Below are 72,089 nucleotides of genomic sequence, written 5' to 3'. Positions count from 1 at the left end.
AGTGAGTTCCACAGGGATGTCTGCATGGCAGTGGGCATGCACAGACCCCTGGGTAACAGCAGACGGACTGGAGCCTGAGAGGAAGAGAGCTCCAGGAAGAGCAGTGCGATGGCCAATGAGGTGGATAGGTCGTCACAGATGGTCTAATACCAGGCAGCCCTTTGTAGAAAGCAGGAGTTTTCTCCTCTTTCATATGGTTCAGAAGGGATTTGAGGCTTTCAAGAGAAGAAGAGGTTACTGATTTAGACTTCAAAAAAAATAACTTTGCTCATGTTTTGAATGCAAGAAATGTCAAGTACATAAGCAAGGAGATCGATTAGAAGAGCATTAAGGCAAACTCACAAAGATGATAGCGGAACAAATGTGGCTGATGGAGGCTGAATGTGAGAAACAATCTTAGCATTTTAATAGATAAAAATTGGCTTATGTGTCAGTTATGAGAAAGGAGATAGAGTCAAACATTTCAATTTCCAACAAAACTGCATGAGAACTTCACAGACCCACTGTTCAGGAAAACTGATGAGAGTTGATTTTTTTTTAAGAAATAAGAAAATACAATCAAATCCAGAATAATCCTAGGGAGTAAATATAAATGAAGGAACAAACTTGGAAAAGGATCTGCTAAAATCACTAAACGGAGTGACTCTGGCATTAAAAACACTCCCCAGTCTCGCTTGGCAGCTGGCTCCCAGCTCAGGAGGAGAACTGGCACCCAGCAGCTTTGCTTCCAATCACAGGGTCATCTTTTGGGAAGAAAGGAAGTCTAACTTTCTCATCCTGTTTCCAGCTAAGTTTTATATGGTGGTTACTAAGAGATAAGGGCTCCTTTTCCTGCTAAGCTAATGTTCATAGAATAAATGTTCCATCTTCCATTGTTAGAATAAATATGAAACATTCTCTTACATAAAGACATGTATGTTTAACATACACAGAGCAATTGCTCAAAATATATATGTAAAGATATCAATAAAGATGAGGATATGACTCAGTGCAATAGTGCCTGCGTGGCAAGCACAAGGTCATAAGTTCAATTCCTGGTACCAAAAAGTAAATTAATTAATTTAAAAATAAAAATCAATAAAGAAACTGAAATCCTATATTATTCATTTACTGCAAGAAAAATTCAGTGAAGGAAGAAGAGAGGAAAAGAGTAACAAAAAGATAAGACATAGAATACAAAAGAAAACCTGAAATACATACTGAACTCTTACTATCAACATTCAATTTTGAAGGAATGAGCAACCCAATGAAAACAGAAAAAACAGGTGCATATGAAGTATACAGTGTGTGGTGTTTATAAGACATGAACTTTGGACTCAAAGACATAAATACTGAAATGAAAACCATGGAAAATAAACATGAGAAAGCTGAAATGATTAAGGTGAAATCAGAAAACAGAAGTTAAGGAAAATAGTTGTTCCTAAAGGAAAGCAAAACGTGGAACACATGACTATTCTGAACATATGCATGCATAACATCAGCACATCAGACCATACCAAAAAAAAACTGATGGAAGAGAGAGGTTATCCAGCACAATCATTAGAGCATTAATTACCACACTTGGTCTATTAAAAACAACTGAGCAGAAAATGAATGAGTAAATGAGAGTCACAAGTAATACTGTGAAGCAACTGGATCTAACTATCCAAATAGCCACAGAATATTTTCCCAGTAAGAGGCGAATATAAAATCTAATGTGCAAATGCAAAATTATCTGAGATTAATTGTATTCTAACATATAAAGAGCAATACATTTATAAAATACCAGTTATTTTTCATGGCTTTCCCTTTTGATAAGCCCCTTGTACTGCTTTTTTCCCCCTTGTTTTCTTTAGACTGTCTCCCTTTTCAACTTTTGTTTTCCTCTATTCCTAATTGAATATTTAACTATTCTAAAAAAAATGAAGGAAGGAAGGAATAAAATAAAGAAAAAAGAAAGAAAGAAAGAAAGAAAGAAAGAGAAAGAGTGACCCAAGAAAAAGAAAGAAATCTACTCACAAGAAAAAGGATTATGTCTAGCTGACTTTACTAGAAATTTCTACCAATACTTAAATATTTTATATCACTTTTTCATAAACTGTTCTGAAATATAGGAGGGAGGTATCCTACTTCATTGCACTAGATATTACTGTTCTTATCAGAAAACCAGAAAAAAATTCAATGGAAACAACAGAACAATATCTCTTATTCATATAGACACAGAAATCTTCAACAAAATTCCAGCAAACTGAATTCAGCAACATCTAAAGATAAGTAGAAAATAAGACCACATAGGATCTATTGCAGGAATGCAAGTTCTGTAGAATATTACATAATCTATCAACAAAAACTCAGCATAACCACCTTGTTTCTCGCTCTCTCTCACTCTCTCTCTCTCTCTCTCTCTCTCACACACACACACACACACACACACATATACACACACGCACACACACATGCATTTGTTAAAACACAACAATTTCATGGTTAAAACACTTAAGAGAGAGTGAGCAGAAGGAAACTTTGCTGGAGCAGATGAGTCTCCACTGGAACCCACAGCTGACTTGAGGAAACTCGCACCCCCACAGCAGGACAGAGACGATATTTTTCATTTCTGCACTTCCCACATATGCAGCTTTACAGTGGGAGTCCCAACCAGAAAAAAGCAAAAGAAAAAATAAATTATCTCCGTTTATGGTGACTTTTCTCAATTTGATTAATGTTTGGTTTTCTAAATTCATTTATTTATATTTATAACCAATATTTATCCATATTTTGGGGGTGCAGCATAACGACCATATGTAAGCACATATTGTAGGTAGAATAAATCAAACCAATTAACATACCACCTTACCAACTGAGACGAGAATAGTAAGAAGTGTGGCCTGTTGATAATTCTGAAATACACAGGACATTTTCTTATCAGCATTGGTCATTGCACTGCAATAGAAAACAAACTTATCTCTCCAGTCTAAATGAAGCTTAGCACCCTCGGATGACCATCTTCTCCTGTGCCTTGCATGGGCCCTCACCACTCAGCTCTGTCCTGTGAGGTCCACGTCTCATGCCGCCTGCCTGATCACTGACACCATGTGGTATTGATCTGTTATCTTTTTGTGTGTGACTTATTTCACTTAGCACAGTGTCTACTAGGTGCACTCATTTTTTCACAAGTGACAGAAATTCCTTCTTAAGTAACCCTGGGGAATGTATATATAGTGATCAAAATAGAGTCTGATTATAAGTATTAATGAGGTCAGCATACTTACAAGACAGAAGAGTGTATAAAATCTATTGCATTTGCTTGAAGTTGTATAGACAATCTCACAATAAAGGCAGAAATTTATAGTAGCACTCAATAAAATCAAATACTACTAACTTTAACCAAAGAAATATAAAATTTACTCTGAAACTTTGAATGCATTATAGAAAAAAATTAGAGAAAGCCTAAATAAAAAGGAAAACACTGCCTAGTCATGGGTTGGAGGATTTAATGTTTTTAGGTGACAGTGTTTTCCACATTGGTCCACCTATTCAGCATAAGCCATATTAGAATCTCTGATGACTTCTTTGTAGACACTGACATGTTCACATGGAAATGCAGAAGACTCAGGAGGCCAATAACTCCAAAATAAATAAACTGGGAGGACCCACAATTCCCAATGTCAAGACTTACTGTAAAGCAATGTGATCAGGAGAGTGTGGTACCAGAACGTAGACAAGTATAAATCAACAGACCAGAAGTAAGACAGAAATAAACCCTGGGGTCTACAGTCAATGAATTTCTAATCAGGGTGCAAACATCATTCAGCTGAGTCAATTTGCAACTTTGCCTTACATTGTGCAAAAGTTAACACATCCACAAGGTGGACTGAAGAGCCAAGTAAGTGACTAAAGTTGCACAATTATTAGAAACAACTTGGAAGTAAATTTAGATGACTTCCTAGTTTTTCAGTGGAATTTTCGGTATGACACCAAAACTATGAACAAAGAGAAAAATTATGTATTGAATTTCATCAAAATTTAAATCCCCCATATTTTAAAGAGCTTTGCAAAGAATATAAAATACAACTACTAAATTGGAAAAATAGTTGAAAGTTATACTTCTGAACTGTGATTTGTATATAAACATATAAAATAAATTCTTGCAACTCATTATGAAAAGACAAGTAAAGTTACCAAAGTAAAAATGGGCCAAGATCTCAGCAGATATTCTCCAGTGAACATGCTAATAGGTCAGTTAGTACCTTAAAAGCTACTTGGCATTGTTAGTCAGCAAATAAAATACAGAATAGTTTATCCTTCATGCCATATTACAGAACTAGAATCCAATCAAATTTTAAAAAAGCAAGCTGATAAAGTATTAAAAAGCAGTTTTGCCGGTGGGAATTTAAAATTGTTCACTTTGGAACATGTTCTGGCAGGCACTCAAACAGTAAAAGAGAGTAATTGTAATGACCAATACATTCTGTTTCTAGGTGTAAACCTCTGAGGATGGAAGTCTGTCACACACAAAGACTCTTCCATGAAAATTTATGGCAGCAGCATTTATGACACATCTAAGACGGGGAAAACCCAAACATCTGTCAGCTGATCAGCGGATCAGGAGATGCAGTGGTTCCACACAATGGAACATGGCTCAAACAGCAAAGAAAACAAAGGTCTGGTACACACTGCAACCCTGAAAATACAGCTTACAGCAAAGAAGCCAGTCACAAAAGCACACAGTTGCCTCATTAAAAATATCCATGAGAAATGAGTACATAGACCACCTGTTAATTTGCTCTGGTTGGGGTACTGCACAGGGACACAGTAATCTCCTAACTTATCTCAGTGCTGAGGGAAATGCTCTGAAGTCTATGATGGAGGCTCCACGCATCTGTGAATATACTAGAAATATCAATCACATACCATACTTTGAGTGGGTAAATTGTCTGGTATATGAATTATATCTTAATAACTTTTTTAAAAAAGAAATTTTTTCAAGTGCGACTCCATGGACTTTGACTTGGGCCAGATGAGGAATGACTTTAAACTTTAAGTGAGAACAAAACATGAGTGGCAGAAGGAGAATTTAAAACTCAGCCCCTGCTCTGATGCATGTGATGCTGCGTTGTCTCTCAGGCACCTACAGGGGTGTTTCAAAGTGGGGAGCTGAGGATTCAAGGCCACATGGCAGGGAAGCAGTCCAAGTTGGTGACACCCACTGGCAACAGTTTGTGGAAGTCTACAAAAGTCATGAAGCTGAATGACATTAATGAGAGTTAACACAGAAAAAAGCTGGAAGAGATCCAAGCACCCAACTTTGGAGTTTTCAACTTTGTAGGTTGAAAAAATGAGGAAAAATAGAGAATATAAAATAGAATAAAGCAAGCCGTTAATGATGCCTGTAAATCAGAATTTTCTTGCAAAGAGCTTTTGAATAAACAGGAAATAATCACCTGCCACTTGTCAGTGTCACCCTACGGGGCCTGACCCCTCCTGTCACTGTTTCCTCTGCTCTGGGGAATAAGGCCACCACCCAACACCATGCAGAGAAACAGGGTCCTTATTGCAGAAGGAAGCATTTTATCCACTGAAGTAGCTGGGGGTGCAGACAATAAGCATCAGTATAAATCTGGAAAACACACTTGGGAGACCTCGTGGGTGCTGGACCCTGGTTTTTGGCCGTGAAAAGCAATGGCTCTGGGGATAGAAAGGTGCCAGGCTCCTAAGCTTAGAGCTTCAGTGTTAACGGGGTTATTCATGGCATCCCCACCCTTCCACTCTCAGGGCTGCTTAAAACTGAGCCTCAGCAAATTCCAGTGAAGGAGGTAGAGAAGCCAAACTGTTTTCACAGAGTAGGAGTTAGGATTTGGCAGGCAAATTGATGGGAGCACATCAGAAATGGTCTGCTGGGGGAGCAAAGCCCGCCAGCCACTATGTTGCCCAGAAGTTCCCAGAGTGAAGTAAGGTCTCTTCACTGTAAGACAAAAGGAAATCCAATGCAAGGTGCCTTTCGAGGCGAGGCTAGTTTCAGAGATTCCTCCAAGATAAGGGTTCAAGGTTCCAGGTGCTGCACTGGCGCAGGCAACAAACAAACAAACAAACAAACAAACAAAATACCACTACACTCTGGACTCACACAGAGATCAAGAGCAGAAGGCAGATGTCATCACCTCAGCACCTCCTGGCCTCCCCCGCTTGATTCTACACCTGAGCCAGCTCCCAACCAGGAACTCCGTGAGGGTCTCAGGAAGACCCCAGAGGCTCTGGATCAACAGGAGCCTTGCTGGCCCAATCTCTGCTCTTAGAGAAGTCAGTGGGCGCTTTCCCCAGGCTGCGCCCTGTGCTCTCTATGCTTTGAGATCTCTAAAATCACATATTTAGAAAAATAAGCTAAGAAGATACGTTTTCAGCAGTTGGGTAAACATACCTTTTGATTGGTAAACACAATTCTATGAAACATTTTCAAAGCAGGGAGGAAGGTATAAATGGGTTATGTACATACACATCTGTATGTAGCATGACTGATAACTTTTATTTCTTCTTTAGGAACTGGTTTTAATTGTAACAATTATTTTACAGATATTGTGTATAAGTAATATCTTATTAGGAAGTATCTAAACAGAAATCTATGCTGATGATTGTCTAAGTTTCAGAGCTCTTTCAGAAGTGACTCCCAGGTTTGAAAATAAATGTTGGAAATGTATCCAACCAAATTGAGAATATCACAGAAAAGGCAGAAGCAAGGGCCTTAATGCTGTTCTGGAAACCACTTTCCAAATCCCTGCCATCCAAATGTGGCTGGCGTCAGAGATAGCAAGTGTTTGCTATGCTGGAGAGCAACTGTCCAGTCCAGCTGGCCATCTTCAGGTCATAAGGATCTCTTCTTACACTTCGGAAAAATATGTGAACAGAAGTACCCTTCTTCAGGAAAGCTTCCAGGTGTGGACCTATCAAGGCAGGTCAGGCTGTCCCTGAGAGCAGAGGTAATACTCTCAGAGCATAAGGATATCCTGCCCTGGTGCTTGGAGCCTGAGGGGCAACCTCCCATCCTGAGGAACCAGGAAACACTAGTAATTAGTGTTTTATAATACTAAAAGTGATTGATGTATACACATCCATAGCATTATCTTAACCAATAAACTCATACAATACAATAAAATTCCCAGTTAATCTCATCAATGAGCTGAGTGAAATAACAAGTATACATTACATGGCCAGTGAGTCAGATAATAGCTTACCAAGGTGAGACTGAGATTATCACCAGCCACGCGCTACAGTATTCTTATCTATTGATTCCAGAAAATCGTAGTGTGTGTGTTTGCTGTAGGAAGTCAGTGTGCTCCCAGGTTAATGTTAAAGACACAAACTTGTGAAAAGTTAAGTAACCAAAGAAGTCAAGCTTAAAGATGTCAGTAGAATATTCCCTACTTCCTGCCAGCTGCTGAAATGGAAGACACGCAGAGTGAGGAGTTCAACGTGGTGTACACCTGCTCTAGATGTGCTCTGTGGACCACAGAGGCAGTGAGGGGAACTCTCAGAGACCTGCACTGAAATATAGGACAGGAACCTGAGGTCATGGGCAGGGTCAGTGGAGAGGGCAGAGGCTGTCAGCGGAGACTGGACACCTGCGGAGGTGCACAATGTGCTGCCATCCTTTAGGGTAATATATGTTCAAATGTCTTTTTTTTTATATAAATTGGAATAGAAAATCTTGCTCACCATGTCTACTAGGCAACAGAGATAATCTATGCAAGGCCCTCTAAATCCTAGTCTGAAAATCTCCTATTATTACTTAAAAGAGATATTTGACCTATTCATGTAAGCATTCCCAAATATGTCCTGGAACATAGCAAATGTCGTGCATTTGTTACACTTACTATTATTATTATTATTCATGGGGATTCTAATGAAGTAAGGGGTGAGTAGAGAAAACATTCAGACTGTGAAAATGAGGGTTCATATTGCAGGAACAGCTCCTTAGGAAAGCGGCTCCCTCTGCATGTGCTCCAAGGTGAGCATGGGAACCCTCGGCTCCCATGCACTCTGTGTCCTTGCTGAGTGTTATCATGCCAGGGCCACTCCACCTCGTGAGCCACTGTTCTAAACAAGGATCTAAGTGCTCAGTGTTTTCTGACCTGTGTGTTGAGGACTCAGAACAAAAACTGCAGTAACAGGCAAAACCCTGGCCGAATGCTGAGGTCAGTAATGGTAAATCAGTGACCTTGCGGAGTAAGATGGAGAGACTGAGAACTGACAGAGGCCACCACATCTCCCCTGCTGTGGCCACACTGGAGCTGCAGGGTGGGCTTCTTGTCCTACTTTCATGTTGCCCAAGCGTGTTCTGCAGAGCCTGTTTTTTTTTTTTTTTTTTTTTTTTTTTTTTTTTTTTTTTTTTTTTTTTTTTCCCCACCTCTAATAAAACTTCCACGCCGTTAAGTTTAACAAAATTTACAGAGACTAAGCTGCTTGCCTGTAGCCATAGAAGTAAACAATGCAGCAACAGGACCAGGGGTAAAAACCTACCAGCAAATGCATGAATGAGAAAAGGACACCACAGCCCTTTCAGAAGCTTCACGAGGCCCGGAGCAGCCCAAAGAGTGGTGAACGGAACCGGCCTGTGTGGTACACCGGAGGACAATCTCTGATCACTCCGGAAAGAGCTGGCAATGGTTAGTCATGGAACAATTTCAGCACAATACACAATGAGATTTAGCCATGGACTAAGACTTCCTTCTTATCAATTAACACAACATTTTAAACCTCAGAGGATGTTGACCTAAAATTTTCACTTATTCACTTGCTATTGAAATCAAATGGTCTGTTTCATCTCCCTCTTTAACTCCTTTTTCAAAAAAGTACTAATTACAGATAACAATGGTGTGTATTGAAACTAATGAAAGATGCTGCTTAAATGCAGAGTGATCTTGCAATATTAAAATACAGCCATATATTATTGAATCCTGTCACTTTGCATGTTTTTTAGTTTCAGTTTACAACCACACATGCTGCCACAAAGGAAGAACATAAAATGAAAATCCAACATGGCCGAAAAATTACTCAGAACTTCCCCAAACTGTCATTATTTAGGCAGTTTAGAGAAAACCGTGCTTTTTATAAAACACACCCCAGCTCATGAAAAAGAATTAGGGTGGGACAGAGCCTGTCATCTGTGTGCAGGGAGAGGATGGCCCAGCCCTTAAACAAGTCAGAATAATGCAGAGAAATGGTCATTCTAGCTTATTCGGCTATAAGGGGGGCAGCGCCTCACCCAGTGGCGCCTGGCAGGGAGGCCGCAGACCCCTCCTTCCCAGGAAGTGCGGTGCAGCTTGCACCACCTGAAATTACAGCTTTGAAAATTGAATTATATTATGTTTAATCAGCCATGTCAGGGCTTTTACAAATTGCTAATCCCTTGGTGACTATTTTCAAATCTAAATCACAATCATTATTTACAAGTAAAGTGAATATGCTAGAAAAATGTACCAATTATTATGTATGAATTGCTTGCTGCCCCTCCGGAGGAGAAAACAAGACATCCCTACATCCCTTGAGGCCATCCTAAGCGGAAGATGGATAAGTAAATGAAATACCTGGACATTTGGTTAATTGTCATTTCAATGAATCATGTCCCTCCTAAATTTAGAAAGTTGCATCTTTTGAAAATGTATGAAAACTTGGAAATGGATGTGAAAGCATTCTTAAAATGCTTAAAATAAGAAAATGGTGACCTCTCAGTAGTGGGTTCTGAGAGCTCATGGAGAAATGAAAAAGAACATTTTCTCCCTGTGGAGGAAGCAACCTGCAGCTCTCACTGGATAAGCTAGTGCATGGCCAGCGAACTCCCTGGCTTCCCCTGGAGCGGGGATGGAGGACAGGAGGACGTGTGCAGGTCCACGCCAACTTGAGGACCAAGGAGGCTGACAGGAGCCCTCATGATGGGGTCCTCTAAAAGCACAGACGCCACTAGCTGTGAAAGCTGCAGATGCCCAAGATCCCAGAAAGCAATCAGAGCACTCTAGGAGCACCTCTGTAAGAACTGGGCAGCCATGGTGGTCCTGCCCTGACATGCATTGCTTTTCTTCTCTCAAGGATACATATGTATCTTAAATAGGTTTGTGCTTCTAAAAAGAAGAATTTTTCACGGAATGTAAACTTAAATTTATTATTCCAGTTCCTCATTAAGGAAAATGTTCATCAATGTTCTTGAACCAATCTTGAAGAACTTGGTATTTTCTAAGAAGTAGTACATCACCCAGTTTCCAGAGAACACACTTTGACATCTTCCCATTTGGCAGAAATTTTATGGAGAGCAGTCTTCTTTACATGATTTTTGACACTGAAATGTAAATGTATATTGTAGTCAGAGGTTGTACAGAGGACAATTAAAAACAGGACATGGAGTTTATAATATTATTTTTATGATGGTCACCCAGAGTTAACACAAGAAAATGCAGGAAATCTTATCCACAACACTAAAGACATAGAATATTTAGCCTAGGGCCTGAATCCCACAGCAAGTCCCACATGAGCCCAGATGAAGACCCAGAGCTCATGACAAAGCCTCCCACAAGTCTAACTGGAGGTCCAGAGCACACAAGAAGGACTCACACAAGTTTCTTTTACAGATCCCTGCTGGGAAGGTCCACAGGAAGCTAGAAAGTCTATGCCAGCAGGGTGAAGGAGTTATGCTGCTAGGTTGAGGGTTCTATGCTGGAGCCAAGAAGTCACACTCACAACAAAGACCATGACTGTCCTGAAAAGCACCACAGCCATCCTCAGTGACACAGAGGCCCTGAGCTCCTCCTCTGACAAGCACAGTTGGGTACATGCCAGGAAGCCAGCATGATGAGTTCATTCTGGAGACGAAGCAGCACAAGTGTTCCACTCTGGAGCCAGGAAGCAATGTTCAATGTGAAGACTAGAGCTTCTCCAGAGGAACCAATGGCTCAAACAGCAACATGTAGGAGAACCAACAATGCCCCAGTGCCTCAATGCCATGCTTCTCTTTCTCCACATCTCTATTTATTCCAGCAGCTTTCCCCAGGTGGAGCATCCATGCTCAGCACTGTGCTAATGTAATCCAGATGAGTTAAGCTGACCACCAGGTTAGGCAAGTTAATCATTTAGGCAAGACTCACCCTGGGTGGTGCCTTCTGACAGGGTGTCATTCACTGCAAGAAGTCCTAAATCACTTGTGGGCTAAGAAACTTGGGTCTTAGCTTTCAATTAAGATGTAAGCATTTTAAACAACTGTTTGAGTCACTATCTTGGTTTTTACATTGCTTGTGTAGAGAAATATAGCATTCTAAATGCAAAGATTATTTCAGAACACCTGAAGTGCATCCTGTTATCATGGACAATTTGGCCCTCACTGGAGTTTAATTAATCAAGTATTTGATTCACTCAACAGAAATTCTAGTGTCTGTCCTGTGTCACATGGGTCCAGTACTAATGCTGTGGAAATGAGGGTCTTCAATTGCTTTCAAAGAATTCAGGAAATGACGCATCTGTGGAGCTCTCCAGCTATCTGTGTCCATGCATTAAGTGGTTCCAGTGAACGACTGTTGCACTGCCATGGCCCCCGTCCTCCAGGCTCTGCCTTGCCCTTCACAATTGGCCAGTCCTTAGCCAGCCCTTGCTTCTTGTGGCAGATCGGCCACTGAGTCTTCTACTCTGCCTTTCACTTCCTGTTTTCTTACCTAGCTAGATCCTTGCACAGCTTCCAGGAATCCACTGTCGTTTGGAACAGATGTTCAGTTAATCCTAGCCTAGGATGATAACAGGTGCGAGACACACAGCAGAATTAAAAGAATCATTGCTTTTGAAATCATTTCCAAAGGCCTTCCGAAAGCATTATAAGGAAAGCAATTCAGCATGGCTCCCATGAATCCTATGAGCCCGTTTGGGCATGAGAAGCCCTGAGGCATGTGATTACCTGCTGCAGGGGGCATCTGCCCCTTCTGGGTGGAGACCCCTTGAGCTGGTCAGAGTGTGGATCTGAGAAAGGAAGACTATTCATCCTGCACCACCACTACACACTACCAGGTCTGAACTGGGGCCAGGGCTTTCCTATTTTTCTTACTCTGAAGGCCACTTGAAAATTAAAATATTTCATTCTTATGAAATATCACTGCAGTATACTAAAATGCCCTTCTTTGATGCCAAAACACTTATTCTCATATTTCTTTTTAATGAAATTTTCCAATTTGACAAGTCTCATGCTTTATCCTCTTTTGGGATTTCTTCTGATATTTTTAAAAGTTTTTTTTTTATATATAAAAATAGAACAGAGCCTCAAAGAATAGTCTATTTCTGGTTATAAAATTGAAAATACAAAAAAAAAAGAAATCCAATTTAAAGAATCTTCAAGATAAACATTTTCTTGTAAACAGAGTCCTTCCTTCAAGGATAACTATAACTCTGGTGATAATGAAACTATTTCATTTTCTCGGGGTCTAGACAGGGCCCAAAGGCCATTTTTATACTAATAGGTTTATTAATAAAATAAAAAGAGCAGCAAGCAGATCTGGGCATTGATCAGTGTCGCCGGACATGATAGAAGCCCAACATGGTACAGAGGTGTATTTATGGCTTCAGAACTGTCGTTAACATTTTTAATAATGATTCAGGGATTAGTTTCTGGTTTTCTCCCTTTGCAAATGACAACCTGTATATTTAAAGTAAAGAAAACATTTGAAAATGTATTTGCATGAACATTATCAAAACCAAATCCCATAAATGAATGAAACTATTGCACCTTAGCACAGCTCTCTTCAGTAATCTCTTGCCATGCTTTTAATTTGGTGACTTTGGCACCTCATTTCACCAGCATCTGTACTTTCCTTCATTTTCAGTGACCATCATAATCAATCTGCTCAGACTAGCTTAAGCATTTAGTGAAAAGGCTATAGGAAAGATAGACTGGCAATTTCCAGTGCTTTTAAGGCTATGCCAGGGAGGGCAACGAAGGGAAGAGAATTAGGGTGGGTTTTAAAGATCTGTCATTCTATTTGTATAATGTAAAATTATACATTCTGTAGTTATGCTTATAGCTAGAGACTGATTATGAAAACATTTTTGTTTAAACAATCCATGAGTGATAATCAGTTTGTTTTCCATGGAAACTCTATTGTATGTTGAAATAACAATTTTGTTAGCTAATTATTTCTAAGTGATAAGAAAAAGTAAGAGCTAATTATTTGTCTTTTAAAATTGAATATCTTGTTGCCATCAGTTCTGAATGTCAGATTCTGTCTTCTTCGAGGTCCAACACGTCCAAATAAGACTCCACCTACATGTCCGGCTAATTACCTGTATTTTAAGTAGGATTAGCCTCAAAAAATACAGTATCTGACCAATACCTGGATGAAATCTGGTCATTGTTAACTCTACTCAGAAAGAGTCTGATACAATATAATGGTCAGCAAATTTTAGAGAAAGCAGGATGGTTAAAGCAAGTGAAAGTCAAATAAATTTGTGATTTGATTTTGATAAGATTTAGATGACTCACAATGGCCATGAAAGAAACATAATGAGTTCAGGAGAGCTGGAAGACACAGCTAAGCCTGGGTCTAACAGGAAGTGGGCAGACAGCCAGCCGAGGGAAAGCAGGTAGAAAGCAGAAGAAAATGCACCCCAACAGAAAAGTGGAGGTCAATGAAGACAAAAGTTCCACAAGATGCCTCTCAATAATTTTATTACTAAAGCATGAAACGTGAATGTATTATAAGACTTGAGATTTGCATGAAGCAAAAGAATATTTAAGTGATGTGCTTAAAAGTTTTGTTGAACTTATCATCTGAAATTCTTTATTAAAAAATGACCAATGGTCCTTTTTAAAATATGCAGTAAATGCAAAGAAAGTCTCTTCTCATAAATGAGCCTAATAGCCAGAGTTCTTGTGTTTTAGCAAATGCCAAATGCATGAAATGTACATCATCAAAGATGAGGGGAAGGCAGGGGATGCAGCTCAGCAGCACAAGTCCCTGCCTGGCAAGCCCAAGGTGCTAAGTTCAATTCCTGGTTTCCCCCAAAATAAAGATAAGGTATAAATATTATTACTGCTGGGGATTTAGCTCAGTGGCATTAAGCACCTGCCTTGTAAGCAGGCAGTCGTGAGTTCGATCCCCAGTACCCATAAAAAGGAAAAAGACAAAAAAAAAAAAAAAAAAAAAAAGTAGGGCTGATATTCCTCGGGGGCTGGGGATTTAGCTCAGCAGCATAAGAGCCTGCCTTGTAAGCAGGCAGTCACGAGTTCAATCCCTGGTACCGATAAAAAAAAAAAAAAAGGAAAAAAGACAAAAAATATATTATTATTGATAGTAAAATATATAATTTTGCTTTCTAAAAAGTACATGTGTTGATTAGTAGACTATGTAATTCTTCATGATGAATAAAATTTTAAAATTTTGTTTTCAAAATAAAGAATTTATATCTGTCACCAGAAAGAAAATCCTAACATTCCAGGAGACTGAATTGCATTATGAAGTGCTTAAATTTAATTTGCAAACTTTAAAGGCCAAATTTTCATTGAGTTTTGAGAATATTTGCTGAATATATTCATATAAAGCATTACATTTATTTAAAAATACAAACTCATTAAGCACATGACACTTAGAAGCCCCCTCTCTGCCTTAGAAAACCACTTTCTAGTCTGACTTCCTGTGGTTCTTTGGCCCTGCTCAGAGAGACAAGGGAGGTGACTGTAATCTCATAAAAATATCAACTTTTTCCCCAAAAATCTTCTCACTCATTTCTAGAGTATTTTGAAAATAATACTCAAAATGTTCACTGATATTCTGATTCAAGTTAATAACCACTGAGGTAAATTTAGGTTTTCCTAGCTGAATGCTGAGTCAGTGTTACTGGTTCTAACTGCAAATGCTTAAACCAGAACCTCCTGCCTCCTTCCTCACTAGGACACTGCATCTTAAGACTGGACGTCTGAGCCTGCAAGGGAAAACAGACCGGCCAGGGACTAAGCCATGATTTAGGGCTACCCGAGACTCCTGTCCTACACCACGTGCTGGACCGTCTAGTACCTTCCCAGGACCCTTTCAGTTTGTTTTCCCAGTTAATCAGATGAAATAAACAGAAGTCTATTTTCTTAATTCTTAAGTGTACCCTCCAATAGTAAGACAGATAACCACAGCTAACATGACTTTAAAAACCTATACTGTGTCTAGGTTAAAAAAAAAAAAAAAAATTAAAGTTTCTGTGTCTCAAGGCATCAGGCACCAACCCTGGTTATTTCCAAACTCTATAAATGCCATGTTGTCAAAATGAAGGGGAAATTAAATATATCCATGCATGGAATTTTGCCTAAATGATCATGAATTTTAGCCTAATTTTACTTTATAATGTCTTACGTATAATACTTATGGCTAGAACACAAAACCATAACATTGTTTGATTTAAAAATAATTATTAAGTGCTATATAAGAGATGAAAAACTCAAACATCATGAATTTATTGCATTGGTAAAACTTTACATTTCCTGTTTTGAGCTGTCCAGTGCATAAGTATCCTCCACTGAACTGCAGCAGAACACGCCCCCTACCATGCCCAACCCAGCTGATATACTTCAATTTGTCAGTTGCCCAGGTAATAGTTCCGGTTACAGCTCCTGTTACTTCCATTTCTTAGAAACTGCTGGCCACTGTGATTCACATTTTATGAATCAATCCCCAGTTGACAAGCCATTCTGCCTCTGTACTTCCTGCTTGCTTATCCCATGTAAGACCTAGACAACCATAAATTAGACCTGACACTCTGGGAATGATCCTGACTAGTGCCTGTTGACATAAAATAAACCTGCCTCTAAATCCTAGAAGTGATTGGTGTTTCTGTTTGCCATAGCAGAATTTTCAGTGTATTAACTACTCTGTCATTATTTCACTACTGCTGAATATAACTTTATGTGTAACAACACAGGGCTTCACTTACTTAGTGGTCCAGTGGTTAAAAAGTCCTTAAATTTGAAGACTCTGTTAATTCTACCAAATGTCAAGAAGCATTTTTTCCTTTGAGCTTTGATATTGCATTTTTCCTGAGTTTAGATATGAATAAATACTTTACAATTAAAAGACATTTCAATACATTGCATATAACAATGTTCAGAGCCAGGATAACAACACAGTACTATTTCTTTCTTATCACAGGAATATTCTGGTAAAGGGTTTGGATGCACAGGCATTTTAAAACTTTAAACAATACTAGGTTTAGATAAAGAGATCACTCTTTGACAGAATTTTTAAGGAAATACAGAAGTAAAGGAGAAGCACTTAGGGATCTTTCTCAACAGCTTGGTGGGAAAATTGGGAAAAGAAATACTGCACCAAATAACTGAGAAGTTCTCGCATGCGAATAGTGCACTCATTACTTTTTCTTACCAAAAATACACTTTAGCAAAGTGCTTTCATGATTGCTGAAAATTGGTTTTTATGACAAACTTGGCAAGATGAAAAAAATGCACTTTTCAAGAAAAAGAACTCTAAATTGTTTTACTCACAGATGTGTGCCTTGGGTGAAATATTTTTCCCTGTAGGTGAAGTGACACTGCAAGAGAAATTTGTTTATTAAGATTTCTGAGCTTTGGAAACTATTAATTATCACGGATCATCTCATAGAAGTAGCACTGCTTGTCCCTATTTTACTAGAAATTTTAGTTTCCTCTAGCATACTCAGTATTTGCTAACATTGTAAGATCATTGATCAGTGTATGTTTCTGGAACATTAGTGTTGCATGTGCTTGTTGTCAGATTCAATGTGACAGAAACATGAGCATAGACATTAACCAAACCAATGAACTGAGAAACAGAACTGAAAGTCCATCGTGATCATGCCTACGTGACTCACGGTCTTGGTAACTCAGAAGTACGTATACATCAGCATCTTCTGGAACCATCTATAAACACCAGGCTTCCATTAGAAACAGCAGACAAAAGTATCCCTATAAGAATTGTGATTTTGTTGTACAGTATTTGTTTGCAGATCTAAGACTTTAAAACCCTGAACACCTCTTTTATGAATAAATGATTACTCACTATCTCTTATTTAGCAAAGACGTATTATCTACAATATGGTAGCAGTGCGAATCATATTTTCATGGAAAATACACACAATAAATAAGTGAGTAAAAAATTAATAAATGAAAATTTGAGTTGTGTTATGTGGTCTCCCACATGATGCCTTTTAGAGAAGCTGGAATCAACTTAGTGAGTTTAGATTAAAAACATAAAGTGCGGTGAATCTAAAAAAGTCATTTTAGACTGATTCCTAAAGGACAAAGTTCTTCATCATGTACTCAGATGGAGGAAAACATTTCTTTACCAAGGCAGCCACCCAGAAGAGCAGGGAGACCCGCTCCTGCCTGCTGTGCTGGGCCCTCTGCAAGGCTCAGGCAGACTTGCTTTTCATTGTTCTTTAATTGTGTGTTCTATTATCTCACATAGTAAGTCAGAAAATGAAATACTGGATTTAGGTGATTCTTTGGTCACAGTTTGGTAAAGTATTGTGTCTGCTATCCAGGCTACAAATCCTGTCTTCTTAGCGAGATAGGCTATCAATTAAAACCAGGTCAGCAACTACAGAGGCTTAAAAAGCCACATTAATATACTTGACATTTCTGCTGATGTTAGTTGTACTTTTTGCTCTGGTGCAGTGGTGGATACTTTCTGGAATCTCAAATTACTGGTAACTCTGTCCTTAAATTCATATACCAGGTAGCTAAAACCAGAAATGGGGCTCTAATTTCATGCTTTTTAAAAATCCATTGACTTGTGCACACACACATTTGCATCTATATTTAAGTCACTTTAATGTAAGACAAAACTATATTTTATAATAATAAAATAATAGGATTTGGGATTAGCAATTCTGTTGTCTCTTCTAGCTTTTGTTTAAGCTATTCTTTTTAGAATACATAGTTATATGAAATCAGTGTGGCATGGCTATTGTGTAATCAGTCAAAATGAGAACTGATGCCAGCTCCTTTTCAGAATTTTCTTATCACATAAACAAATTTTCAAACTTCCTTCAACCTAGATAACATCTTTCTGAACAAGAAAGACAATTATGTGTGTCCAGAGTTAACAAGCACTCCCGTCTTCATTATGAATGCCCTGATTGTGCTCATTCTTCTCTGCGTATCACACTGATACATACATACACAGATGGAAAGAACAGCAACACTAACGATGCTGGGCTCTGCAGTTAGACAGACTGGGTTTGAATTCTGCCTTTCCTTTAACTATGTGTAAACTTAGATGAGCTACGAGACATCTACAGTTCCCACAGCAAATCTGTAAAAGACAAAACAATGCATAATTCATGAGATTGTTATCAGAGAGAAGTGGTCCAGTATCTGTCATGTATGCACTACGGTGTTGTCATTAGGTGAAATCTAAACCCAGAAAGTTACTATTATGATTGCAGATGGAAATTAAAAATATGTTTGTAAAAAAGAGTAAGTTTTCCAGTACTTTCCAGTACTTTTCTATATCTTATAACAATTCATATTTTCCAGTACTTTACTATATCTTATAACAATTCAAAACATACCCAGATTACAATTATCAGATTACAAACCTGATTGACTACCCAGATCACCTTGGCATGATTCAACTCTGTATAGAAGCCTTGGAATTAATGACAAAGGGGAAATTAAGCAAAAGTTTCACACTAGCCTATCAATTAAAAATTGACAATAGATGACACTTTAACATTTAAAAAAAGTATTAGAAAATGCGATCTTTTCAAAAGTTTTAAGTCATTCTTTTCAACTATTTTTTCAAGTGTTAGGGAGATTTCTTTCATTAAAAATTTTAATGTAACAAATTATGGCATTTAGCTAAGAACACATGTGAACTGGGTAACAAACATTTCTTAAAGAAATGCAGCATGGAACTATTGCCAAAAACATGCTTTAATGTACATTTCATACAGCATAAAGTAATTTTTAAGGATGTACATTATCACAAATGGAATTGGCAGCTTCATAAATGAGTTCAGTTTGTTTCACCAAAAGGCCCTCCTTTTCATCATCAGGCAGAACCTTTTTTGCATTTGCTTCTTAAACCTCCTTGCTGTTCTTACAGGAGCTGTCTCACTCTTTAGAAATGTCTCTGGGGGAACTGTGCCAAGACACCACACCCCCAGTTACTGAAACTGAGTAGCACTGGCACCATAGTCTCCTGGACATTCTCAGAATTAGTGACCCCAATGCCAATGTTTGAGGACCAAGGGCAACACAAGAGGAAATGGAAAGAAGGAATTAAGATGTGCCACACACAGGAATCAAATGCCCACAATGAAAGTAAACATTATGTTCCAAACACACGAGCTAAGAATAATAGTGGCAAGGAGACTAGAAACAGGAAAGGAAAGTTAGAAATGGAAAGAGCTGGATGAGAGGGAAGGTAATGGGATTATAAAACCATGAAATAACAATTCAGTAGCTTCAAGATGATGCAAAAAAAAAAAAATGTAAGTATCATAGGTATCAATGAAAACACAGGAGTAACATAAATGACATAAAAATACTATTTCCAGAAGTGATACCAGAAAACTCCCAAGCATGGGCACAGAATCTGGCAGAGATAGGGGAAGCATATTGACTCCAAACAACCATAACCAAAATAAATTTGCGCCCACATATATAACACTCAAAATCCCCGAAAATCAGCAAAAAAATAGAAGATTAAAAGCTGTTAGACAAAAGAAATATATCACCTATCAAGGAAAGCTCATTAAAATCATGGCCAGCTTCTCAAAACAAACCATAAGTCGAGAAGAGCTTGGAGTGAAGTGTTTCAAACCTCGAAAGAAGACAACTTCCAAACCAGATTAATTTACCCTGAAAAACTGTCTTTCAAAGTCAATGGAAAAATAATCACTTCCAGGATAAAGAACAACTGAAGAAATTCATGTAAACCAAAACTATCCTAAAGAACTGAAAGATACTCTAAATAGAGATAAAATGATCACAATCCACAGAACAACAGAGTAAGCAAGTAAACAGAGGGAAAAGCAGGTAACAACAATAGGAAGACAATATGACAAAGATAAATACATGTCAGTCATAATCATCAATGTAAATGGCCTCAATTAAAGAAACAATTTGGCAAAATCAACCAAGAAACAAAATCCAACGATATCCTGTATATAAAAGAAATGCATTTAACTCAAAACAAAACTCATAGACTGAAAAGTCAAAGGAGGGAAATAATACTCCATACACCAGGAACCCAGAACAAGGAGGGAGATAACAATTCTTTTTGCAGAAAATATGAAATTCAAACCAAAAATTATCAAACAAAATAAAGTCACTACATACTTGTTAGGGTAAAAATTCAAGAGAAAAAGATATTAGTTATAAATATAAATACACCAAATATGGAAGCATCCAACATAGTAGGTGAATATTAATAGACATGAAAAATCAAATAAGCAATAGCACAATTGTAATGAGGGATGTTTTTACACCATTGTTACAAAGATAGATTAATTACACAAAAAGTGAGCAAAGAACAGAACTGAATCAAACATGTGAGCAAATGTACTTAACATATGGTTATAGTGTTTCATCCAAAGGCATCAGAATACATATTTTTCTGGATTGCACATGGGACAGTCTCTAAAATAGACCACATACTAGCTTATAGAATGCTTAAGTAAGTATAAAGGAATTGAAACTTTCCCGGGTATATTATCTGACCATAGCAATGAAATTAGAAATAAATGACAAAAGACACTGCAAAAATGCCATAAACTCATGGAAATTAAATAGCAACTTCCTGAACAACCAGTGAGTTACAGATGAAATTAAAGAAGAAGTTAAACAATGTCTAATATCAAACAAAAATGCAGGTAAACATATTGGAACCTATGGGATAAAATGAAAGTCATCCTATGAGGGAAATATATAACAGTGAATTGTCACATCAGGGAAGCACAACAAGCACAAATAAACAACTTACAGCTGCAGCTGGAGCATCTAGAAAAGAAGAAGATGTTACTTGCAAAGTTCATAGAAGGGAGGAAATTATAAAGACCAGAACAAAAATTAATGCAATTGAGTCTAAAAAATACAGAGAACTAATGAATTGAAGATTTGGTTCTTTGAAAGAATAAACAAAATTGATAAATGCTTAACCAATCTTATAAAGCAAAGGAAAAGAAACAAAGATAAAAATCACATAATCATCTCAATAGGTGCAAAGCTTTTGATCAAGTTCAACAGTCATTCATGATAAAAACACCAGAGAAAATAGGAATCAATAGCCTCTACTTCAATCTGGTAAAAGCCATCTATGACAAACCAGGAGCCAACATCATACTAAATCGACAAAAACTGAAACTTTCACCCTAAAGTCAGGAACAAGACAAAGATGCCCAGTATTAACACTTCTATTTAATATAATTCTGGAAATGTGGGGCAAAATAAGTAGACAAGAGAGAGAAATAAAAGCAAAAAGGATAGGGGAAAAAAGAAAAAAAAATATCATTATTTATAGATGATATGATATTCTGCATAGAAGACCCCAAAAAACTCCAACAAAAGACTACCAGAATTAATGAGAAAATCCATCAGTGTAGCAAGATTCAAAGTCAGCATTTTTATATACTAACACAAACTCAATGACAAAGAAATTAAGGGAACACTGTCTTTCAAAAAAGCATCCAAAAAGTGAAATCCCTAGGAGTCAAACTAACAAAGGCCATAAAAGAGATACATATTGAAAATTACATTACTCTGAAAAAACACATTGAAGAGAATACCAGAAAATAGAAGTCATTTCTTGCTCATGGATAGGAAAAATGAACATTGTGAAAATGGCCAAAATGGCCAAAAATGTTACACAGCTTTAAAGCAATCTTGATCAAAATACCACTAGCATATCTCACAGATCAAGAAAAAATATCCCTAAACTTCATTTGGAAACAGAAAAGAACTAGAATAGCAAAGGCAATCTTGGGCTATAAAGGCAAGATATAAAGTATTATAATCCCTGACTTGAAATTATACAACCAAGATACTATAATAAAGTCAGCATGGTATTGCAAAACAAACAAAAATGACCTGAGAATCAATGGAACAAAATAGAAGATGCAGACACAACTACAAAGACACTCAACCTCATTATCTTTGTTTTTGCACATCAAAAGAAATCACTAACAGAGTGAAAATAAAAACAACTGTCCCTAAGAGAAAGAAGCAGAAGGATAGCCTCTTTAAAAACAGTGCTGGAAAGATAGGCTTTCCACAATGCTGAAGATTAAAACTAGACCAATGTCTCTCAGCATGCACCAAACTAAAGTCAAAATGAATCAAAGATCTACATATTAAAACAGAAACACTAAATCTATTGGAAGAAAAGTTAGGTTGAAATCTTGAAGACATTGGGGTTTGCAGAGAGTTCATGAGCAAAACCCAAATGGCACAGGAAGTACTTATATGAATCAACAACTCGGATCTCATCTTATTAAAAAAGTTTTTGCACATCAAAAGAAATCACTAACAGAGTGAAAAGAAAACCAACTGTCCCTAAGAGAAAGGACTTTTATCTAGAATATACAAAGAACTGAAAAAAATCCAACCCTCAAAATTCAAAGACCCAATCAAAAAATAGTCATCTGAGATTAACACACATTTATCAGATGAAGAAATATATATGAAAAATATATATATATGAAAAAATGTTGAACATCACTGGTCATTTGAGCAATGCAAATTAAAACAACACTGAGATTCCATCTCATTCCTGAAAGAATGGCTATCATCAGGAAATCAACCAACCACAAATACTGGAGAGGGTGTTAGGAAAACAGAACAATTCTCCACTGTTGGTGGGAATGTAAACTGGAACAACCGCTGTAGACACAAGTGTAAAGATTTCTCAGAAACTAAGATTGGAGGTCCCATTCAATTTAACTGTCTCCCTCATGGCATTTTCCCAGAAAAATTGGAAACATCATGAAACAGTGATATATGTGAATTCATATTTATAGCAGTACAAATTTGTAATAGCTTGAAATCTTGAAAATAACCCAAATGCCCGTCAATTGAGGACAGAACAAAAACTGTGTGGTACTTTACACAATGGAGTACCACTCAGCTATAAAGAAGGATAAACTTGAGACTTTTATAGGTAAATGGATGCAATTTGTGACCACAGTCATGGATGAAATAAATCAAAGCTGCATGTGTAAACATCACATTGTTTCCCTAGTGTAAAAAAACTGAAAGAGTAAATAAGATCCCAAATGTACAATAGATATTGTGAGAGTGAAAGAGGAAGAAACTGCTCAAAAGGAAAGGACAACTGGAGTGGGAAAAGGAGAAAAAAAGAAGGAAAAAGAAAACAGGATAAATAATTATAATACTACAGTCTGTTCATCAAAAAGAAGGTTTTTGCTTTCACTCTTTGATCATTTTTTCATGCCCATCTTGTAATCTGAGCATCTGCTTTGAATATAAAAATATAGAACATATTAATCTTTGTTGATCTTCTATTATTTTGTTTTTGAAATTTTGTATCATCACTTGTATTCTTTTTTTCTTTTAAAATAAAAAAAAATCATGAAAATGACTTATTAAAAGAGATTTCAGATACCCCTCCTCAAGAGAAAGGGACTGTGTGAGGCTCACTCTGCAGAGCCTGAGCCAGGACAGGAGCAAGCGCCCACTTCCCCACCTGCAGGCCTCCAGCGTGGTGCACATTAAACTCCACACTAGAGAGACGGCAGAGTCCACTCAGGTGAGATCCCACCCAGCACACATTAACAGTTGCAGAAAACAAATTCCCTTTATGATAAAATCTCTCTGCCAAACAAGTAAAGAGGTAATTACTTCAAAACAAGAGGTAGCTTCTCTAGAGCAGAATGTATACATATATTATGTAAGGAGCTGTATGTCATATTTATTTATAGGCTTACAGGAGCAGCAGTGGGAGAGTCACAGCTCCCTGCATGTGGGGCAGCCAATCCAGCCAGTTGCTGCTGGGTCGCAGAACCTGGTAGCCACGGAACAAGAGGTTTTGAGGCAGGTACAGTGCCAGTCCAAGGAAAAGATCTTGCTGGTTCCAGAGATTCCTCCTTGAGAAGCAGTCAAAAAAGTGATTCCACAGGCAACGGAAGGGGTGAAAGACCTACAATAAGCAGAACACAGCTTGGAAGTTGGGGCTGACCCCTCTGGGCTACAGGCCTATTGCAGGGTGCCAGCCACAGACTGGGAGTCCACCCCTCTCAGTTTGTAGGCCTTCTGATAATCACCACCGGACACACCCAAAGACACCCCCAGGGGCATGCTTTACTAATCTGCTATGCAGTTTGTGACCTGCTGCAGGTGATGGTCAGGATTAACCATCAGAACCTACATGAAAAGTCCGCTGATGAGATCATAACCACTTGAGTAACCCTGGAAAACATTTTCCCTGGAATTCAGTGCAAGCCACTGACTCACTCAAACCCTAGTATTCAGCACAGTGCTGGAACAGTTGCAAGAGACAATGAAAAGAAAGCATCTGTTCTTATTCATGTAGGTGGCATGGTCAAGCATGGGAAACACCTAGGATTTCACCAAAATTCATTAGAACTAATTTCAAAAGTTCAGAAAATTTGCAAAATGTGAAATGAACATTGTTGACTTTATATACAAATAACAACCTACTCAAAAAATTAAGAAATCAATTCCACTTACAGTAGAATAAAATGAATTTAATATGCAGAAATAAATTTAACCAAAGAGGTAAAAGTTTTTAGACTAAAAATTATAAAGCATTGATGAAGGGAATTTAAGATACAGATAAATTGAGAGATTTCCTGTGTTTCTGGTATAGAAAAATGTGAATCACTAAGAGTATCCATAGTACCAAAAGTTATTTACAGAGTCAGTGTAGCTCTTATCAAAACTCTAACTTATAACAAAAACAGAGTTAAACAAGCATCACATGGAACCAGAAAAGATGCTGAATTCCCAAGTAATCTTGAACAAGAAGAGCAAAGATGGAGGACCCAGGATCCTGACGTCAAAGCATGTGATGTGAACACACAGAGGGTCACTGTGTACTGATGGCAGGAAAGTAGATACACAGGTCCATGAAAGCCAGCAGTGGAAAGAAATCCACTCATTTCAGTGAACTGACCTTTGACCAAAGTACCACAGGACACGTAACAGGTAATGGACAGTCTGTTGAATAAAAAGTACTGAAAACTGGATATCCACATACATAAAAATGAGACTGAAATGTTATGTTACAATATAGGCAAACGGTATCCAGCAGGGAAATACAAATCAAAACCACTATAAGATATCATCTCATCTCAATGTAGCTATTATAAAATTAAGAAATGCTGAGGGAGATAAGGAGAGAAAGAGAACTCTAACTCATTTCTGATAGAATTGTAAAGCAGTATAGCCATGGCAGAGAACCATATGCAGCTTCTTCTAAGTCCTGGTAATAGATCAGCCAAACGATCCAGCTGTCCTGCTTCTGAGTATATAGGCAAAAACAGTGAAATTAATTAAATTAATTTGTTAAATTAAAGAGATGCTTGTGATGTGTGCTTATTACTGTGCTATTCTCTGTTGCCTAAGATGTAGATCAGCCTAGATGTCAATAGGTGAATGGGCAGATAGAATGGAATATTACTTAGCCATACAAAGAATGCAGCAAAATTTTCAGAGCGCATGACACTGTTTCAGGTGAACTGAGTCAGACTCAGCAATATGGGCACCACATGCTTCCCCTGAGCAGGGACGCAACAGAAGTTAATTTCAGTGTAGAACAGTGAGAACAGGAGGCTGCCAGGCAGGTCAGGAAGGCAACAGGAGAGGCCGGGTGAAGGGGGCCAGGTGCTGTGAGGCAGACCTAACGCAGCCCAGCACAGCCACGAGACTGCACAGCGGCCTTTTACACATTTCAGGTATAACAAGAGGAACTCAAGGCTCTCATCACCAGGAAATGGCAAGAAGAGATGCGAGCATTGGCTGCCTGGATTCAGTCATCTCATGTATTAAAGTAACACATGGGCAACATAAATATGCACCATCAAAATAGCAGCAATTTAAAAACAGGTGGAAGACTTATGCCAAAACTTTTAGCTAACTGTAAAAGCACCAGAAGAACACACAGAGCAGATCCCTCCTGACAGTTATGGGCAGTGGCCCTGGAAGCACAGGTGACAAAGCTAAGTCGACCTGTGGGGTTACATCCTCCCAAAGGCTGTGCCCAGCAAGGAAAACAGTCAACACAGTGAAAAGACAGCCTGAGGATTGGGAAACGTATGTGCAAATGACCATCTGATAGGGAGTTAATATCCAAAACACATAAGGAGCACTCAACCCAACAGCAAAATCTCAAAAGCCTAATTTTTAAAAAGGCAAAGAACCCAAGCAGCCAGTTTCAAAAGCCTGCAGACAGCCAGCAGAACCCAAAAAAGTCATCAATAGCTGTGTGGAAAGGCACCAAATATTTCTAATCAAAACAATGAAAGGAAAACACCAATCAAAACTGTAATGGGCATTATTACCTCAAGTCTGGCAGGGTGGCAATTCACAAAAGGATGGAAGGGAACAAGGTGGTGAGGCGTGGAGAGAAGAGCCCTGCGGTGGGCAGGCAGATCAGCACAGTCACAGAGGAAGAGGGTGTGCAGGGCCCTCCAAACAGAAGCACGGATTCAGACTTTTAAGGAAACTTTTAAGCTTCCTGTTAAATAAGGAATCGTCTAGAAAAATAAAAAGGATAGAGATCTGGGTATGGAGGCTCACACCTGTAACTCCAGAACTCTGGGAGGCTGAGCAGGCAGAACACATTTGTGCCCAACCTTAGTGACTTAGAAAGACCATCTCTCAAAAAGCAAAACAAAACAGAACCGTCAGCAACAATCACAAAAACACCAGGAAAAATATTGTAGAACCTCAGACATTTTTAGAGGAAAAAAAAATGTCAAATAAAACACAACTAATAAGTAGTGGTGGATACCCTGATAGAGAGGGGTCACAGATGGAGGAAGAATGAGATGCCTGTGACAGAGCTGAGGTCCCCATGGAGACAGTTTAGAAAATCACCCTGTGGACGCAGAGGGACTGGCACCCACAGTGATGACAGGCCTGGGAATTACAGACAGAGAAAGGGAGAGGAAGGGTAGGGGGAGAGGAATTTATTATTTGGTAGCAGGAAGACAATGGTGTTTATTTGTAATATTATTACTTTCTCTATGAAATGTGACAAAATGCCAGTGTCAGAGAGGATAGAAAGCAGAGGCACACGCTCACTATTGGAGCACAGAGTAACTAAAACACAACTTTCAGGAAAGACTAGAAAACTACTAGAAAGACGATCTTAGATGTGACATTAGCATCAGCATTGTCGAACTTGATAAATCAGGATTAATTCACCTACTGTGTTTATAAAGGTCCGTGATGTTGCTGATTTGTTTCATGCATTCAAAAGAGGAGCGAGACAAAGCACTGCCTTCTAGAAACTAAATCCCAGTGACAGAGACACTTTATAGGGAGTGTTCAGAAACCAAAATATTAAAAATGAAGTAGGTATGTTTCTCAATCCACTGACACTTATCTTGCAGAAATGTGTAAGAGTACACCTCAGGTAAGGATTTTTTATGACTGTGACTGGAATATCACTTTCTGGTCAAATTAGAACAAGGAAAAATTGGTAAAATAATTCACACACACATCTTTCTTGCCTCACAGTCACATTATTAAGATGCCACAAAATTATGAAAGTTAACTTTAAGACAAAAAGCAAATTGAGACTACTAAAATAATGAATGTCTCAATGGTGTAAAATTTCTGTAACCTTCCACTAGCACACACTAATTGGATAAAGTGGTCAAACCCTATGTCTTGCAAAACTAATTTTATACCACAAAGCCACGTAGGGCAGGCACCTGAATCTTATTAGCAATTTCAAATCATGTAAACATTTCCTTCACTAGCCATGCTGTTCTCTCTGTGAAGAGCAGCCTTCATCTCCTCCTGGGGGACCATGCAGTCTAAACAAACCTCACCAGAGATGCGGACCCAGAATTGTTTCTTGATTACAGTGCCATGCATCATGGTGCTGTGGTCTAAAACTTTTTTTCTCCCCTTCAAAACACGGGTTTTTAGGATTTCTATACCAGCAACTCAACAGGCACTGCCCTGAGACTTGACACTTGAACTGGAAACTGAGATGAACACGTCTTTATAACAGTTAGTTCAAGTTGGACAAGATATTTCACATTTTATATAGCTTCTAGGACTTTCCTAGTCATCGAGAAAAAACATGTTCCCTGTGCTTTAGAACATCCATAGTTCTGCAGAACACCAGTATCAAATTAAATAAAAGCTGACACCAAGAGAACTGCCTTTTTAACTGCCATATAAAGAACAGAAAATCCAGATGTTGGTCCTGAGAATCTTCCAACCAGCCATGGGACAAATCTGCCTTCATGCACTCATGCAGAGCCAGCATGTACACTGAGTCCCATCCTCCAGGTTCCCAGGGTGGATCCTCTCTAAGTCATCGGGGTGCATTAGACACACAGGTCTGATACAGAGGGCTGGGTGGGTCCAGCAGCCCAAGGATGAAGGAAACATTTGAGAGTCCTCAGTTTTGACATTGCTATGGACATGGAAAAAGCAGAAACATGAAAATCTTGAACCATCACCTTCTGTTCACAAATCCTATTTTACCTATTTATTTTAGTTAATTTATTCACTTTTTGTGGTGACACAGGTTGAACCCAGGACCTTGTGCATGCTAGGCAAATGTTTTCTTTGTCACTGACCTGAACCAGCTTGTATTTTGCTAAAAATAAATAAACAAACTTCAATATTTCTTCTTATTTCCAAAACTAGCATCATTCTGGATTTTCTATGATGTGCTCACCAGTAGAAGACACTCTCTTGGTTCCTCTGCATGCCATCTCCCTGTGTGGGAGTCTGGCTCCGTCCTAGAGGTCATCTTTTGAACTGGTCACAAAACACACCAACACCAGTGGGGCTTCCACCTAATAAGGACAGCTTAGATAAACTCAGTGCTGGCAAGTTATCTTCATCAGCAGCTATGCCGAGTAAGGATGGGTGATCTCAAAGAATCATTAAACAGATCAAATGTTTTTGTGTCTCAGCAACTGGCTTTTATATTTTTTAGCTTAATTGGGCTACTAAATGTCATTATGTTGATAGTTTTAGTTCATTTTCTCTTCACCAAAAGCCATTATGCATTAGCATTCTCATAAAATAAGTGAGCAGAGATTGTGGAAAACTGCAAATGTTAATATACATTATGCATTTGAAAAATTCTTTGACATAGAATGTTTGCTTATTATTTTGGTTTTGAGAACAGGGAAAATATATTGCATATCTAAAGTTGAGTCCCTTGTTCTTGTCACCTCTTTTCTGCAAATGCCAGCACTCTAATCCTGCATATTAAAAGCATTTACCGGTGCATTTACTCTGGGTCGGCAGCCTAGAGAACTAGGATTTGAGCCCAGATATTGCTCAACTGGGGGTTACAAGTGCATCCTAAGTGCATCTATTTAATCAGTAAGCTCCCATACAAATACCTTTCAAGAAATGTCTTAAAAGTAACTGCAGTGTTGCCTGGTATGCTTGTGCACATCTCTAACCACAGCACTGGGGAAGCTGAGGCAAGAGGAGCTCTGTGGGTTTAAAGCTGACCTGGGCCACAGGTGAGTTCAAGGCCAACCTGGACTACACATTGAGACTCTGTCTCCCAAAATAAGCACAGACTTTCGCTTAACAATCCTGCCCAAGAATGGTGACAAAGCACTGCATGACACACACAGATGCCTCAGAGCCCTGAAAAAGAAACAGGCCACAGGAGTCACAACCAGCACGAGGCTGCACTGCACTGTGGAGGCGTAGGGGGAACAGAATCCAAGACTCTGGAGAGCTTCAGGAGGTACTCCACATGAGAAGATGTCCCCGGGCAGCTGTCCTGATATACTGTGGACTGTCTTGATTTCATGGCTTCAAGACCTGTGTCCAGGAAAAACCCAGCCCCTGGCAGACCCAGGGATCATAGCACATTCCAGCTGAAGCTCAAATGGATTAAAAACAAAACTGAAAACTGTGTGTGCAGACACCCAGGGCAGCACTACTCATAGCAGCTGAAAAGCAGAGGAGGGGAGAAACAAATGTACACACAGGGACAGAGGAGTGGGTTCATTCCATGTGGCCTGCAGGTAATACAGGGCAGGGCAGTATCCAGCTGCAAAGGAAGAATGAGCCAGTGTGTGCTGTGAGGTGAGTGAACCTGAAAACAGGTCAGGTGAGTGAGGGTGAACACAGAAGTCCTGGGATCTCAAGACCCCAGAAATTTTAAATGCTCAGAGCACAAGTGACTCATAAGACTTAATGGAATTCATGTTTGCCACTCTCTGAGTGAGGCAATTGGAGGAAGAGTTGGGTGTCTCGACCCATGGGTGAGTCAACGAAGACCCTAGAGGGGGAGTGGGGATGAGAAAAGGACAAGAGACACAAAGAATGGAGACAAGACAGTGCTCTGATCGAGTCTCATTTATTTAAAAAAGGGGGCAGCATTTATATAGGATGTTAGAGAATGAGGCAGTGGAGTTCTGAATGTCAGCAGGTAGCCTAGCAACAATGGAAGTCCTATTGAGACTGGGGGTTACAAGTAAAGGTAGTTCAAAACCTTCGTGCACGGGAAATCACCCGCGTGTGGGCTCATTAGCATAACTGCTGCAAGGGCCAACCCTCAGGGACATGTAACTTCAGGGAAAATAGAAACTTAACTCCTAGAAGATGTTAACATGGCTGTTGTCTGTTGATATAAGACAGTGGTTAATTACAGGGTCTCCCACAGTTGGGGAGCAAGGGGATTTCTCTTGAGAGTGGCATGAAAGAATAGGAACTCGACAGAGGCACTGGTTATACAGAATTAGAAAATCACTACCTAGTCCCAAATAACGCACTTTAAAATAATCTTGATTTGTGAATTTCACTTTGTTGTTAAAAAACAGTGCTAAAATTCAAAAGTACAAATTTAACAACTTTAGAAAAATATTTTGCTTATGTTTTACAAAATCTTAAGTAGTCTTACATGGTATGTAATCATCATTAATTAGAATAATCTATCAAAGTTAAAGGATGAAATGGTGTTAACGCTAGATTATCTTATATGCCAAACTTTTTAAAAATACATCACTCTGTGAAAAGCTAAAGGGGACCTCTGAAGCCATAGTGCCCTGCTGGAAGGTCCTTAGGGTACCTGGATGTAGCTTTACCTGTTTCCCCATTACCTGCCCAGTGCACTGGATCCAGGGTTACAAGCTCATGGTCATCCTTGCTAAGAAATGTCACCCAAGGAAAGTACAGGAAATCTGAACCCCAAACAGCTGACCTGCTAAAAGCCATGATGCAATAGTATTTTAGCAAAGTCCCTCCAGGAAAATAATTTCTCTCTTTCAGGATTTAGGGAGTAAATGAATGCACAGTGACTATAATTTGCATTAACTGAAGCATTTCATTTCATGATTTACTTGTTCAAGGAAGCTTAAGAATTCAGATGGAACATCCCTACCAAGCCATGGTAGGCTTATGACCGCTTAAACATTCTTTTCATTAAGCCAAAGTGAGGACTGTGAAGATTAACTCCAGTGCTTAATCTTTGTTATCATAAATCTTGCCCTCAGGGTTATAACTGTCTCTTTTTTTAAGCTGAAATGCACTTTCCAAATGCATCATTGATTTTTCTCACAACATATCAGCTCATAAGTACATGAAGTAATAGGCAAATGAAAACCTAGCTTTAAAATTAGATTTGGTTCTCAGTGTTTGGCAGCTAGAATTCCCATTATGGATGCTTACTGCCAAAGCATATTACTTCAGAATTAGAGCACATAGCGATTAGGAATGGTTACACTGACATATAATCATCTATATTTTTGGATCCTGTTGATTTTGTTACTACTAAATATTCATTTTAGTAGAATGTATTCACTTTTCTGACAGTATTCCCTGCCAATATTCAGTTTATTCCATTCCATCTATCGTTCCTGAATTAAACATAATTATTGATCAGAGCAGCCACAGAAACAGAGACCATTAGGGTCTGCACCCTTCTGAAGGGCACCTGCTCTCCTTTTGATGAGATCTGCTGGAGTGTCCTCCACGATCCGCCAGTGGCCACCTCATCTGAGGTCCCTGGCAACAGTTGCAGGACATCAGGAAAGGGGATATGGAGGACATTCTCAGGTCCTCAGTACAAGCACACTCTCTGGACTGAGTCTGAAGCCCCAGCCTTCTTCTGGAGACATCTTGAATAAGGCAGGATCCTAGAGCCATCAGGGCGCTTTCCTGTCTGAGAGGACAGGGTGCTGGCTTCCTGGTGGGCAGGATATGAAGCAGGAACTCGGTGGCTCTTGGTGAACTGGAGCTTCTGCATGTGGACCAGGAACTCCAGACCGGAAAGCTATACAACCTGGGCTTCCAGGAGCATCCTGTGCAGTGGAGCCCACTGCAGGGAAGAAGAGCTGGCACCGGGTCTTCAGAGCCTCAGGACGCCCACTCTGCTGTGTCTCCTACCTGCAAAAAAGTAAAGGGTAATGAGAGTCAGAGTGCTTTTACCATCTCCTACTTCATTCAACTTTTTCTCACTTTAGTTTCTTATGACTTTATTATCTGGCAAATCAGTTAAAGTGCACTAGTGCCCATAAAATATAGAATTACTACTGATATCAGATTCTCTACATTATAAAAAAATGCCAATATCAAGAAAAAATAATTTACAGCATAACAAGTTATACACTAACATAAAACAGAGTCTACCAAAACAGGAGTGACTTCCACTTGAGGTGAAGACAGGCACTTTCAAGAGGAACTACAAACATGTTGACAAAATAGGGAAATTAGGAGCATGCAAGCTGGGAGCCCATAACAGTGGTCAATCCAGAAGTGCATACAGAAGAGAAGGTTTTAAAAAATGAAATTTTTAAAAATAGGGCCAGAAAGGTAAATCTGGCCTAATTGCTGAGTATTTTTAGGCAAAAAAAAAAAAAAAAAAAAAAAAAAGAGAGAGAGAGAGAGAAAATTTGAAACTTTTGACAAGTTTTCTGTCCCTCCCCTTCCAGCAGAAATTGGATAAAAACAACCTGGCTGTGTGCAAGCCATCCACCTTGGAGCCACATAGGGAACCCTGGCAAAGCCAGTTGGGAGGCTGCTGTGCTATTTTGAATTATGATCATGAAGTCCTAACAGTGTACATATGGGAAAAGAAAAACCCACCTACCCTGTGTCTTGGTTACTTTCTTCTTATTGCTGAGACAAAATGCCTAATGCCCAAAGTGAAGGAATGAAAGGTTTATTTTGCTCACAGTTTGTGGTGGTTTTAGTCCATAATCAGCTGGCTGCAAGGCAGGGTGGCATGGCACAGGGGCAACACTTCAGGGCAGGAGCCAGTAAAAGCAGGCAGAGCAAAAAGGGGCGGAAAGCCTCTTTTCCTCCCTTATATTGTACACAGGTGACCCACCCTTCCAGGGTAAGTGTGGCACTTACAAAATCTCCTTGTCCTTCTTTGCACAGTATGAAGGTGTTTACAGAGTAAGAGCCCAGGCTCCCTGCTGAGTCTCTTAGTTAAACTTCTGAACTGCTAGAGTTGACACATTATCAACCATAACAACCTGCAAAAACCAAAATACTTGTTCCTAGCCAGGAGATCCCGGGGTTACTGGGATACTGTGCTGAAAGTAGGAGCCAAGCAGGTGGCCGCCTCTGGTGGAGGTGATGGACGCTGAGTGGGGAGGTCCCACCTCGGGGTTCCTGAGGCCCTCTCCATCTGCTGTTTTTCCAGGTATAGTTACTCATAAACCTTAATAAAAACATTTTAACTTTCAGAACTGTCTTGCCTGGATGATAAACTGCAGAGCGATTCTAACTATACTTATTAGAATAATATAAATAATAATAGGTAGTAGTTACTTTTTACTGGTTGCTGAGACAAAATATCTGAAGCCCAAAGTTGGGAAGGAAAAGGTTTATTTCTTACAGTTTTTGGAGTCTTTAGTCCATACTCAGTTGGCTCCAAGGCAGGCTGGCCGCAGTTCATGGTGGCTGCAGATAGCAAGGCAGAAACTGTCAAGAGAGCAAGACACACCTCCTTCCTGCTATTACATCACATCCTGGCTCCACCCCTATGTGGGTGTAGCACTGACACCATCAATCCAAACTCTAGACAATGAAGCAATTACACAATGCAAACTCATGAGGCCTGGCGGCCACAGACATAAACCATGATGGTTATGAAATAAAAAGATAATATATTAGAATACATAATAAGTTTAGAAAGGACAAAGAGAGATTTATTTATATAGAGAAGGATTTTTAATCTATGAACCAAGTCTGATTCACTGAAGGAAAGGGATTGCAATGTCTTCATAGCAAAAAAAAGACAAAGATATTCAAAGATTAGAGTAGTCCTCAGCCACAAAACACAAATCAGGATAATTGATGTAGAACAGAAAGAAAGACAGACAGAGAGAGAGAGACAGAGACAGAGACAGAGACAGGAAGACAGAGACAGAGAGAGAGACAAAAGAAGAAAGAAATAGAGAAAGAAAGAAAGAAAGAAAGAAAGAAAGAAAGAAAGGAAAAGAAAAGAAAAGAAAAGAAAAGAAAAGAAAAGAAAAGAAAAGAAAAGAAAAGAAAAGAAAAGAAAAGAAAAGAAAAGAAAAGAAAAGAAAGAGAAAAAAGTAAAGATTTGAAAAGATAGAAGTGGACCACTGGTAAAATAATGCAGACATCAAGGAAATTAAGGATGAACAGAAGTTCCTTGGTTTCTGTGACAAACACAGTGACCAGAGTTGTAGGCCGGGACATGGGGGCAGTGTGGGGCCCTGGAGGGACCTGCTGGACAGCTGAGTGGGGTGGGGGTCTCCCAGTGGAAAGGGTGGCTTGGGCAGGCAGCAAAGGTAAGGAGCCTGCAGAGCTCTTTCTCCACAGCACAGAAGGTGGCAGTGCTTAGAGAAAGGAGGAGAAAACTGCGTGAGGAGGAGGAGAAAGTGACAGTCCACAGCTCACAGTTTTTGAGTTACAGATCTTTTGAGAACAAAAACGTGTATGTTATTTAAATCAAAACAAATACTAGACACAGTGCATGCTTGGAGGTGAAAATTATGCATACACTAAACACACCACCTTGTGTAAAGGACTTCCCTTCCCTTTTATTCCATCCAGGATATATGCCTATTGTCTCATGCCATCCACCTCTCCATTTCTCATACCCACACCACTAAACCACTCAGTGTACCAATCCATAATTTTGAGTCTTGCTATAATTTCTTGCTCAAGTGGATTCTGTTCCAGAAGTCTTTGCCTATGCCTTCAAGAGCCTTAGCAATTTTTACTTCCAGCTAATGAGAGAGACAGTGTGTGTGTGTGTGTGTGTGTGTGTGTGTGTGTGTGTGTGTGTGTGGTATATATGTGTGCCTTCTATCCATTTTGATTTGCTTTGATTACAAGATGAGAGACATGGACCAAATTCATTTTTCTGCGCGCAGACACCCAGTTTCACAAGCATCATTTGCTGAAAAGCCTGTTTTCTGTAGCATATATTTCCAGCCTTTTTGTTGAAAATCAGATGGCTAAACGTCCTTGTGGCTTTTTCCCATGGCTCACTGTTTTTCCCAAGTACTGTGCTATTTTTACTCCTGTGATCTTGCACTCTGGGATTGTAAAGTCCGCTACCTAGCTCTTTTTATCTGGGATTGCATTATCTATTTGGTTCTCTTCCAATTCCATATACATTTTAGAATTTTTTCTACTTACATAAAAAATATCTGATGGCATTTTGATGGGGATTTCATGAAGACTATGTATATTTTCTAGCATTCAACATTGATTATATTAATTCTGCCTATCCAAGAACAAGGGATGGTCATTCGTTGTTTACTGTCCTAATCAATCTCTTTTTCAGAGTCATGTAGTTTTTATTACAGAGGTTTTCACTTCTTTGGTTAGGCTAATTCTTAGATATTTAATTTTTTAAGAACCTACTGTGAATAGGATTGTTTTCTTTATTTCTGTCAAGTGGTTTCAATTTTGGATTACAGGAAAAAATATTGATTTTGTTTGCTTAATTTGTGTTCCGATACTTTGTGAAATTTATTTGTTACTGCCAGGGGTATTTTGGTATGTTTCCTAGGTCCTTTACATTAAAGGTCTTGTCATCTGCAAATAAAGATATTTTAACTTTTTCCTGTCCTGTATGAATGCTTTTTATTCCTTTCTTTTGCCTAATTGCTCTTGCTAAATTGTCAAGCACTATATTAAAGAGGAATGATAAGAAAATAAAACATTTGTCTTGTTTCTGATCTTATTGATAAAGCTTTCATTTTTTTTCATTTAATATGAAGTGGGAAGTGGAATTATCATAAAATGATTTTATCATTTGAAGGTAAGAACTTTCTGCCCCAATTTTTAACAAGCTGTTTAGTATGAATGGGCTTTGGGTTTAGCAAAGTCTTTTTCTTCAAGTACTGAGGTGATTGTGGAATTTCTACCTTGTGTTTATCTGATGTATTGCATATATAGTGTCACATAGGCTGGATCACTCTCACATCCCTGGACGTGAATCAGCATGGTTGCTATCTATTGTGTTTGCATGTTCCTCACTGAGAATTTGTGCAGCTATGGCCATGAAGAAAATTCTTCTGTAGTTCTCTTTTATCGCTAAGTCTTCATCTAGATTTAGTGTCAAGATAATTCTAGCTTCAAGGATTTAGATTAGCAATGTTCATTCCTTTTCAATGTTATGGAAAAGTTTGGGGAACATTTACATTCATTCTTTCCTAAAGTTCTTATAAAATTCAATGGTGAACCCACCAGCTCCTGAAATTTCTTGGTAAGCAGTATTTTTTTACTGTCTCAATTTCACTGCCTGTTGTTAGATTATTCATAATATTTTTATTTTTTCTCATTCCACTTTTCATAGTTCATATATCTCTAGGAACCTATTTCTTTACATTCTTCATTTTAGTGCAATTGCCTTAATATATATCTCTTCTTTCCTTACATTATTAATTTGGTTGTGTTTGCCTGTTTTATTTATCCTTTTAAAGAACCAACTCGGATTCATTGACTCTTTGAATTGATGTTTTTTTTTTTTTTTTTTTTTGTCACAATTTTAGTAATTACCACTCTGAGCATTACAATTTCCTTCTTTACTGGTTTTGGATTCAGGTTGCCTTTGGTCTTTTTAGGAACCTGAGATACATCGTTAGGTTATTTACTTGGAATCACACTGCTTTTCTAAAGTGGGCTTAAAGCTGTAAGTTTCCATCTTAGGCTGCTCTCACTGTGTCTCACAGGTCTTGGTTTATGTTGCACTACGGTTATTGCTCTAGTCTAGGTAATTTTGAATTTCTGTTTTGGTCTAGGTAATTTTGAATTTCTGTTTTGATTTTGTGACCCATTGATTACTTGAGTACATTACTTAGTCTCTATTTGATTGCTTAATTTCTATGATTTCTTTTGCCATTAATTTCTAGCTTCATTGTGCTGTGATCTGATAATATGCATGAGATTATTTTTATTATTTTGAATTTGTTTAAGCATGTCTCATGGGTTAAAGTGTGTTCTAATTTGTATAAAATTCTATATCCTTCTTAGAAAACTATGTCTTTCTGTTGGATGGAACACTTTGTAGATATCTGTTAAATTCATTCATTTCAAGGTTTTTCCAATGTTGACCTTTCTATCTTTCTTTGTTGATATTTTTGTCTAGTTAACCTGTATATTCATGATAATAGGACAGTGAAATCTGTCATTATGCTGGAGTTGATGTTTATCTAATATTTTTAATTAGAAATAAATTTATTGGTACATTTTAGATAAACACAAGGATCATATCCATCATAGGGAATTTGTACCTCTACATGTTATAACTTGTTTTTTTTTTTCCATTCCCTTCAATTTCTTTTTTCTACATTATTTACAAAAGCTTTGTTTTAATTTTTATCTTTTTTTCTTTTCCATCCTTCCTCCCCCCCACCTCACCCCTTAGTTCTCCTTCCCATTTGAACATTTCTTCCTTTTTCACAGAATCTGTTATATATTTTGGTCCTCATTTGCACTGTTGGTATCCACAGTGGAGAACCAATACAATATTTACACATTTCTAATATATTTCACTGAAGAGTATGGTCTCAAAGCATGCACATTTACATAGAAATATTTCAAGTTTATTCTTCTTTATGGTTAACAGTACTTCATTGTATAACATACAAACAAACATAAAAAAATTTCGTCATTGGTTGATGGGCATTTGAGCTGTTCCAAGACTTACTTATTACAAACTGTGCTGCTATAAACATGGACATGCATATATTGCTATGGTTTGAGGCTTTTAAGTCTTTTGGGAAGATAATAAGAACAAGAATAACTGGGTAAAATGGAGCCTCTAGTTTTAGCTTTTTTGAGGAATGTCCCCCACTGATTTCCACAGTGGTTGCACCTGTCTACACTTCCACCAACAGTGGAGAAAGAAGGATTCTTTTTACCCCACAGCCCTGTCAGCATTGGTTATGGGTTGATTTCTTGATAACAGCCATTCTTTCTGGAGGTAGATAGAATGTCAACATTATTTTAATTTGCATCTCTCAAATGACCAATGATTTTGAATATTTTAATATATTTATTTGCTCTCTCTCCTTCCATTGAATTATTCCCTTTAGCCGTATTTAGTTTTTTGTGCTCTTCGTCTTTGTTCTCTTCAGTTTGAGTTTGAAGTCCAATATTGTTTTGCATCTTTATTCTAAGTCACTTTCTTTATGGATGAGGTAAATCTCTTATGCACACATATAGTTGGATATGTTCTTTGATCCAGTCTGTCAATATGTGTCAGTGTAAATGAAGACCATTTACACTGAAATTTAACACCAAAAGTCACTGATTGATTTTTATCATGGTGCTATTTGTGTGCTGCTGATTCCTTTATTTCTCCGTTTTGCCTAACTGCTCACCCTGCTTGATGTATTTGTTAATTTAAGTTCTTTGCATCTGTGGGTCTCATTGAGTCTGTCTGGTATTTCCTGGAGTACATTTTGCAATGCTGGTTTTATGGTCATTAATTTTTTTTTTTTTTTTTTTTGTCTTTTTCATTTTCACCGGTACCAGGGATTGAACTCACGACCGCCTGCTTACAAGGCAGGTGCTTATGCCGCTGAGCTAAATCCCCGGCCCCCTCATTAGTTTCTTTAAAAAAAAAAAAAAAAAAAAAAAAAAAAAAAAAAAGAATTGAATTCATGACATAGTGCTTGCCTTGTTTTTTAAAATTTATTTTAAAATTTTTCAAATTTAAATTTCTTTTGTAAAATTTCTCCATCCATTTTGTAGGATATTTTAATTTGGGTAAAGCCTTGTTTTTCTTTAGGAGATTCAAAAGCTTCACTCCAAACTCTCCTGACTTAGGACTGCAAAGTCTGCTGTTCTCATGGATTTACCTTTATAAGTTAATGCTTGTTTTTCTATCACAGGTTTTAAAATTCTGTCCTCTTTGGACTCCTGTCAATTTAATGATAAATTGTCATACAGGAATACTTTCTGACTGTGGCTCTTTAGGGTTCTATATGAATCATTTACCTGGAAGTTGAATTCATTCCTTAAACTTTGGAACATTTTTTGCTATGATTTCAGCAAAAAAAAAAAAAAAAAAAAAAGTGTTTTATATTCATTTTGCTGTCTTCTCATTTTCCTTTAACTTCTCCATAATTCAGTGTTGGCTTCCTGTTCATCTAAAGCTAAATGATGTATTTTCCAGTGTCTCTTTTTGTTTTTAAGGTGTCTGAATTTATGGTCTTCATCAGCCTTCTCTTACAGTCTAATGGTCACCCCTAATGCTGGTTATTTATATTGCCCATACTTTTATTAGAACATTTTAATCCTGGACTTCTGTCATTCATATCTGTGGTTTCTAATTCTTTATTAATTGTCATTCATGTCTTGTACCATCTTAACTCAGTCACCAAGTTTTGTGTCTTAAATTTACTAAACATTCTGCCTATTGATTCCACTATCTGTTGAGCTACAACATTTCCAAGCTCACCGACCATGTTATTAAAACAGGGTTGTTTTTGCTACTGTTTTATTTTTTATATCACTTTGTGCATTTTAGTCACTTGTGTTTTACCCTCCATCAGTAGCCATGGGATCAGTTGTTGGAAAATTAAAAATGTTGGAGGTCTCTTACTTTGTCATGTTTTTATTGTTTTCATGTGCTCAAGAATGAGGACCCATCAGAGTGGAAAAGCTCTCTCCCTAGCCTGTAGGTGTGTTTTTATGGCACCCCCCCTGATGATGTGAACCTAGCTTGGTCAATGACTTGGTATTCATTCACCTCTTCATCCTGCTCATCCTGCTAGGGTCTGACCTGGTCTCTAGGTTGCAAGCAAAGAATACTACCATTTGTATCTTTGTCTGCAGAGCCAACCAACAACATTCACATGCATTAAAGCTTGTTTGAACCCTTTTACCCTTTCTTCCATGACCAGTAGAGGCTGTGATGTAAAACTACGAAAGGTGTGCAGGGGTGTGTGGAGGGGAAAGGAAAGGAGTCTATTCCACAGCGGGTAACAGAGACTGCAGGGTCTGGCTGTTGACAGGCCACTCATTACTGGGGTGGGGGTCTGGCAAGGGGTGTGAGAGAATATTCTGCAGCTGTGGGAGGGGGTTGCAGAGAGAGGGTCACACAGCTGGGGCTTGTGCAGGCCTGGGCCCCTCTCCGGGTCAGGGCCTCTTCTGTGCCCACAGAAATCTCAGGTCTGAGCACACCAGGTGCAGCTCCTGGGCCCCTGACCTACCTGTGAAGGCACCAGTTGACCCCTGTTCCCCTCCTAGGTGTACACGCATCCCATGTGTGTACTAGCAGGGAGTTGGAAAGCAAGCAAGAAAGAATAAAACCCATGCAGTTGTAAGAATGCACAAAGGCCCCTCTCAGTCATGTGCAGTCCACACAGAGGGCTCCCTGTTCAACCTGGGGAGGATTTGCCTGGGGAGGGTGCACAGCATAGCCTCCTCCCTGCCCTGTCCCAGCCTGGGCCCTATGCTGTCCCTTGCCCCTGGGTTACGCAGCCTACTCAGAGCCCATGACTGCTCCTGCCTGCCCTGGGCCTCACCCTCACCCTCCATGTGACTGACAGTGGGTGCAGGGTCAGGACAGGCCCCCAGGCAGCACCCTCCACTCTCCAGCCAGGGCCTGCTGGGTTCCGCCATGCTCCTGGGAGGTGATGGTCAGTGGGCCTTGACTTTGTGTTGCAGGTCACCTGCGTTGCATGGAAGAGGGGAGCAGGCAAGCCTGGCAGGGCTCCAGCTCGCATGAGGGATCACCAAAGGGACCCTCTCCGCCAGCTTCCCCGAATGTCCCTGCAGCTCTGCGTCCACTGCAGGCCTTTCCCAGGCCTCAGCCTAGCTCCACGCAGCTCCAGCTGTACCTGCAGTTTCCTGCTGATGACTCTGGCACCCCATCTCTGCTACGAACAGCTCTGAATGTCTTACCAGATTCCTCTCTAGAGCAAGGAGAAAATGGGCAAGGCCTAGCCTGGTGCCTGGCCACTTCTGGGCCCCTTCTTTACCTCAGGACACAGCACAAAAGGGAATGTCCACTTCAGGCTGCCTGTCCACCCTTTGTGAGCAGCCCTGGTACTGGGCTTAGCTGGAGCTACCTCTTCACCCCAGCCTCAGGATCCAGCCCTGCTTGTTCCCTTATTCCCAGCTTCCCCTTGAACAGGAGAAGTGTCCCTCACACCCTACCTCTCATTGGCCATGAAGGAGCCATCTGATTTTCAGGTGCACAGTGTTTTTGAAGGGCCAGGGTGATTTTTGTTTGATTGTGTTCCACAGATTTTCCTTAATTCTGAGTGATTAGGTGCCCAATGGGAAAGCATCATATTGTGAGATGAAAACGAGCCCCAGCAGCTCAGGAGACAGCGCCATCCTGACCTAGATGGATGCACTGCAGTAGGTGAACCTGGGGAGCCTCCTGCATAGGACCCAGAGCCAGACACGCTAATGGCCAGTATAGGTAGGAGCCCTGGAGGAATGAACAATCAGCAGCTATCTGGGAGCCACAGAGAGGAAAAAGGTATGGCTGGGCTGTCTTCTCCCCAGGAAACTCTGGCTTTAGGGGAAGAAGCCAGCGTCCTGACAGCCTCAGGGGTGTCACTCCCTGTCCTCACATCCTGAAAGGGGACTCACTGAAGCATGCCAAGGCTCCTGTGCCTGGGAAGTCAGTGAAAACCCAGCACTGCTGCTTTCTCACTGCTCTGAGCCCTGCCCCCCCTCCCCGCAGCAGCTTCTCAGGGGTCCCCAACACAAGTCCCTGAAGCACCCAGCAGGGGTCAGAGACTCTGCTTTGATGACACCATCTCCCGCTGTGTCTCCTCCCTGTTTGGGGTGCAGCATGCAATGTCTGGCCCTGTGCTGCAGACACATGCGGTTGCAGGTCATAGACTATGAGGGTAGAGATGTGGCAGCCATGCCTCACAGGGTGCCACGGAGAGATGGTGTCTGAGTGGAGAACGAGAACGCGAGGTCACTGTGATCAGTAACCAGTGAGGTGAGTGGTAAGCATTGCGCATCCTCCTGGGAAGCAAGGGGACAGTGGTGATCGGTCACGTTCACCAATTTCTATCTTAAAAATATACCCAGTATGACTGACTTCAAACTTTCACACAATGTCAAAGGCCATCGAAATGTCTGAAATGTCAACAATCAAACATTTTTCTTTTCTTTTTTTTACATTTTGTTCTGCTTTTGATTTGGCATGGAACCTGCAATCCTCCTGCTTCAGCCTTCCACGCATGGTGATTGTGAATGTCACTGCCACACCAAGTTCAGTCCTGTTTGAGTAGGTACAGGCCAGACTCGCACCCCACTATGAGGCTGAGAGCAGCTCTTAGTTGGGGTCTGCTCACCAGGGCTCTGCTCTGCTGGCTGGCGGCAGCTAAGGGAGGGTGATGGGAGCTAGAGGGAGGAGCCTGGGAGACTGAGTGAAGGTCCTTTCAAAGGACATAAACGCTGTTATTTTCAGCTTTCTCAATCATGGCAAAAAAACAAAATGCCCCTATGCCAAGTTACTGACAGTCAATCACACCGAACAGATCTTCCTTCCTGTGCTAGATCCTGAGTGCGTAATCACACTCTGCTCACTGAGTAGATGAACAGGTTGTTAATTTCCTAGATACACAAAAAGATAAAAACCATGACAGTTGTGCTAAAGGTAAAACAAGAGGTGCAGTTCAGTGGTTCTGAGTAAGCAGTTGACGGAATTAAGTGAACACCTGCTGCTGGAGTTGATCTTTTCTGAATCTTTTACATAATTTGGAACAAGTTCCTCTCATATCAGCAAAGATAGAATGTTAAATGAATATATGCTTTACCACAGGCAACCTATAAATTTTTTATTGTCCTAAAGCGTATTTCCAACATCTCAGTAGCACTAATCTATAGAGTTACCAGTGCCATATCCAGTAGGTAAGCCACGTACCATGAGAGATCCAGTTCTCATTAAATATATATACTCCTGCTCAATTCTACATAGTATCCAATGGAAATTGTTAAATGGCTTTCTACCTCATTAAGTCTGGGTATTAATGAACTAAAATGGTCGGGAGAGGGAAGAGAAAGAAATCAATTATCTCAACGGATGGAACACTTGTCTGGGAGAATAAACACTAAGGACAGGTCTGTGTCTTTTCAGATTGCTCATGTCCTGACTGTCACTTTCTGTGGAAACCAGAAATAATTCAGTGTTTTCCTTGACCGAACACGTGCACAAAACCCAACTTCTGGGCTCCTTTGCGGCCCATTGGCCCCACAGTGCTGAGTGTCCTGACTTAGGAAGGCTCTGGGTTCCCCGTAGCTCACTCACCTGGTCCAGGCCTCCGAGCTCACCTTCACCCTGCTGGTCCTCACAGGCAGCCTTTCATACATGCGACATCATCTTCTGTCCGGAAGTGGAATGAAATGCATTTTACTCCAGGCGGTGTTGTGTGTGATGTTTTCCTTCCCTAAAATCACTCCCCGCCTACTGCACTGTTTATAAGTTTGACTCTAACTTTGGTCATGGGTCCCAGAGGCACTAAGAACTCCATGATTTCCTTCTAGGTTTCAAAGCCTGGCCTGTTCTCACTATAGGAAAATGCTGACAATATACTTGCCTGTGTGATTCTAACATCATTCTTTAAGATTTCCCGTTAATTTAATGGCCTACCAGAATTCTATACACTTAAGTCCTTTTATTGGGGAATCAGGCTTCTTTTGGACTGTGTGAACACCTTCTGGGGATTTCTTCTTGATGTGGATTTGTAACTTTGGACTTAACATCATTCATGCGCTGGCTGGCCTTGTCTTTGTTGCTAGTGAGATCAACCTGTGTGATAGGAGAACTTGATTGCTGCTACAATTTTTTCCTAAAGTTGATCATAGCACTGTACTTTGATCATAGATACATATCTATAATTCAGAATGTTTGTCCTTGATATATATTTTACTTTAGTTTATGTTTGAAAATATAACTTACTTTCCTCAATCTAAATTTTTCTCTTAAATACCAATTACATAAACAATTATTTTTACTTATTAATGCCTTTAAAGGATCACCACTGGGGCTGGGGGTTTAGCTCAGCGGCATAAGTGCCTGCCTTGAAAGCAGGCAGTCATGAGTTCGATCCCTGGTACCGATATAAAGGAAAAAGACAAAAAAAATTAAAAAAAAAAAAAAAAAAGGATCACCACTGCTTTTGTTCTCTCCGATGAATTTTATATGCATCTTCTAAGCTCTACTATCTGATGTGAATAAATTCCAATTTCAAATACACTAAAATTTGATTGCATGCATTTTAATAATATACAGAGTCCCAAAAAATTTATTCATTAATTAGTAGATTAACATATCTTGCTAATATATTTCCTTTAGATATTAATTTCATCTAACAAGATAACGTTCATTGACCTAAAACTAAAGACAATTTGTGTACCAAGTAAACTTCTTGCTGAAATGATTTTTGCTTTTCTAACTGTGAATCACTTTTGTTTGGTTTCATGCTCACACTTTCCTGATATTCCAGTCCTTCTTGCCATAGATTTTATTTATGATGCATGTATTTTATCCAGCACTTTGGATGTTAGAGACAGGAGGAGAGATCTAATTCCTGATAATTTAGCTTAGTCAAATTTGAAACCTCCCCCCTTTCTCTGGAAACATATTTTTTTGGATCTAAAATTCCAGAGTTACAGGCTTTTGCTGCTAAACCACCTTTGCACAATTCAAAGCAAATAACAAGGAGAACAGAAAGATGTAGTCTTAGATCCGAATGTGCACAAAACGATTTACTCCGAAAATTACCTATTAACCAAGCATCCACTAAGTCAACCACATCCACTAAGTAGAAACAGTGGTCTAACTTGGAGCACTTTCCTAATTATGTTAACATGTCAAATCAGAAAAGATTCCTTCTAGGATTAGCTAGAAGCTGCACTGGCTGCTTTTTCCTTATTAGATGTCAATAGTGGTCATTAACTTTAGTCTCCCATGTTATTCAGTGTTGTTATATATAAAAATTAATCATTTTTATCAATTTATATATCCTTGAAATACAACACTTGAACCACACTTATAGGAAGACAGTAACAGGGGAGCTATTGTCCCATCAGCCATGTGAAGTTTTGTGAAAAAGCACTGTTCTTCATGACGATGTAAATAATTCACTTTTCTGTTGTCATAGCTCTACAGTAACACAGAATGGGACTTTCTTAGCAAAAGATGACCTGTTTTAAGATTCATCTTCAAGGCAGTGCTAATGGAGGTATAACTCTCACAGGTAAATATACTCCTCAGTAAAAAGCTTGGATTTTGAACGTGTCATTTTCCTGTCTTTACTTTGAAAATTTTCATAGAATAGTTAATTGACTTTGTAGTCTTTATTAAAATATTTTAAACTAGTTTTCTCCACATGACAAATGGATTTGCCTTAAGGCACTGTTATTCTGGTATGTTTGTAATCATAACTTTATGTCTGGATAGTCCAGAACAGGAAACAAACCAGAAAAAATCTGAACATCACACACTATAATCATTCACTGCTTCATGGCATTCGGTATTTTTTTCAGTACTTACAGCCACTAGATTTAACATGTGCAATAAAAAAGTGTCTGGAACTTGAAAACTACGACTCTCTTTCACCGATACAACTTCTTTCAAAGACAGACACTAATAGTTTTTAAACAACAATAGAAATACGCGTGTATATGTGTGTGTCCACACTTTTTAATTTATAAATAAACACATAGTTGATGTGGCAGGATGAAAACTGATTCAAATACAAGCTGAATATGCAAAATGGTTTGCCTCTAAAGGCAAATCTATTTACAGGATTTGTAAAATATCCTTTTACCAGGTTGAGGAAACCAGTGAATACCAAGTCAACTATTAACTATAAAAGGAGATCACACTGGAATTATATCGTGATGTATGAAACTACATGAAGGAAAGTAGGTGAGTGCAAAGATGTGAATGATTCATTATGATCAGGTCCTCTAAATACTCCAGTTAAAGTCTTTAAAAGCACAACAGATTTTAGAGAAAGCAACACTTCAATCTCTGCTTTTGACAAGATGTATGCTAAACATAGCTCAAACGGATTGATAGTAAGGCCAGGAAGCAAAAATGCTGAGCACAAGCATGGAAAGGCAGTGTTGGTAACACTTTACAAAACAGACTTCAAGATGAGGAGTCTTGGCAGAAAAAAAACTGTCTTTTCTGTATTGCTAATGGTTCATTCATCAGACAGATTTAACCATCCCAACTGTATAATAACTGATGACAGAGTTTAAATATCCATGATGCAGATATTGGCAGAAATAAGAGAAAACATGAATTTATAGTCTTTTTTGAAAATTCTAATGCCCTCATTGGGGTAAGTGAGATTAAGAAGACAAAAAAATCCTGATATTGATGACTTTACACTTTGAAATGACACAGTAATCTATACACAAAAGCCCCAGTAGTAGCAAAAATATGCAAAACAGAGTATATTTTATGTGTACATGATAGAACATTTGACATATATTGTATCATAAAGCAAATATATTAAATATGCCGTAAAATGATTGAAATGATGCACAGTAGGTCCCCTGGATATGATGAACTTTATTTAAAGAGCAAGGAACAATGATATTCTACCTGAGAAATTTCCAGTGTTTGGAAATTCAGCAAGGTACTGCCAAGCCATCAGTGAATTAAATAAGAAATAACTATAAGAAACTTTAAAATCAACTAACTATGGAAAAATACAGTAAAGTATGTGAGATTCAGCTAACAAAGTGATTACAAAAAAAATTATACTTTGAAATGTTCCTATTAGAGAGAAGACCTTATTAAGATACAGTAATTACATATCCACCCAGAAAAATGTCATCCATAAAGAGAAAAGTAAATTGAAATGAAGGAATGAAACTTTAAAAGCTAAATAAACAAATACTAATACAGTGGAAAATTGAAAACAGTGAAACATTACATAAAAGCAATTAGGTTTTTACTTAAAAATCTAAACAAAAATATTTATCAATTTTATTGCTAGGTATGTACTTAAATGGAAACATGTCCACAGAGGAAAGGAAGGAGCAAGAAGAGAGAGAAGAAAATAGTAAACTAGAAAAAAGGGGTGGAAGGGGAGGAAGGGAGGGAGAGAAGGAGAAAGGAAGGGAGGCAGGGAGGCAGGGAGGCAAGAAGGAAAACTTGCATAGGATCGTGCCAGGCTTGGTGGCACAGGCTCATGGCGCCAACACATAGGAGGCTGGGGGCAGGAGGTTCACAGTGAGAGTGTGCCCAGGCTGAACTACATATTGAAGTCAAGGCCAAATGAAATATATAGCAAGACCTTGTCTTAAAAAACTAAAACAAAAAACAATAATAAAATTACACATAATGAGCTTATCCATAAGAGCCCATACCTGAGTAAGGCCAAACATCCATCTGGGAAAAGAAGACTCAGTCATGATGTCAGAGTACTGGAGCCCGCGGCAAAGCTACACATGTACAATGACACGGATGCACGTAAGGATCACACCATGCTGAACAAGTTACAAACAAAATTTGGCTGTCAGTTCCACCCGCATGATGTTCCAGAACAAGCATAATAAAGGAGCAGTGATGGGAATTAGCCAATTTTTTCTCATGACACTGGAGGACATCCTGGCACTTGGAGGGGTGTTAAGCCATATCACAGTAGCCCCTTGGTTTTTAGAGCAGAGCGTCCCAGCGCCTTGCAGCAGCCACGCCAAGATGCTCACGTCCTATGAAAGGGACACAGCACAGGGACACGGTGTCCTCCCCAAGGGACTGAAGTACTCCCCTGGTCACTGTGCTTGCAAGGCCCGACACAGTGCCAGTGCTTTACACAGAGTCTATACTGTATTGTTTAGGGAAAAATAATAAGAGAAGGCCAATCATGGTTCAGTACAGATGCAGTTTTTTTTTTTTTTGTTGTTGTTTTGTTTTGTTTTGTTTTGTTTTTTCAAATATTTTCAGCCTGCGGTTGGCTGAATCCTTGGGTGTATAACTCATGGCTACCCGGACTCACTGGGTGTTTTGTTTCAGTAGTGTTTATGTTGGAAAACGCATTAGACAAAACTCATGGAACTGTGTACTTGAAATCAGCCCATCTTCTTGCAAGGCAACTTAACATAAAAGTGACAGAGAGTGATTAGTACCCAGCAGCAGGGACGCAGAGCTGTGCAAATGGTACAGCAGTGTTCCAGAGGAGGGCTTTACCAGCGGAGCTGTCTTTGGGAAGATTCCCATGACCTCAAGTCTGGGGATGTGGGGGCTGGAAACCCAGTAAGTGAAATATTCCCTCTGTACCCTTCAGGAAAATCCAGCCCATAGTTTGGTACCCACGTATGACTGTTTGCACAGTAAATGATAGCTTTAGTTCAGCGATAAGGAAACCACGTGTACACTCTGTGTTTCCCTTCAGTTAATGAAAACAGTTCACTGCTTATGGTGTTAAACCTGAAACCTTATACAACTGCATGTATTTTAAAACACATCACTGAGTTGCTTCAAGTGCTTACCATTCAACTTCTTTCCATAGAATTTGGCCTTTTATTTATTTCTTATTATGTATTTATTTTGTTTTACATAATTTATGTAACTGAAATGGACTTCCACTTAACTGAAGTGATACATCTTTTTCCCATTGTGATTTACAGGATCAAGAAAATATAAATATTCATAAATAATTGGCCACTTGGGCATACACCTACACAATACCTCAACAGTATGTTTCAGGAAAAAAATAAAATAAAATAAAAACCACTGAAGAGTGAAGACCTGACACAGTTAACTAGGCTGAATGAAAATCTGCTCCAAATACTTGTTGCTGAGGTAAAGGCATCACAACTGTTCAAGTAAGGAAACCACTATTACAACACAGGATGACTTTTTTATTTTTAAGTAGGGCCTGGAACACTTGATCTCCCTTTAGGTGCTGAATGGCACAGCTGCACCCAGAGCCTATGCCATGAGTTCATGGGGACAGGGTCCAGTGACTCAGGCCCCTTCCCACTGGTCCCCTACAATGTGCTTCCTGTGCAGGGCTGGCTGGCCCTTCAGTTGAACCCAAGGAACTCTCTCTTTGGCGTCCTTCCTTGTCTGAACATGTTCCTTGACACATTTCGAGATGCTATCGTGAATCTTTAAATGTTTAATATGCTCATTAATCCTCTTAGCAAATATCTTGCTCTTAACTTGCTTGTTAACAGCAATGCCAACAGCATGCTGGGTAACACTGTAGACCCTTCCTGTTTTGCCATGGTGGCAGTTTTGAGACATTCCTTTTACACAGTACTCATCCCCTTGATGTCTACAGCATCACCCTTTTTGTAGGTTCGCATACATGTGCCCCACAGAACAGCACCATACTTTCTAAAGGGCCTGCAGAACCCACACTGGATTCCCTGCCTCTTTCCCTTTGTGTTTGTCACTTTGGCAAATTACCACAAGATGGGATTCTGGCCCAAAGGATAGGCGAATTTGGCCTTTTAATCTATTATGTGCTTTAATTTATTTTAGAAAAAAGCAAACAAAAATGCATCTTAATAGTAGTAGTAACAATGCTTATCTCAACCCTATTCAATTTTAAAAACAAAGAAAAACTACAATGTTAATCCAGTAAATGCCTCAGCTGCTCTTCTTAGGTCTATTCCTGCGATAAGATTATAAATAGGAGTCAGGAGCGTGCTTCAGAGCAGTATAAGCCAAGGCTCAGTTATAGTGCTCTGATTATTAATTCTATGGCCATGCCATCTTGATGAGAGGAACTCAGAGAAGACAATATTGGCTTGACTTTCCCTTCCCCTCTGGCTTTAGATGGAACACACACATAAAATGCCCCACCTGGAGAAGCCCCAGGTACTGCGCATGCAGCCGTGGTGATAGTCAAAGGCCAGTCCTGCTGAGCAGGAAAATGCAAAGGAACCAGGCCATGGGTCAGGGCCCTCAGCACACACAGCACAGCAGAGCAGGAGCCTGTGCAGGGGCACCCACTTCAGGGACAGGCGGGGACCAGCCAACATCATCGGGAAACTTTCTCATGCTGTTTGTTCAGACATATGGGTTAAAGACACTTTGACAAACGAATGTTTGCAGCTGGGGCTGCACACTGATTTGCACCTGAACTAATGGGATTGAACTTCTGAAAAGCTACACATGCTGTCTGTATCCTTGTGTACAGATGAAAGCTATTAATGTTAAAGCTCAGGTATGCTACAGGTTTTGTTGCTTGTTGTAAGTATGGACAGTTGAGTAAAAGTCTCTGCTTTTGCTCCATTTGGGGTTTAATTTCCCATTCCATGATCCACTAGAGTCTGCCACAAAAAGCAGGCCAGGGAATGTAAAAATCTGCTTCAGGTCAGTGAAAGGAAGGCTTCTGAAGAGGATGTAACTTTATAATCCTCACTCCCAGATCTGCAGAGTAACGTATACAAGCTGTCATTTGCAGTGGGCCATGGTTAAGATTTGAATGTTCTCTCCAAAATTCATGCTGAAATTCAATGCCGGCACTAAAGTTAGGATGTCACATGGTAAGCAGGTCACAGAGGGTCACTGCGCCCCTATAGGTGGATTAACCCCCCATTGCAGGAGCCCTTGATGATTACCCAGAGTATTTCCGGAGGAAGCTGGGTCTGCCTGAGACCTGTCACAAGCTTTCTTGTCCTTCAGCCAGGTTATGCACAACACAAAAGCCCTCCAGTTACCATGCTGAACACGCAAACCTTCAAATCTTCAGAGCTGCTAGCAAGCAGACTTCTACGTATATCCAAACCGAGGTGTTCTGTAAGAGGAACAGAAGATGGACTAAGACCAAAAATTAGTGTGGAGAGGTAGGGTTGTTGCTCTATCAAACACCTGAAGATGTGGAAGTGTCTTTGTAACTAGTCAGTGGGCAGGGGTTAAAAAATCTTCGGAGAAAAGCCAAGGAAACACCAGCGTCACCATAAACGAGGTGGTTCTGTTTGAGCAGTCAGGTAGGAGTTAGGAGAAGAGAGCCGCAGGAAGTCTGACTCTTCTGCAGGTCACCAAAGATCAGAAATGGAACCACAGTCATTCTATGGGGTCCGAAAGGAAAACGGGACAGAGGACTGGAACTCGGAATAAAGACTGTTCTTGTTCCACAGCTACAAAGAACTCGGTGAGCCTAAATCCTGAGCTGGGAATTCATGGCACTCAGAATTTCACAGTGGAGCCTCAGGTTGAAGAACTAGGAAGTGTGCAGCCGCCTCCCACTGTGTGGCCAGAAATGAGAGAGGAGTGGAGGCAGAGGTGAGAGAGAAGCAGGAGGGGAAGATCTGCAGTGCAGACCAGGCAGGTGTGGAGAGGCAGGTCTGGGGAAGTGAATGAAGGAAGAGGCCCAGCACAGCCACCCCCTGTCCGCGGAGACCCTGGAAAAGGCTTCCAGGGCAGTTCAGAGACCTGTGGGCCTGGCTCCCCCAACAAGTGCCCAGGGCACCTCAGATTGCAGTGCCCCACCACTCCATCTTGGCACAGGCCATGCTCCGGGGATGCAGCCCATAGCTTGGAGGAACCAATCCAAGCCACTAGGTGCAGAGGCAGAGCTGGGAGGGTAGAGCACAGCTTCTTCCTGCTGGCAACAAGTGGAGGTTGCTAAAGGCAGGGCTGGGGCAGCATCTGAGCATCTCAGGGGATACCCTCTGCTCCTGGTGGGGTGGGGTCCAGGGTCCCCTGTGCCTTCCCTGCTTGGCTGGGGGTGAGGGCCGCATGCACTGAGCCCCCAGGCCCATGGGCCACTGGCCACATAAGCCACAGTGTGCACTCCCTGAAATTTCCCAGGCTCTGGTCTTCTGTGACAGCAGCAGGAAAGAGGCAAGAGCGAAAAGCTCGTGTTCACTCATGATCCTTATATGGTAAACCTCCCACAGACCCTGAAGACAAGGTTCCCAAGGGTCTCCTCTCTTTCCTTAGAAGTAGCTTGATTGATAACATATCACATATCATTTAGCCTTAAAATCCAATGTAGTTAAGCAGTCATTAAAATCAGGAAATTTTCCTATTATGCTCTTCTGGAAACAAGTGCAGGAAGGAAACATATTCCCCAAATCACTCCACAAACCTAATAGAAAGAGCACACTCTTTATTACGCTGCAGAGGTTCCTTAAGCTGCTTAACTCTTAGGATAACAATGACTTTGATGCAGAAAACAGCTATAGTGCATTTTTCATTAGGATGAATGTGGTTTAAATGAGGTTTAATTTCAGAAACAGTCATAAGGCACTTCTGTTTAGAAATCCTGATGCTTGAGTCAGATTTTTACTGCAGAAATCTGCAATTACAAATCGCCTTCTCTGGAAACTGCCATGTGAACGAGGATTCTGAGTGATTCTTGCTGTTACCAACTTCCTTTCACTCACAGGACTGTGCTCTGAATGTGCTTTCCACTAGGAAATCTCTGTAAGTTCATTTTAAAATCTAGGGCAGCTGATTCAACTCTGTAGCTTTGAACTAACAGTCCATTTTGAAATCCAGTCCTTACTATTATTGATCCAAAGAAAGAGGGAAAATCATAAGCAAGGTGAGTTCTTCATTTATCCAGTTACTGAAATATTTTGTGCCAAAAGGACAGATGGTATGGTCAATAAACAGAACCAGAAGTATAATCACAATATCCACCACCGGCCATGAAAAGGATGGAGAGACAGAACCAGGCCAGTAGGCACACATCCTCACTGTAGCCACTGAGCATGCAGAGAAAGTGCCCCAGAAGTCAGCCAGTGAAAGAAAAAAGGAAAGAGCCACAAAGAAATGTCACCAGCACGGGCCCTCCTGTTCTAACAACTGAGAAGCACAGGCTTTCCAGCATGAAAATGCCTGCCTCCTTCCATTGGCTGCTCTTCCTCCTGCACCTCCTTCAGAGAATAATCTGCATCCCTCATCCTGTGGATACTTGGTCCACACCAAGTGCTAAGGAGCGGAGATTCCCCTGCTGTGATTTCTGTCTGAGCATTCAAGGTGTCACCCATCAAAGCATCAGCACCAGCCCAGTTTTCATCTAAAACACTTTCCTCTCTCAGAAGCTGTAGTTTTGGGACCTGGAACAGGGGTTATTTGTTCCTAAATATCTTTTTCCCTTCTCTGTTTTGATTGTCTACACAAGTTGTAGTGAAATGAAGCAAGAATAAATATGTTGTCTTCCCCCATCAGTTTGTGCCTTTCTTTATCCTTTTCCAAAATCTGATTATTTTCACTTCCATGAAACCTTTCGAAGTAATTCTCCAGCAGCAGTCCCGGATACTTCTGATCTTAAATTACAGAAACTTTTTCAGGTAGGGAAGAAAAATTTATGGTGATAAAAGGGAGAGAAATACCGAATGTCTAGTAAAAACTCCCAAAATGTATAGAAGCCTCTGAGCAAATCTATTTCATATTAATGATGCTTTCTTTGGTAGATCTTCCCTGGTCCTCTTTTTCTTTTCCCTGACTTCATTAGAATGATCACTGCCGTTCAGTCCCTCTCTCTCCCTTTCTCTCTTCCATCTCTTTAGAGTTCTGCTATTAGCTCATTGTCCTACTGGAGAGGCTCAAGCTTTGCTTTTCAGATGAAAATTCTCATTTCTCTAGAATAGATTGTTCATTGTTTGTAAAACAGAGAAATCCCAATAAAGAAATTAGCGTTAGGTTGTCGCATAACCACTCCTTGCTCTTTCAGGAAAAGAACAACGCATTTATCCAACCTTCCCACGCACACACTCACCTTGAAGGTTATGCCAGTTGTGGAAGCAGCATTTTCGTGGATTAGTCCAGCATTCTCCTCAGTCAGTGGACGCCTTCTTAGGTGTAGTTTTCTTATCTCCATGGGCCACTTGGGTCTGTGCACAGACACACTGGGTTTCTGAGAGAGGAGAGAATTGATTTTCCCGCACTTGGACTGCTTGGGACTGAAAAGAAAAATGGCATAGAGTTGTTCGCTGGGCAGACCTGGACTGGATTAAGCCTCAGCTACACGATCTGAGCTCCGTGTATGTTCTATGAGTTTATTCTGCTTTTCTGCTGTTTTCTTACTATAGGAGTAAAAAATCATGGAAGATATCTCAGTTTTGAACTATGTAGAAAAAAAGGATGCTCATTATTCAAGTATGGGTAATTTAAGGAAGAAAAATTATTCACAGTGCTATATTTAAGAAGGTTGCACATACACGCATGTGCACACACACACAGAAGAACACACATACACAGGCACACACACACACACACACACACACACACACACACACCTCAAAAAGGTGATGCATATATTAGAAGCAGTAGAAGCAGGAAGTAGAGGATGAAAATAAGTAGCAGTGTGGATTCTCTTGTACTTTACTTTTGTTCTCTTCAAGTCCAGTGTAGTGACTTCGCTAAAATAATGTATCACCCACAAGACGGTGAATGAGGTCACCACAGCTGTGCCCAGTGCTTCAGTGTGACCCATTCTCCCAGTGGGTCACACGCTGACTTCACCTGTGGGCTTATGCTCCAAAGGACTGCTGCATTTGTCCCTTCTACCCCTCCTGCCATGCTATCCGACCCACTGCCCACAACTGCTCTTCTCAAGGCCACGCTGCAGGATTTTCATCAGTTCTCTGAATGCACCTTGACCCACTTAGCAGGAATGTTTGCTAAGCTGTTTCCACAGCCTCAATACACAGGGTTACAGCAGTAAGACTCACTTCACTGCAGAGAATCCACCCTCACACAGTCATCCCCCAGCTGACAGCTCCTCTCCTTCCTCCTGGCTACCCCTCTTCATCCACTCACCTGCATGCAGCAAAAGAGCCAGGGCCACACACAGCTGTAACCTCTCCTACACCTCCACCTTGCCTAGGGAATCTGATGTCATCATCATCTGACTTCAATGCCGTCTCTTTACAGAAACTCCAATTTGTTTCTCTATCCCAGTTATCTCCCCCAAATTCCAGTTGTATATAGTGCTGAGCATTTCATCTCTTTGCTGAATTATAGCAATAATCCAGACTTACTATGGACAAAGGAGACATGGTCTAGTGATTGGAGAAGAGTGCAGAGCCTTCCTATAATACAGATTGACCAGCAAGAGATGCTTTGTCAGGGACCACGCCTCCAGGTAATGCTCCCCAACAGCTCTTCTAAAAGGACCAAGGTAGGCAAGTCTGGGTGACAGTGTGAATGGGAGCCCTGAGGCTGTGTGTGGACTAGAAAAGTTACAGCAAGTCTTTGCTGCTATGTCTGCTGCTGTGGGGGCCACAGGGTGACCTTGAAGCCATCAGACAGCAAAGCAGTGAGACAGAGGCAGCCCAGCTCTGCTAATCTGAGGAGACAGGAACCTAGAATTACCCAACCTGGGATATCTACACTGGGTTACAAGTAAGAACAGTTATTTACTGTGTTCTGCCATGAGCTCATTTGTTACCATATGAATGGCACCACTTTAATTATTAGAAGTTCATGAAGCTCCAGTGAGAAAATACATTCTTTACTTGCTCATCCATCCCCAGGAAAACAAATTGATCACACAGCAGCTGCTTAGGCTAAAAATTTTGTAGCCTCATGGACTCCTTTCTGTCACACATTTTACCTCCAATTTACCTCCAAATACTACAGGAGCAAGCTTCAAAATAAATCCGCAGTCTGAGTAGGGAGTGTCACCACATACCTGGGTCTCTACATCACTGCTGGATTTTCTGTGCACCACTGTGATACCTTCCTGTTCATCTTTGATGATCCCATGCTTAGAAAGTTCTCTGTGCTTAGTGGGTTTTATCCTACCCCAGGTAGGGTTGCGAGTCAGTTTCAGGGACAAAGGAAGTTCTTCCATGCTCCTCACTCATCAACTCAAGTGACTCTGTGCTGAAAACACTCCAGTAGCTTCCTCTTCTAATCAGGACTGAGGTCAAAGTCCCTCTCAGCTCCTGTACTGACCTGGTTCCTGAAAGTTTTGCTATTTCTCCATGATGCCAACCCCATCTACCTCCCTTCCTTAGATGTGCCAAGTTCAGTTCCACTTTGGAGCTTTTCCCCCTGTTTCTCTCTCTCTGGGATGTTTTCTATCTGGTATTATATGAGTTGATCCCTTCCTGAAGACTAGAATTCAGGTTTTCTTCTGTAAGAGGCCCAGGTGGATAATATTTAAGGTTGTGGATCACTGGGTCTGTGTCCCTCAAAACTGCTTAACAGGCTGTGTAACCCAAAAGCTGCAATATGCAGCATTCAGATGAAAAGATGTGGCCTTGTTCCTCACAATGTGATTTACAAGAAGAGCCAGCTGGGTCTGGGCTGTTGGCAACAGTTTGCTGACCCTACTTAGTTACACTCTGGCTCACACGTCAACTCTGAAAGCACACACAGGTGCTATAACTCGGGAGGGCTCCACTTACCATGTTTTTATTTCAGGGACATACAAATGCAGTACACACTCCATGGAAACCGCAGCCACATTCTGAGTTTGGGTGTCTTGCTGGTTCAGTGGAGTGCAGTGTGATGTTCTTTCTCCAGGGTGGACAGAGGCAGTGGCGACCACAAGGGAGACATCTGACACCCTGTGACTTGCTATGTGGCCACATTGTGACAGAAAGTGGATTAGTGGATTAAATGCATTTCTGATTTATGATATTTGCAACTTGGAATGATTGATCTGTGCATAATTCCATGGCAAGTGCAGGAACTCCTATGTGGTAAATTGATTGAGAAGCTTGGTTTGCAATCTGCTTGATTGAGCATCTCCTGTGGCTCTGACAATCATGGACTGAACAGTCTTACACCTCCCATGCCTTCCTTTCAAAAAGCAGAGCAAAGCACACCTTTCATGTAAGGATATGCTTACATGTAAGTGAAATGACACATTTCACATGCCACAAAGTAAGTGCTAATAAAACCCATCTTCCACCTCTCTGTTTTCTGGCACTGTTCATCACTTGTCAGTGCCAACCATGACCACAAACTCAGCCAGCTCCACCTCTTCCTCCACCAGAACAAAGACCAAAGACTGACCACAGCAGGCAGTGTCTTCCTGATTTGCAGCTGAGTGGCCTGGTCCTGCCAATGTGCCTCCTTCGGATCTGAACTCAGCAAATGCTTTTGAATGAATAAATGAGTGAAGAGCATCTTGTACTTGGAAGGTCTTGAAGTCAAATCCAAGAGAAATAAATTCTCATTCCAAATAAATGAGCACTTTCGCTTTGGCCAAAGCACTTATCTGTTCACTGCCAAGAGAGGACACTTGGGATCAACTGCCTAAAGAAAGCATAGCCAGATGCTTGCAAATGGGCTGTGCTTTCATTTATCTTAAGGTCACTCATAGATGTGTGCACAGGTGTTAGGGCTTGGTGGAGGACCTCACTGTGTGCTCTGAACTTCTTAGAGAAGTGCCCAGCATTGGCATGGATTATCTGACTCAGTACAGAGGTGCTGGTTTCCAGGACAAGTGGAACTTACTTCTCCTCCCTTGGGTCACAATGATTTAGGTTTAGCCCATGAAAATTGTTAAATTAAACTTTACACTTTCTTACTGTATCTTGTTTGTAGCTCATAAGCCCTATGGCAAGTAAGTGAACTTTCAAAAATTTATGTGACCATCTCTGCTGTATTAAAATGACCGCTGTTTGCTGTACATTCTCCAACTGGTATTTAGAAAGCTCTGTCTGCAGATCCCAGCCCTGCTCAACTTCGGTCTGCTGACTCCTCACCTACTGCTAAATAGTAAACCCCTCATTACACATTCTGGGCTTGTTTATTTTCATTCCTCCTTGTTGAGCCGGAGCACAGCACAGGCAAAGCCTGACTATGGGACATCTTCCAGCAGGAAGCCACAGGTGTGGTGGGCAAGACTCACTTTGTCAAGTGATAAAGGAATCCCAGTTACAAAGGTTCTCCTGCGACAGGACTCATTTCTAGTCAGAACTTGCTGTATGTAAATGAAGTCCTCTCACCATTCCTGGTACTTTTTTATAATTCTTTTTGTAGTTTTGTGGACAGCTTATCACCTTTTAACCAGGTTTAATAATGTTCTCTTTTCAAAAAGTTTTTTTTTTTTTTTTTTCCTTACTTTCATAGAAACTAAGTTCCGTGGGACAGGGATTTATCCAAAGGACAAGGCACAGTTTCTCACACTTAGTAGACTCTCAATAGATACTTGCTGAATATATTTCAATTAACATATTGCTATTTTGTTTGATGTTTTATTTCCCTTATTTGTTACATTAACTATATGATATGTACTTTCTCCCCCAAAATTAGACTGCATTTGAAGAATGCCTATCTTAGTTACTTTTCTTGTGCTGAGACAAAATACCCAACAACCAATGTTAAAGGAGGAAAGATTTATCTTAGATCACTATCTATACAGATTTCTACCCATAGTCATCTGGCTCTAAGACAGGGTGACATGGCTGTCATAGAGGAGAAACAGTCCGTGGCACAGCAGGCAGGAGGCAGCGACAGTGAAGCTTGCCTTTATTCTTTCCCTTTATACCACATCCAGGCTACAAGCCCATTGATTGGTGCCATTCACACCCAGGGTGGGCACCTCCACTGCTTACACCAGGACTACAGTAAAACAATTTAGTTATCACACACCCCAACTCCAGCCATCTATGAGCGATTTGGGAAATATCTAGACAATGCATACAAGAGCCAAGAGCAACATCACTGTGTTGTTGGAATCTTAGACAACAGCTGCTGAATGACTAGGTGGATAAATGAATGACAGTTTGCGGGAGTGATGTCTTCCTTCACCAAAGCCACAAAGCTGCTGTTGTTTATTTTCATAACTAATACAGTCTGGGTGTCCACTGTTATTAATATGAGTGCCAATATTTTGTTTGCAGAAGTAACACCTCTGGATAGAAACTACTGTTTATCTTCAAACACTTCAAGCAAATCGTTAGCATACATGAGTATTTTCAGAGACCTTGAGGTTATCAACACTGCTGGTGTTTTTAGAGAAAGAAATTATTAGAAAAGAACATTGTGATTTTCAATTATTTCTGGAAATATTCAGCATCATAGAGTTATAGTTATTGTTTTCACCTTTATAAGAGGTTTTTAATTTCCTTCCCTTTAGAAGAAACAAAAGTGGTGTATTGCAGCATTGCTATTGTGAAAGTGCACAGTGAAAAGTGTATTGTGAAAGAAAGCTGGCTCTACAGACGGACCTTGTCAGTAATTAAGGAGTTCCCTCAGGGAAATATCAACTCAAAATATATCAGATAACATTTTAGGGATAGAAATGAGGAAAGCCTCGGGTTTTTAATCTAACTTCCTATGTTGCTTTACACACACACACACACACACACACACACACACACACGCACATGCACACGCACATGCACCTTGAGTAATTTATAAATAAATTACTTTAGACAGATTTTTGCTTATCTGATTTATAAAAATTCTTAAAGAAAATCTTTTGATTTTAGGGAGTTTTTCTTAAAGTTACAAATTATCTAGAAAACACTTAATAATCTACTTTTTAATTCTGAGGGAGAAGAGGTCCAATTGGTCTAAATATAAACCAATATTAGTATTTCATTTTTTTAACTTTTTTTTTCATTTTTTTGAGACAAGATATGTAACCCAGGCTGATCTGAAATCACGACCTTCCTCCTTAGCCTCCCAAGGGTGAGCATTACCAGCTCTGCCACCACACCCAGCCCAGTGCTATAACTTCAGATCTCAGTGAGGTTCCATAGAATGTGATCAGGTACAAAGCTAGCTAGCGACAGAAACATGAATTGCTAATACATTAAATTTCAAGCGGCAGAGTAATTCTAATATTCAATTCAATACATGTTCACAGATCAATAATAATTTATTTGGCCTGTTAACATTTTTCACACAACTGCAGGCAATGGTTTAGATCACCTAGTTTAAAATTTTATAATTATTGAAAAACGTAGACTGCATTTTCAAGCCATTAACATTACTTCTCTATAATACAATGTATTTTTCTAGAAAAGCAATGTTTTCATGAGTGTAATAAGATTCACTCAAATAAATGTATTGTAAATGTCTTACTTATGTGAAAACCTAAAATTTAACACTTTGCCACTATGGATTTTATATTTTCTAATTTTAAGTACAATGCAAACCTGAGTTTTCTGTTTCTGAGTCCTTACATGTCCTATTTTTGGTAAATTCTTCAATTTCTTTACTTTTACTCAAGTTTAATACCAACATTCAGCCATATTTACTACAACAATTTACAATATTTACTAGTCTTCTAAGCCAGAAATAAGCTTTAACTGTGGCTTTTGATGTAATGTGTGGAATTTCAAACACCTGGATAGCTAGTAGTTACACTCATTCTTCTTTTCCACAACCTGCTCCTTATCTTCACGTGGCTCCTCTATCCCATATCCCGCTATTCTTTCCTTTTCCTCTTTCCTTCTTTCTTTCTTACGTTTATCAGCTTTATTGCAAACAGAGCTGAATAACTTGCCCTTCTCTGGAACACCATGCTATATTCAGTTATGCTCATGATGGAGCACTTAGGTTTGTGTTACTTAGTATTATTTAATACTTATTAATATGTTTAACAGTATTTCCACCCAATCTGTCTCTGTGACATATACAAACAAATGCACTTTTTAAACATTTATGCTCCACATTGCATACAAATTATGTGCTTAAAAATTATACATTTTAGGAGGACTAAGATTGTTTCCTTCTGCACACAGCAAATGTTTCCTATCTGTCACCTGTCAGTGTCAATACAGATAAATACATTGTTTTGCAGGAATAGCAAGTAAAATTTTATACCAAATTGATTTGGGAAAAGGTAAAGTTTGTAAGGACAGGTGATATAAAATAGCAAGTTGAAACCTGGAAGGAATCACAGGTCAGTGTTCCCCACTGCCTTACACACACACACACACACACACACACACACGCACACGCACACGCGCACACACACACACCTTGAGTAATTTATGATATACAGTGATGCTTTGATCGATGGACTTAATTTCTTCTATAGTTTTGGAAAAGATAGCCACATTTGTATCTGTGTGGGAAAGACAGCTACAGTTCTATTTACCACCTGTTTGTGAACCAAACTGTTTCAAATGAAAATGTTCATAACCCGAGTCACCACTGATAGGAAAGTCACAGTACTAATAAACAGTGAGCTCCTTCAGTGGACTGGCCACTGAGTAGAATGATCAGTCATTTGTTCAGGGTGTAAAATCTAAGCTGCGTGGGTGTGTCTAAGGAGCTACAGGAAGAAATTGCTGCCATACAGACCATTTCCATATCCAGGGTGATTCTTCCACATGGACCGATCAGTGGGTCTTGATCCTCAGTAACTCTCAAATGGTCAGTTTATCTGAAGAGCCCTTCTCTTTGAACTTGTGTATTTACCAATACACAAGTGAAGATTCACCTTCCTCCAAAACCCCACAAGCGGGTACTTCATCTTTAGTGCATCCATGTCCTGGCTCTCTCCTTCTTACCCTAAGCACTGGAGCAATTACTCAAGACAGCAGTGGTCAAGGGGAAGCAGCCATCATGAACTAGGCATTTCTTCCCACCCACCCATAATCTACACTGATTTCCTCTGTACCAGGGATCCTGTTCACAATGGCTCCCATTAATCTTCTCTTGCCATCTCCTGATCCCCTGTATCCTGGGCCTGGCATGAGGGGCTGCATTTGGCACTTCCATAGTCCATGGAAAAGGACAGTTTGCAAGGTGTCCTCCTTGTCCACACTGTTGTCACCCACTCCAGCATGAGTGTAGTCAGGCTCTACAGTGCCGTCCACACACCACCTGCTGAAATCCACACTGTTGCAGTTTTGAGAATAGGGAGGGCACTCTAGGGATCAGGAAGGAAGGGATCCAGTTCTCTCATTTGCATACTCAGCCTTCACAGCAAGCCTTGCAGAATGTTCCCTGGTGTCAGCCCTCATGCTTTCTGAAACAGACTGGCAGGCCACTATGTAAGTAGCACAGTCCAAGCATTTCTTGGGTTCTACTCTAGAAGGGCTCTCTCCTGTGGACTTAGTAATTATGGCACCGGCCCTTTTAGACTCACTTTGGTGCTCCTGTAAACCTACTCCAGGCATTGTGGGGTCTAAATGTCTTATAATCTACTTAGGGTTTCTATCCTAGGCGGTGTAGACAAAGAGGTCCAGAAGCCAGGAGCCGACAGTGGCAAAGATCCATAGCCCAGCAGAGTTGAATTGAGCTGGTGTTTGACCAGGATGGCCAGCAGCAGTAGTGGCCAGCAGCCGGTGTGCCAACTGTTGGTGTTCATTACCTGGTGTCATGGAACAATGTCAGGATGGGCAGAACTCTGTTTTTCCAGTTCACAATTTCCATCTGAACTGAGCAAAGGAACCATGTGCTGATGGGCAGCAGATGAGTCCCCAGATGAGTGCAGCACCTGTGATTGGAGCCCCTCTGAACACAGGAGACATCTGAGGTCTAATCCCTAGTTCTTGCCTTTGTCAGCAGCTTCCACTCCCAGCTCTGGCCCCAAGGTCTCTTCACTATACCCGGGTCTCACTACCGTTCCTTCCATTCACGTTCCTCAAATTCATGTGATATGATGGCCTGTGAATCTCTTTCCATAGGTAAAACTCCAGTGAAAATTAATGCTAAATTTTGCTTTTTCTTCATTCTATCTTCTGTAGCACCATCCCATAATGTAAATTGAGACAAATATCATTTTTATTAATTACAAGAAAAAATGTTATCACTAGTTATACCTGTATGTGATTGATTGATAGTATTTATTTTAAACATGCAATTAATATGTATTAGTTAAAAACATTTTTTGCTTTGTTCTAGCATTTAATTTTTAGTAAATATTATCGATGTCTCTTTTAGTTAATATTTCAGTAAACTTGGTGTTCAGTAAATGATACAATTGTTTATGCTTTTAAAACTAAATGATTCAATAGGCTCAAATTACGAGAGAGCTACTTACAAATAAAAGCAAAAACTTAACAAACAGATTACAACAAATACAAAATGGGTCTTTCCAGATTTTGATCTACCTAATGGGGCACAGGCTCTGAAGAGCTGTGCAGCCGTCGGAGGGACACTAGGTGTCAGAAGCTGAACTCTCAAGGTGCTCAGAAAGCAGCAGAGCAGCGATTTCAGCAATGCTTTTATGAGTGCTTGGCTTAAATTTGTATTGATGGGTTTGGTCCCCATTGCTAAGTGCTCAGAGCAATTAAAGGGACTGCAGGGATGATGAATAATGAGCTGTCTGTGCAAAAGGCAAGCTGTGTCTAACAGGCGTGCCCCTCTTCTGCCTCAGTTCCAGCCCTCACTAGGAGATCTGATTAGAGTGTCATGCAGCAGCTGCCTGGGTAAACCGAGCTGCAGATCTGCTCCATCTGCATTCAGTGTCTGTGGATGTGTGGCGAGGCCCTGGTTTGCAGGAAACGCAAATTGCCACAGAAGTTCGAGATATCCCTGAATCATTGTTCCCATGTTAGTCTCTTATCTCCTGTGTTTACACTGGAGCTGGAGAAATAGGTTTAACAGTATTTAGATAGCTCTGATTTTATGTAGTTTCTCCAGGATTCCTGTCCATTCAATCTTTCTGGTCTAGAAACCAATTTCAGAGAACAGATGTAAGCTGAGTTCCCTACAGGGCCCCTCACATGAGTGATGCATAGCAGCCCCTGCTGCCTGGAGACCGGGGCAGGGTTGCTTCGTCCACCCAGCACAGCAGCCATGATGCACAGCGCTCCAGACGCACTTGTCCACTAGGACTGGTTTCCATCACCCTCTTATGTCTCCTGCAGGAGATGCAACAGTGCTATCCAATCTATCTTTTCAACTTCCCAAGAACAGTTTACAGGCCTGCAAATTGAGTCGACCCATATACAGTAGAGGCTGAATTTCAAGCTCAGTTAGTCACAGAAAAACCCTATTTCCCTGTACTGTGATGTTGCGGGGGGTTCAAATGTAGGACAACATGGGTGTACAGTTTTTGTATGTCCCTAGGTGAGGACATAGGTCTATCTCTCTTTAGTTTACCTAGAGTAATTATCAATCTGGCTAATTACCTGCTCTCACACAGTAATGCCACACAGTAATGTTGACTTTTTTAAGACAGCTATTTCCCTAGGAAGAACTTGATATCTTTCCAGTTATTAGTTTTGAAGACATTGTCTTTATAACTTTTTACCATTAAATATGATGTCTAACTTGCTTAGTTGTCATTTTTAAGTAAAGAAATACAACAGAAAACTTGTAACACAAAGCAGATTGTCTTCGAGTCACTGCAGTGAGCATCCTGGTTACGTTTCCTGGCTCTAACACAGCACTACTCGCAAAAGGCATAGAGAGCCTGCCACTGTCCTCTCATTGGTTCAGGGAAGGGCTTGCAGTCAGGAAGTAAACCCACTCTTACAAAGGGGAAGCACCATGGGACAAAAGCAAGAAGGAGCTGAGGAGCCCCACTGTGGGATCCTTATGAAGAACACCGGGAGCTTGAGGTCTGCCCAGGTTGGCTAACACAGGACCGCACATCACCTGAGTGCCATGTCTCTGTGACTACCATAGTGGTCGCTAGGTAAGCCAATATTCAGGCATTCTCTGAGCTAAATTAACATTCTTGTTTCTGTCCAGAAGCTCAGAATAGAGTCAGAAACACACCGCGACCACTGAGCAACCATCTTGAGCGCAGTGAATGAGGACAGTAATTGACATTCTCCCCACACACAGTAATGGATAGAGTTTGCAAACATGGTTTTCCGCAACACATTGACAAGATGTTCAGTCTCCTAGAAGAGGAAAATAGCAGCAAATGCACAGAGCCAATATATCCAATTAATGCATTTTAAAAGCTGTTAAATTATCATATATCAAAACAATGCAGCAGCATGCCAGGAACTTTTCTAAGTGTTTCACGCACATAACACAGTATAAATTTCCTACAGAGCTGGAAGATGCAAAGTATTCTTATCTCTATTTTGCAAAGAGGAAAGCAAGGCACAGAGATGTAAAGCAATTTCACAACTTTTGTGCACAAGAGTCAAAATGCGAACCAGGAAGTTTGACAGTCTGACCCTTGAACCCGGCAGTAACACAAAATGTGCTCTTGGCTTGTGGCATGAGGAATCCAATAAAAAAAGAAGTGAGCAATCTGGAACGCACTGGAGGAGATGACATTTTAGGAGAATTCAAAAAGTGTTCAGCAGAGTGTTCCAGCTTCTGCCTTGCAGTGAACTGTAAGATATCTACATTTTCTCTTACATGTGCTTGGCCCAGTCTCACCTCATCCTACCCCAGGAGCCCAGGCCACAAGGCCTGCTCACTCTGTCATAATGTGACTACTCTCAGAAAGTCAGATGTGACAGGTGGTGCTTACACTGGCACCTGCTGGGACTGTGCACTCATATTCCAGTTATGACTTCACATCAAGATTGTAGCACCCTTGACAGGGATGACTCTGTCCTATGAGCACTGTAAGAGTGTAAGTCGGTCTGAGACCCCACACCGCAAGACAGGAGAAGGACAATTTCCACTGATTTTCCTGCTCTTGATGTCTAACTCTGGATGAATTTCCTTCAACACAGATGCTTAGAAACCAAATGTCAGCCTTCTTTCTAACATAATGAATGCCTGTATTTTTAATAACAGTCTGATCAGCGCTGGGACGATTTCCATAAATACAGACTTTACTAAACTCAACCACAGCAATCCAACTTCCTTTCTGAATGAAAATCTACTTGAGATTAAATCTATTTTTCCTATCCTTTGAAAGGTTATCGCGTACAGTCTAACATTATGTAGAAGTTGATAGAATCAAAAATACAGAATATGTGTCCCATGCATATCTATAATGCTGGAAGTAAGTAACATCAATTTCTGATCTCAAGTTTATGGCCAGTGATGATTCAGCAAAGAAAACACAGTAAGAAGAATAAAAGCAGATCGTGAGAAAATTGAAAAATAAGTTATACTGGGTTTGTTTGAAAAGTGAAAAGCATCATGTTTATTTTCATTCATAAATGAATTAAAAGTAAATAGTTTATTGATTGGTACTATTAAAATTACAACTATAGATGGATTCATGTAACATAACTTTAAGATTTACCGTTCAACAGAGAATGTATAAGACAATTCAATAAGATGATTGCGTTTAAACATATTTTAGTTATTAGATTTAATCCAAGGATATAAAGTCAAAAGAAGTTTGTTTCACTTAAATGCTAGTGTTGGAATTTTAGAATACTCCTTCTAAGAATCTTGCTGAAGTTCAGGACAAATTCTGGGGCTGAATCACAAAGGCAAGCTGTGACGCATCCTGGGATAGAGGCGCTGGTCCCTCCTTTGCCAACCAGTTTTGGTTTATATCACAATGCTTTTGGACATTCCTGGTTTTCAGGCAGGCCTGCAGTAGAAGGCTCAGAACACAGCAGGGACCCTGACTTGTGGTTTCCAAGAGCATTTGGCACAGCAGGGCTGAGGATTCCCAGGGCTACACAGGCTCCAATCTCCCCATCTACCCTTCTCCTGCATTGTGAGGCATTTGGCTTGGAGCTGAGGGTGGCAGGAAGGGTGTGGTGTGAATGCTCTTCATCATGGAGCAGCAAAAATGAGCAAGAGGGCAGGCGATGTGTGATAGCAGCACTCAGCAGACCCACAGAGCCCCCAAGACAGTGGGGAGCTTGGAATCCCCTGCAACAGAATCAAGAAGAGGAAACTGCCTTAGTAAAGAATGGCTCAGAGGACTCAACTGTTTACAGTGAGGCCTTTGGTTGCTTGGTAAAGGAAGGGCTCTACATCAGTAACGGCAATGTGAAGAAGGAAACCAAGGACCACAACAGTAATCAAGTAAAAGGAGGCACTGGGGCCTGGTACAGTGGTGCATGTCTGTAACCCCAGCACTCTGGGAGGCTGAGGCAGAAAAATCACAAGATTGTGCTCAGCCTGGGGGACTTAGCAATTTAGAATAGAAAATAAAAAAGACTGGAGACCTAGCACAGTGCAAAAGCACTGGGTTCTATGGGGGAGTGGGTCGCACACCTGAGAATTTCTCATGAACTTGGGGCTGCTCTGCATGGCTGACGGGGAACACTGCAGTTAGCTGGGGAGCAGGACGGGATGGAACCTTTGTTGCTTTGCTAAAGTGACCAGGTTTAGGATGGTACAAGTCATAGAGAAGGATGAATTGGAGGAACAGCTCTTCTATAAAAAAATAGCCGGGCTTTGGCTCAAATGAACACTTTTTGAAGAGGGCAATTAAATATTTTTACAAGAAGGGATTCTCCAAGTCTCACCACTGACATTTATGCATACATTAAAGAAAAAACAACTAAAATTTAAAATTTACAAATTACTTCAAGGATTTTTTAAGAATGTTTATGTCACCATAAAGTATAACACAACTGTTTTATAGCAGGTCAACCAATTATCTCTGAAAGTGAACGGATTGTAGGTAACCTCTAGAAAGATTCCTTTGTGTCAGGACCCTCATTTTGTAGAAAATGGCCCAAGTCACACATGTCACCAAGGTACAAAGAAAACTTTGTGTGCAGGACTGATGGATGAGCTCCAGATTCTTTCCTGAGCCTTGATTACTTAGGTGTGTGAGGTTTTCTGCATTGTCAGCTGAGAAGAAAATTCTGTGTCTTGAAAACAGTTCTCTAATGATAACTAATGGTCAAGTCCAACCTGGCAAAACCCCTTTTCCAGAGTGTCCTTTCCGGAGGCTGATGACACTCCACGTGCCTACCTGGTCCACAAAGCGCACAACAGCTGTAAAGTGGTGAGCTGAGATGAACAGGAATGCCATGTCTTAAGTAAATTTCTTTTCATTTAGGCTATCTACTTTCCAAAGGCCATGACATTTTGTTTACATTTTAGCTGATTGGACTGCCCTGTTTCTGAGGATACTGAAGAGAGTATTACCGACTAGACCCTAGAAGCCAAATAGCTTGACTTTAAAGGAACCGATGACCTCTGAACAAGCTTACCTTTTATTTTCTCTAAAAGTTGCATAAATAATAAATAAAACTCTGTCACCAGAGGTCTGCACAGGTGCTGTGTAAGCCAAAGAATTTACCAGCACTGCATAGCTGCAGACTGAGGCCCATAAATCACCAAGCATCCAGGAAGTAAACCTGCAGCAGCAGCTCGGCTGGCTGATGGCCATGACAGCCACACTGAATTAAATCAGAAAAAGAAAGAAAAACAATTGTCCTTTTTTATTTTATTCTTTTTAAATCTAATAGAAACAGAAATACCAAGTATTCTGCCATTCTTTTAGCAAAATAGGCTTTTCAAAAGATGGATGTAGCTACCTGTGTTATTCATAAAACATATATGATGTCAGCAAACACTAGATTTCTCTCATGGTTAGAAGTTACATGATTTAAAAGGTATTCTATAAATTCAGTAGTTTAAATATGTAAATAGTTCTCTGCCAAAACATAGAAAACAGAGGCTGTTTCACTGATGAACTCATTTAGCAAGTCCACAATGCCTCGTTAACTAAAAGAGCCACATAAACTGCAGTTTAACAGACTATCACATCCACCCCAGTGAGGGAGGATGCAGAAGCTCAGGAGCACTTCCAGGCAATAATCAGGCAGGGCCCAGCATAGAGCACTGAGAATAATGCAGTTTTGCAGGTGTGATTGGTAAATACAGTGCAAATGTGTACACTTTTAAAACTGGTTACATCAAAGAAACATAGCCACAAATTCCCTTTACATATCTGTTTCAAACGCGCCTGTCACTCTTGCAGCTTTCTGAGGTATTTCTGGGAGCCCCTGGCTCTAGTGTCTTCAGGTGCTCGTCCAGGTTTTCCTGTCATGCTCAGTCTGACCTGATGGAAGACAGGAGGTGGGCGAGGACAGACAGTGGGATGTCTGTGACCTGCCTTCCCACTGGGCTGGGTGGCACCAGAGCCAGGCTTCCCTGCCTGTGTTTGTTTTCATCACAATGTTAGAGACACTAGGAAAGAGGGCTTCCAGGACTGCTTCCAAAGTAGGGGAGCCATGGCTAAGTGTTCTTGGTGCACCAGGGAGTGTCCCAGGGTTAATAGCCATAGCCTTTTAGTTTAATTCTTTAAACACTCCCAGCATATTTTGAGCACACTTTGTTAACTGAAATCTGTTCCGCTGCTTCTCCCTACTACCTGGCTTTCATTCCATTGAAAATAGGGAAGTTATAACTGATCCTGATTCTAATTTAGAATAAAATTTTTGGAAAAAAATTAATATAGGTGAACCAAATATACACAACATAAACCCTACATAAATGTCTCCATAAAATGTAAGTAAACAATACATACCATATTTAAAAAATTGTATTGAATAAAAGTTTTGATAAAAATAATGTTGAAGAGGTATATTTCATGTTAAGCATTACTGAGGCTGTGGTTTCAATGTCCAATATATATATATATATATATATATATATATATATATATATTTGATATATCAATATTTATATTAATTGCTATTATGGTTCATGTAAAAAATGACCACCAAAGGCCTCATATGCTCACAGGCTGGGCTTTTGGAAAAGGATTGGACCACGGGGATCCTGTGGCTGATTGGCTCTTAGGTGGTGGGGTCTAGAAGGAAGAGGCCAGTCCCAGAGGTCCTGACTTGGGAGCATTTTTCCTCTTCCCCTGGCTCCTCCCTTCGTTCTCTGCTTCCCGACCACTGTGACATGAGGGCCAAGTCCTTCGACTGCACCCTTCCAGGCTTTGAAAGCAGCTGATCCCGGGCAGTGACCGGAGCCAAAATAAAGCTCTCCTCCTGTGAATTGTGTGCCAGACATTTTGTCCCTGTGGCAAGAAATTGACAAGGACCATTGTTCTGACATCTTTTTAAACTATGTATTGGGCTTTAAAGCTGTTATTTTATCTGTAAACAATGTAGGATTAAGATGTAATCTCTGGAACTAGAATTCTAGTCATGACTGTGTGATCAGTAGCAAGTTCCTTAATCTCTTTAGTTTCCTCATCTAGAAAATGAATTCTAATTACAGTGTTATTGAAGAACTTCATTAACGAGCACAACTGAAATTCTTAAAACAGTAGCTAATGTGCCACAGTGATGGAATAACAGCAGGCCTCTCTGTGGCCAGTCAAGGATCTTCACACTGTGTGTGCTGTGGACTCTTGCCAAGTTCCTTGAAACATTCCACACAGTAATGGAAGCACAGCGATTATATTTATGAGGTATACCACATTTCATATATGCTTATTATATGCAGAGATTAACTCAGAGAAGTTAACATTTCTCCTACTTGAACATCTGTCATTTCTTTGGGTTGTGATGCTTTAGATTCTTCTCTTAAGTTGTGTATAAGATACAAATGGTTCCTTGCAAACTGCAGTCCACCTATGCTGTGAAGCCTAAAGCTCATTTCCTCCTGCATAGCCATTTGGCCATCAAGTCTCCTACTCCTTCGCCCCTTCCTGCCCCAGGGGACCACGGTCCTCTCCGTCACTCTCTGAGTTCAGCTTTAATTTTCCACAGATGAGAAAAGTTGTGGCCTTTCTCTGTCCAGGAGGACTCACCTCCCTTCACACAGCACCCTCCAGGCTCTAACAGCATTGCTGCCAGCAACCAGCTTTCCCCATTTCCTGGAGTGTGCATGGCCTGCATGTCCTCTCCCTCCCATCCCTGCATAAGTGATGAGCCCTCAGTGGGTTGCGTAGCATGACAGTTGTGAAGGATCCGACATGCACAGGACGGGGCATCTCTCCAGGGCAATGGCTTCACTTTCTTTAGTGCTCACACAATCAGAGAGCTGGATGCTATTCTTGGTGTTTTGACCTTTGTAATTTTGGTTTCACTTCTCGAGGGACTGTCATATATTTCTCCAAGATGACTGCTACACTCCACATTCCCACAGCAGCTACAAGGTTACCTCTCCATTGGCATCCTTGCGGTGTCTGTGGGTCCCCCTGTTTGGCAGCTGGTGACGCATAGGAAGCTGAGCTGATATCACAGTGAGGCTGTGATTCGTCTTGCCCTGAGTGCTGTGACCTGAGCGGTTCCCCATGCTTGCTGGCCGTTTGTTCAGAAGCACCCACTCAGGTTACCTCCCCATCAGAGTGTTTGCTTCTTTGTTCATGCTTGGACCTTTTAGTTCCCTGAATAGCCCACACATCTATCATTTACAGCTTAATACTGCTTTATTTGAAATATACTTATGTAAAATAAACACGATTACATTGGGAACCAAATGCTGAGCCCACGCTCCTGAATCTCTGAACTATTTTATGTCCTGCTACTTCTCAGTCCTGCAATTGGTTTACATCCTTCACAAAATTCACTTTTTATTTATACATCATTAGCTAGTTAACTGTGCTAAGTGTACAATTTTCCTGTTCACTTACAAGGACGTAAGGGTCATGAGATTTCTATACTAATCCCATTCTGAAAATGGAGGACTCATTAAACATTTTTCTCAAATATTTTCCAAAACTATAAATATACATGATAAATCTACATTATACTATATTTCCAAAAAGTTCCATTTCTAAATAAAATAGCATGGAAATCACTGAAAAAATTAAGCTCCTTCAGTATTTTAAAATAATTAGATAAGCTATGGGTTAAT

This window comes from Cavia porcellus, unplaced genomic scaffold (genome assembly GCF_034190915.1).
Source record: "Cavia porcellus strain 051 isolate PalLab524CR breed Dunkin Hartley unplaced genomic scaffold, mCavPor4.1 scaffold_14, whole genome shotgun sequence".
NCBI lineage: Eukaryota > Metazoa > Chordata > Mammalia > Rodentia > Caviidae > Cavia > Cavia porcellus.
The sequence above is the reverse complement of the archived record's forward strand: the minus strand, read 5'-3'. Positions refer to the sequence as shown.